This window comes from Rhinolophus sinicus, chromosome 3, assembly GCF_057876585.1.
Source record: "Rhinolophus sinicus isolate RSI-liver-muscle chromosome 3, RSI-T2T, whole genome shotgun sequence".
NCBI lineage: Eukaryota > Metazoa > Chordata > Mammalia > Chiroptera > Rhinolophidae > Rhinolophus > Rhinolophus sinicus.
In genome coordinates, this window is record NC_142503.1 from 174415396 (window position 1) to 174476792 (window position 61397).

The 61397-nt window shown below is 49.6% G+C and overlaps 2 protein-coding genes across 4 annotated transcripts; one reads left to right on the plus strand and one right to left on the minus strand.

Annotated features, from left to right (window-relative positions):
* Positions 1–2086: 2086 nt before the first annotated feature.
* On the plus strand, positions 2087–27042 carry PLEKHD1 (pleckstrin homology and coiled-coil domain containing D1). 2 transcript variants are annotated; one of them, XM_019733458.3, is made up of 13 exons: positions 2087–2657; positions 11149–11242; positions 11588–11677; positions 11873–11976; positions 12752–12843; positions 13854–13906; positions 19509–19603; positions 21053–21146; positions 22646–22824; positions 23380–23512; positions 23836–23980; positions 24366–24515; positions 24793–27042. In XM_019733458.3, exons 1-13 carry the CDS (start codon positions 2509–2511, stop codon positions 24960–24962), a joined length of 1548 nt encoding a protein of 515 aa, XP_019589017.1. In that variant the 5' UTR covers positions 2087–2508; the 3' UTR covers positions 24963–27042. The 2 variants fall into 2 exon arrangements, with proteins under 2 accessions (XP_019589017.1, XP_019589018.1); XM_019733459.3 differs by having other exon boundaries at positions 11900–11976.
* A 19159-nt stretch (positions 27043–46201) lies between these two features.
* CCDC177 (coiled-coil domain containing 177) lies at positions 46202–55431 on the minus strand. Of its 2 annotated transcripts, none has more exons than XM_019733692.3 (2): positions 55040–55431; positions 46202–54171 (listed from the first exon to the last, which is right to left on the minus strand). In XM_019733692.3, the coding sequence occupies exon 2, from the start codon at positions 54141–54143 to the stop codon at positions 52044–52046; it is 2100 nt and encodes a 699-aa protein (XP_019589251.3). In that variant the 5' UTR covers positions 54144–54171; positions 55040–55431; the 3' UTR covers positions 46202–52043. The 2 variants fall into 2 exon arrangements, with proteins under 2 accessions (XP_019589251.3, XP_019589252.3); XM_019733693.3 differs by lacking the exon at positions 55040–55431 and adding an exon at positions 54308–54689.
* Between the last annotated feature and the right edge of the window lie 5966 nt (positions 55432–61397).

Consider the following 61397-nt stretch of genomic DNA (forward strand, 5'->3'; position numbering starts at 1 on the left):
CAAAGCTGGTACAGACCTGATTGAGCAGAAAAGGAATTAATTTATTAAAAGGATATTGGTAGGGCTAGCAAACCAGGCCTGACCAGAGGTGAAGCTTACAGGAACGCTACCCAAAACCATGCCGCAGAAGCAACCTGCTGAGGAATCTGTTGCTGCCACCAAGCACTCGATGCTGTTATTTGTGTGCAGCCAGGAGCCTGCCTACTCGTGACAGCCACCACAGCCTGTGCAAATGCTGCTTGCTGCACTGCGACCGCAACCTTGCAGCCACAGCTGACCTCAAAGCAAGTCACATGCCTTTGGTACCACCTTCCCTTGAGAAAACTGATGCCTGGGTGTGTTTTTCCTCATGTTTTGTCACCTGCAATTCAAAAGTCCTGTCCTGGTGCCCCTGAGAAGTGAACTCCTGACCACAGGCTTCTAACAGTTTTCTACCTTCCGTCTGGGAAAAGCAGGACTCGCAAGCTGGGAAATTTCCGCAGCATTACATAGGTCAAAAATAGCCACACGTGTGAAATGTCCACTTTGCACCTGGGCTGTCATCCTCTTCCTGGCCCTGTCTTAACACAGGGCTGGGCCTGACATGTCCTGCAGGGCACATGCCTCATGAGGGACACAAGGGAGTTCAGATGGGCCCCTTTGGACAGTAAGCAACAAGGGGGGTGTTGCCTGGGCTTGGGAACCCAGAGCTGGTTAAGGGAAGGGAACCAGGTGTGGAGTCCTTTGGGAGGCCCCTTCTTAACCAGTCATAAAACGTTAGACCTGGGAAGGCCTGAGGAAGCATCCAGTGAGGATACAAACTTGGATGTCTACAAGGAGGAGCCAGGCAAGCAATAAAAGAGAGAAGCAGGCTAAGCAAAGAATGGAGAATGACATTTTAGGCATTAAAATTAATTTTAAAAAAGGCATGCAAATGTTAAGAATCAAAGTGGTTGCCTGGAAGGGGGCAGGGATATGGAGTTGACTAGATGAGCATGAGGGAACTTTCTGGGGTGATGGAAATGTCTGCATCTTGCTTTGGGTGGTGGTTACTCGGTGTATACATTGATCAGATAAACTTCATCAAATAAATACTTAAGATCTGTGCAATTTATCATATTAATTATACCTCATTTTTTTACTTGGGAAAGTTAATCTTGAGTCTATCTATAAACTGACTCGGCTCTCTAGCTACCCATCTGCAAATTCTGTTCCAATTGGACTTCTTTATCTAACATACGAGGAATCAGAGACTGAAGGGGAAAGTGGTTTTGCCAAGGGCGTGGTGAACCCTGAGATGGCCAGCGGCTCCTCAGCCTGGGAAGGACGACTGCAGCGTGGTCTAGCCCGCAGCCTCTTCCTGCGCAAACTCGCTTCCTTGCCTTTGGAGCGGTGCGGGCAGGCAGCGTTGCGAAAACAGCCTTCCCGCCCCCGGGGGCCCGACAAACGTCTGCCAGGGCCTGAAAGTGAGACTGTCACTTAGAGCCACCGAGAGGAGCGGAAGTGGATGGCGCGCCGGGCCCCAGGAAGCACGGGCCAGGCGCGCAGATAAATCACAGACTCCAACTGCACTGACTGTTTGGGTTTGGCACTGAATGCCAAATGCCGACGCAGACAGCCAAGTTCGGGGAAAAGAAATCTGATGCCAGCGAGGCGGCGGCGGTGCAAAATGAAACCCACCTGAGGGGGCGGGGAGGGGAGGGAGCGGCTGCGGGCCCAGATAGAACCTCTTCTCGGAAGGGCGCTTCCAACACTTACCTTAGTCTCACCTGGCCACCGCCCTGTTCGAGGAGATATAAACGTTTCGCTTTACAGGAGAGAAAACCAAAGCTCACCGCAACTTCACGGAGCTACGTAAGGACTGAGTTGGAATTCCAAGCCCGGTTGTCTGACCCCAAACCCTGCTCCTTGCTCTCTCCCACCCAGAGGCAAGTAGGGCTCTGCAGGGGTAACTCCAAGCCCATCATAAGCAGACGTGTCCCCAGTTCCGATGTAGGCGCTGCACGCGACAGAGAACCCAGGATAGAGATGGGCGCGAGAAGTGGGGGTGGGTAAGTGCTATGGCCGCATCCCGGACCGAGCGACCCGCCGGGACCTTCCGGACGCACAGAGCCCGGCCTTCCAGCCGGCGCCCGCACTGATTGGCGCTCGCGGCTCGCCTCCAGCTGGCTCACCTGCCCCACCCAGCCAATCCGGGCCACCAGAATTGGGGCCGTCGCAGGGAGGGGTGGCGGAATACTGCCGGCTGGATGCTGAGCCTCCCTCCCCGCCGAGTCCCCGCCGGGCCCACCCCAATCCCGAACCCTAGCCGCAGGCTGCGCACCCCGCGCCCCGTCGGCGCCGCGCTCCGGGCCCGCGCGTTTTAATGCAGCAGCTCCGCATTCCGCCGCTCCACGTCTCCGCTGCCTGGGACGCTCCTCGACGGCGCCCGCAGCCGCCCGCAGCGCGCCCGCCCTCGCCCGGAGCCCAGCGTCCTTGCCGGCCCGCGGAGTTGGGGGGCCAGGCCGGAGGCAGCCCTGCTGTGGCAGGATGTTCATGTCCAAGTCCAACTCGGTGTCGCCCTCGCCGTCCCTGGAGCAGGCTGACTCGGACGCGCTGGATATCAGCACCAAAGTGCAGCTCTACGGTGTGCTGTGGAAGCGGCCCTTCGGGCGGCCGTCGGCCAAGTGGTCCCGGCGGTGAGTGCGCCTCCCGCGCCGGGTGAGGACCGTCTGGGGAGGGAGCCCAGGGCCTAAGAAGACCTTCCCATCCCCTTCCTTACAGTCCTGCCTCTGCCTTCCTTTGTGATCTTGGCCTCTCCCCATTTCACTCTACGCTGACTCTCCCAGGAAGATGTGAATCCCAGCCTGGGCTGGGGTCATCTGCCCGAGGGCTGGTGGAGCTGGGATGGGACCACTGGACTGTGGGTGGTGATGAATTCTCTGTGGAATGGATCTAAGTCCGGGTGGGGAGATTGGGTGTTGGCTGAAGAGATCGTGGCCATGGTAGGAGCCCAGCTGGGTCAGGTTGGGCTAGACTCTGTCCTGAAGGGAGAGAAGCTACATCTCCAGCCAACGTTATCCTCCTGGGACCCTCACTGCCAATTCTGTCATCTTCACAACACCCCTCCCCCAGGGCTCGTGGAGCGGGCTTAGAGGTGGGGCACGGGCGTCCTTCCCCCACCCTACTGCCTATCCCCAACCGGTGCACACTGAGGGAGTATCTGAAAGACTCAGGCCAGGGGAGTGGGGAAGGACCAGGAAGGGTCTGCGCCCAGCCCAGCCGGGGTGGGGTCCATGTTGGCAACCCTTTCAACTGGCCCTTGAATTTTATTATTATTATTTTTTAATCTATGCAGAGGGAAAAGCTTCTCCAGTGCTTCAGGCAGAGAAGCTGGAACTGAAAGGAGGGACTAAACGGGTGGAGGCAAAAGCAGAGGCTGAGGTGGGTGGGCGATAGATTGCTCCTGCCTGATGAATTGATCCATTGGAAAGGGTAATGGGAAGGACCAGAGCAGCCCCGAACCCCGCGTCTTTCAGCACCAGTTTCCTGGTCCCCAACTCAGAGGCCACTCCCCAGGTATCAGCCACTTTCCACTTAAAAATAGGCAGGAAGATATTGCAGGAAGGGGGAGCTCACAGCCCTGAACCTGCAGGAAACTCCCAATGCTGGATTCAAGAGCAGTGGACAGTTTCCGCCTTCAAGCCAATCTCAGTTGGAAAATTTGCTACTGGAACAACCTATAGAATTTAGACCCTGATCTCGCCCCTGCCTGGAAGTGTGACCCTGCCAATAAACTAGGAGTGTGTCCACAAGCCCCTTCCCATCCCACACTATGAGCTGGTCCCTGAGAAGGGGGCTTCAGATGTTCCCAGGACCACAGATCACCAGCCCGTGTGGTATGGCTCGGTTCTGATGTTCTATTTTGGTGAATAATATTTCTACAGGACGACAGTACAAATGGAGCTGTGGATGGTGTTTCACATTTTACATAGCTGGTTTCACACATGTACTTTTGTTAGCCCTGCCACGTTTCTCTCTGGGATTCAGTGGGATATAGATTCCTTGAGTTCCTCCAACATTAAGCTTATCTCTGATCCCCTAAATGGAGGCCTGGGGCAGCGTGGAGAGCACCTTGTGAGGGGCTTTTAGGGTTGTGCTGTCTGAGCTACAGTTCCCGAGGGCCAGGAGCAGCCTTGTCTCTACCAGGGCACTTGAGTAGGGGTGGGAAAGCTGCTTGTAGGTTCACATACCCTTAGCACAATGCCCCCTACCCTTCTCTCTTCTGCCTCAGCTGTTCCAGGCAGCCAACACTCCTCCATTGGGCCTGGCTGCTGTCCTTGGTATTACCTCTGGGTCTTGTCATCTAAGACTTCTGCCGGGCATTTTCAACTGATTGCTAGTAAATGCTAGGAGCCTATGACTGCCACACTGCACCCCCACCCCCAGGTATGTCCCTAAGCCCCTTTAACCCACAGTTCTGGGGACCAGGCCCCTGCATCCAGAATTGATTCCAGGGCTGGCAGGTGTCAGGGACAAAGGCTCCCAGCCAAAAGCACAGTAGTGGAGCCAAGGAGGGCTTGGAGAGCTGTAGCACCCCCCGCCCCAAGAATCTCCCTCAGTAGCCTCACAGCCATTCAAAAGCCCATCCAATCTAAGAATTATGGAGCTGTCACTGTGCAAAGACTACCCCTCCTCTGGGACTTAGGAAAGAACTAACATCCCACCTACTCACTCTGGCCTCTGTCTATGTTCACGCTTGTAGAAATACCCCCCCCACACACACACACACACAATTTAGTCTTGGGTCAGCAACAGAGCCAGCCAGAGAGGGTCTAGGGGTGGGAAAGGCATGATGCTAAGCTGAGTCCCCTCTCACTTCCCAGCAGAGCCCCCTGGGCCCCAATTCCCCGTTTGTGAAATGGACTCTGGACCTCAGCTAATTAGCAGCCACAAAAAGGCTTGGGGAGGGGGCAGCTCAGCCCTGCTACCACAGAGCCATGCCATTAGGGCGATCGATGCCCTAGTTGGGCCGCAGAGGGGAGGGGGCCTGGAAAGGCTCCTGCATTGCATAAATAACAAATGGGCAGGATGGAACTGGCTGTGGCCAGCTGGATTCCATAAAACCTTTTCCGCTCAGGGTCTGTCTCAGGCCATGTGCCTCCAACCCCTCCCAGGGCTGGGAAGGTGCCCTTGAGCTAAAGGGTAAGCTTTTTTTTCCATGGCGACAAGAGAAAGAAATCAAAAACATTTCTTCACAGAGATAAGAGAATCTGGGAGAGATTCTCCCAGAATCTCTAAATCTTACCCTCTAGACAAGAGAGGGTAAGTTTGATGACTGTCCTCCCTGTAGCCTGTGGCCAGTGGAGGCACGGGTGCTATTGGCAGAGACCTCAGCAGCTCAGAGACAAGGAGGAAAGGAGTGGAGCATCTCGGCCTCAGCCAGTGTCAGTCCCCTGGTGGAGCTGGTAGTGGGCAGGTGAACTCTCCCAGGGTTTAAAGTGGGGTGCCCAGCATTCTACTCCCTCCCCCAAATCCCTTCTGGAAAGGCCAGCATTCTATTCCCCAGCATTCTACTCCCAAGGCCAGAGCCCCTGACGAGAAGGGCCCAGCCAAGTTCTTCCTGCAGCAGGGTTGTCTGCTTCCCCAGGTACAAGGTGGCCAGTGAGCCCTGCGCCCAGCCCAGCAACAGTTCCCTCTTATGGAACGTCGGTGGGTCCCTGCCTCAGGGAGCTGACACAGTGTTCACTGAGTGTCAGGGGAAGCGTGGAGCTGGTGGCTCCAACCCACACATACCCATTCTCAGTGTCCAAGGGGCTTGGGGACAAGGGAGGCAGGGTCCTAGTCTAGAAGCTTACGGCTGAGGAAGGAGGGGCAGCCAGGCTGCTTGTTTCTCCTTCCTGTGAAATGTAACCCACGGGCACTTCCCGTGTCCACTGGGTTCTCACTGCCCTCTTGAGAGTGAGATAAATTTGGCCCAATGTCTAATCCCACATCCCGAGGAAGTCTAAAAGCTGCACCAGGGTGTCTGCTAATCCCCAAGAGACTCTCAACGAGTTTCCTTGTTTATGGATCCATTCCCTGTCCACTGTGTGCATTCCTTATTGTGCCGTCAGATGAAGAACTCAGCTCGTTCCTCACTCTCCCCCCACCCTTCCCCACGTAGATGCACAGACTCTCACACAAGGTGTTTGTGAGTCTAGTAGTCTATGCTGAAGGAAGGCTTGGCAAGGAGGCGTTTACATCACACAAGTGCAAACACTTGATTGAGTGTCAGCTCCAGGTTTCTCATGCCTTCAGTCACCCGCCTTGCCACCACCAGGGAGGGGCTAATTCACCACTGTCTCTTGACACTGTAGGACCCAGACTCTGGCATCATCCCTGGATCCACTCTCCTCTGCACTCTCCTCTATCCCCCCTCCCTATTTCCCCCAGGGTTTCCCCCAACTCCAAATTCCTCTCACTATGATGCAAGGCCCTTTCTAGCCCTTACTCCCCAATGTGGCTTCTGTATCTCCAAACATTAAGGCAGAGGGGATGGGCCGTGTTAAACAGGTCCCATCCAACTTAGAAGGTACCTGTGGGTCCAAGTAGCATTTTCTCTCACTTCTAGCTGGGTCAGTTGTGAGGCCAGTGTTGACCTTCAAGCTCTGGTTGAGCCTTTGTTGCATTCAGAGCATTGAGGAGGGGAGCAAAGCTTAGGAAAATCCCTGCTGGGACCCCAGCTTGTGTTGAGTGGCACGTGTGTCAGCCCTGTCACCTGAGCTAGAGTCCTGGCCTTTGTATATCATCCCAGACTCTGCTCTCCCGACCCTTGTCTCATTATTCAATAAGCCCTGCTGATTTTTGTCAGCAATGAGCAGTAATTTTTATCACCAGTAACTCTAATGTGCCCCTTTACCTGTTGTGGAGCCCTCAAAGCCACCCTCCCCATGTTTAAAACTACAATTTGACCTCACAAGTGCCCTGTTTGAAACCCACTGGCAGCTCCCCTCAACTTCAAGAATCCCAGCCTTCTCACCCTGCCCTGCTCTGGTCCCTGCTTCTCTCTTTGACTTTAACTCATCCCTACTCCCCTTCCCCCAGCACCACCTGCCCACCCCTTTTGCACATATCTGCCAGTAATACCTGACATATTTTGATAACCTTGAACACACGGTTCTGTGTATATGCTGTTCCCTCTGTCTGGAAGGCATCTCCTCTTCCCCTTCCTCCCAGATTCCTAAGATACTCCTATTCGTTCTTCAAAACCCTGCTCAGTTGTCACCTCCTCTCAGAGAAGTCTCATGGCCAGTCACGTAAACAATTCATTCCACCCTGGTCTGCACTCCTCCTGTATCTCATGCCAACTTACAGCATCACAGGGTACCCTTGTGCTTTATAATGTTGCAGTAAACATTTATAATGATCCCAGCTCCCCACTTACCAGCTGTGTGATCTGGGGCATATTATTTAACTTCTCTGTGCTCATTAACTCACCTAACGTCCGTGAGGAGTGAATGAGTTAACACATAATGATGTTACGAGAACAGGGCCAGGCAGAAAAGAAGAGCTTGATAAACATTTGTTACTTTTTAAATTATTGATTTCTATACTCTCTTTCCCACATTTGACTATAAGCTCCTTGAGTTCAGGGAGTCATCAAGCCCCAGGCCCAGCATAGTAACTGGCTGTACCGGGTGATTAGTTAATGCTGTCTGACCTGAGCTAACCAGGAGCTTGCAGTTACGACGACTCTAGGTAATGAGGACAGCACAGCAAGTGAGAATATGGGCTTTGCCCACAGACAGAGCTAAGTTCCGAGTTTGCCACTTACTAGTTGCTTAATCCCTCTGTGCCTCAGTTTCCTCACCACTGAAATAGAAAAACAAATATCTCCATCTCTTAGAGTTATTGTAAGAGATAAGATAATGTGTTCATTAAAACACTTAGCAAAGGGTGTGTCTTGGCACCTAGTAAATGCTCCTTAATCTAGAAGTAAAAATACAATTTTTAAGACGAGAGAGAGGAGACAGCCTGGGTTGACACTGACCCCTTATCTCCCACACACTCTCCAGCCTTCACACAGCCCAGGGGGTGGACAGGGAAGGTCCTAAAGCTTTGCCCAGGACTGGAGTCGGGCCTGGATAGAAACGTGGGCTTCAGACAGGAGGGAGAGGCTGTGGGGACAGAGCCAGGAGAGCAGTTTCCAGGCTCTCGGCCTCACGTGGAAAGGGGCTGACTCAGGTCGTAAATGGCCATCAACTGTGATTGGATGCCCGTCAGCTGTAACCAGTGAGCCGTTGGCCACTAATATAACTGCTGTGGCTACGCTAGCAGAAAAATGGGGGCTGGCAAGAAGATGGTGGCTGGCAAGCGCAGATTGCCATTAGGATGGCGGAGTGCAGTTAGCAAGGGGTTGGTTGGTTGGCAGAGAAGCAGACGGCAGGTTGCGGATCGTGTGGCTTCTGCTTCCTGTGTCTTCAACCCAGCCGCCAGCGAGACTATAGTGGCACGAACTCCCTATCTGTGGCTGCGTGGGTGTTCCTTTTTCGCCTCACTATGTCCTGCGTTCTTATGTGGGGAGTGGGAGCAGAGACCCCGCGGACTGCCCCGCGTGACAGGCAGATGCAGGAAAGCGCTGTGTATTTGGGGGACAGGTAGTTGTCCAGCTGGGCTGGAGCCAAGAACTCCTGCGGGTCAGAGCCTTGTGAGCACAAATGAGAAAGAAGATCAGGTGAGGCTACAGCAGACACTGAGCCTAATAATAATAATAGTACTAATAAAAGAAAACATTTATGGAGTATTTACAATGTGTCACACAATGTTCTAAGTCTTTATATGAACACCCATTTCATTATCCACACAACCCTGAGAGATATAGGTACTATTATTATCCTCAGGTTGTACTGAGGGCGCAGAGGCCTAGAGAGATCAGATGACTGGCCCTGGCTACCCTGTACGTAAGTGGCAGAGCTCTGACCCTTAACTACCCCAGCCTCGATCCCTGCTGCCTCTGGCCCACCTATTTCCTGCCCAGGTGCTGGCATGAGTGAGGAAGTAGCTCCTTAGGCAGAGTGGTGTGGGGAGTAGGAGCAGCGACTGTTGTCCATGGGTTCCAATCCCAGTTCCACCTCTTTCCTGGCTGTGTGACCTTGTATACAGCACTTGTCAGCCTCAGTTTTCTCACCTGTAGAATGGGAACAAAAAACCTTACCTTCCAAGAGGGTTACATGGATCAAATACTCTGATACTTGTAGAGCACTTAGCAGGGGAGCCAGCACACCTCAATTAAGGGTGCCTATCTCCAACCCTTGTATAGCCAGCTCAGCTCTGCAGGGCCCAGAAGGAGGTGCCAGTTATTTGTTGAATCAATGAATGAATCTTCACAGCAGCCCCAAAAGACAGATATTTGCACCCCCATTTTATAGAGGAGCATGGAAAGGGCAGCTCAGCCAGGCTGGGAGCTTGCCTGAGGCTGTGGCTGGAAGGATGGGCATCACTGGACTCCAGAATCTCTGTTCTCTCCCTGCCCATGTATCCCGTGATCATCTGCCTGCCACCCCCACCCCCGAGTCCTTGGCACAGTGCTTTGCCCTGAGTGGGGAGGGGGCTCCAGAAGTGTCAGGAAGGCTGAGCTTAGCCTCCTGTAACAAAATACCATAGATGGTAAACACCTGTTAAACTGTTCAATGAAGCAACAGAAATTCATTTTCTCACTGTACTGGAGGCTGGACGTCTAAGGTCAGGGTTCTGGTAAGGAGCCTCTTCCTAGCTTTCGGATGTCTGCCTTCTCACTGTACCCTCATGTGGGAGGGAGAGAGAGCGCGCTTTCTCTTTTTATAAGGCCATAGTTCTATCAGACCAGAAGGTGGACGGGGGTTGGGTGCTGGAGGGCCCAGAAGGTCCCTGCCGTGCTACGGAGAGTGGTGTTCCCATGCTCTTTCTCCACTGGGGGCAGAAAGGGGTAGAATCGACATTAGCGGGATGTTACTTCTGGGGCCCACAGCTCCCTTTCGGCGTCTGGCTGGGCCAAGTGGATCGATGCAAATAGAAAACATGGGTGGGGATGAGATGTACACCAAGGGACAAAGTGAGCTTCAGTTTCCTGGAGGAGGAGAAAAGGCAGCTGTCAGCAGTCCCAGGGACTCTCCCCACAGCAGCTATGGCTTCAGGAAGGACCACACAGTTGGTGGAACCGTCAGAGATTCGCTGACTTCATCATGCCTACCAGCAACTTTTCAAGCCTCTCACAAGAGGCGTGCTGGTAAATGGTTAACAACTGGCTCCCTTGGGGTGACGTCAGGTGGGACAGTGTGTAACTACTCCCACTATGACTGATATCAAGCTACCAACACAATGTCACTGAACTCAGAGCTGAGGAGAGAGTTGCACAGTTGGCTACTGTGAGCCCATCGGAGCCAGCTCCAGCAAACCCCTGCTCCCAGCGACCCCGTCCCATCACAACAGCGGCATGAGCAGGGGCCCTGCGAGGAAGGAGCCAGCCACGCTGGGGGTCCTGGAGCTTTCGGGCTGTGAGGCCCAATGGCATCGTCTTATCCCAGTCAGCTCCAGTCATTAGTCCTGTAAGGGTCACAACGTGGGCCCAAGTGCTCCGCATGTGGGCATCAAGGTCTCCAAGAGTCATGAAGCAGCAGGATCCAAAGTGAGACCTGAGTCCAGAAGGAGGCGGTCGAGCAGTCTGAGACCTCAAGGCGTGCAAGTGTCACATGCAGACCACAGGCCCGGCCTCACCAGCCCGGTATCCACGTTCTGTTCAATCGCCAGCCTTCACGATCTCTCGTCACAAGACCCATCTTGGAATCTTGTGTCGTTCTCCCCTCCTTCCACCCCTCCTGGGGTAGACTCTAAGGGACTGGAGATAATGGCTCAAGGGACTGAAGGTCCCTGAGGGGAAGGACCACAGACGCCCTCCTGTGCCGAGAGCATCAGCTAAGAGGAGATGGAGGAGCCAGGCCTGGAGGCCGCTTGTGCGCCCAATGGAGCCAGGCTCGGCTGCCTGTGGCAGTGGGCGGCTGGCCAGCTGAGGCCTTTGCCCAGATGTGAAGCATGAGTTGGTGAGGACGAGTCTGAGCTGGTGTCCCCTTGTGCTCCCCATGTTAGTGCAGGGCCCCCAAAGATGTTCTTGTTGTCTCGAGAAACCTCACCCTTCTCTCCTGGTTGTCCCTCTTTTCCCACCACCCTCTACAGGTTTTTCATCATCAAAGAGAGCTTTCTTCTTTACTACTCTGAGAGCGAAAAAAAGAGCTTTGAAACCAATAAATACTTCAATATACATCCTAAGGTGAGGGGCACTCTCCCCAGGGCCACAGTGGGGGGGGGGACCTCTAGGGACAACAGGAGAGGGTATCCTGTGAGGATAAGGGACTGTCCCTTTTCTTGCTCTGGCCTACAAAGAGTTCTGGAGAGCAAGTCCTGGGGCACAAGACTCACTGCCCCTCCTGGGCAGAGCCCCCACCCTCCTATGACCCAGAGCCTGACTGGCCCTTCCTGTCCCCTCAGGGAGAGTTCTGGTCTGGCTCCCAGCCTGGGGCCCTCAGCAGGGCCTGGCTATGGCTGAGAGCTCCCAGAGGCCTAGAGTGACCTGAGATGGGTGGGGTGGGGGCTGCTTGTTTCCGTTCTTTCTCAGGGCGTCATCCCTCTGGGGGGCTGCCTGGTGGAGGCCAAGGAAGAGCCCAGCATGCCCTACGCCATGAAAATCTCCCACCAGGACTTCCATGTGAGTGAAGCTGTCCCCTCAGCCTGGGCTCAGCAAGCGTAGAGCAGCTTCCCTGGGAGCCCCCAGGTCCCTGGGGCAACCCCTTCAGCGGCCTGGCCATAAGGGTGCCAGTGCCACTGGGATGGGGGGGGGAGCAGAGCTGGGCCTGGAGAGGCCTGGGGCCGGCTCTGGGTCCTCAGAACGGCCTTCTCTCAGGTACACCGTGGCCCCTCTTCCTGGCAGGGGAACATCTTGCTGGCAGCGGAGTCTGAGTTTGAGCAGGCGCAGTGGCTCGAGATGCTGCAGGAGTCGGGGAAGGTGTAAGTACTCCCAGCAGGAGGGGGCAGCCTGATATCCAGAAAGGGAAGCGGTGTGGGCTGGACTGACCCTGATCTTCCTCTCTCTCTGCTGGGATCCCGTGAGCACTGAGGAGCCCAGGAGAGGGCAGCGGAGGGAGGACAGTGTCTAAACCTTTTTGAGGACAGGGTGTGGGAGCTGGACAGGGTGGGCGAGAGGAGATAGGCCATGTTTATAGCGTCCATGAGGGGTCTTCAGTGAGCTTTGAGCAAAATGAGCTTTGCTGGTCTAGAATCACAGGTGGCAGATGTGGACACCATTTGTCTGCAACTGTCGGGGGTGAATCCAGTGTCACTAGTAGGATTTGGCTGCCTCCCGACCCCCATCTCACCTCCCCAGGCCCATCATTAATCTTAGCACAGACCATCGCTTTATAAATCAGAGTCCCGATCACAGAAACCTCCAGCCCAACAAATAACACTGAATGTGTGCCCTGTGCCAGGCCTCATGCCGGGTGGTGGGCATTCAGTGGTGTAGAAAGCAGCCAGGAAGCAATCTCTTCTTTGCTCCAAAAGTGCTGTTGTCCCACTTTGCAGCCTGGGCCGGTCTCTAGGGATTGTAACTGATCAATGCTGGTGGCATGCCCAGAGCCAGGGGTGCCAGAGTGAATGCGAGCTGGGATCCTGGAGAGAAGGACTAGGCAAGTACAAAACATGCACTTTCTCCTCTACCCTTCTCTTTTCACGATTTTGTGCTTCTTCCTCTTCTCTCCTCTGTCCATCTGCCCTCCCTCTGTAGGACTTGGAGGAACGCCCAGCTGGGAGAAGCCATGATCAAAAGCCTGGAGGCCCAGGGGCTGCAGTTGGCCAAAGAGAAGCAGGAGTATTTAGGTTGGCTGGAGGGATGGGCTGGAAGCTGAGATCCCCTGATGGTAGCACTTCAGGGCCAGGGGCTTGTTGGAGGACTGAGGTGGGGCAGGGTGGGGGTGTCTTGGGTGGAGCTTAGCAGTCCATGAAGAGCCAGATACCAGCTTGGAGTCTGGAGGGCCTTATGGTGTAATAAATATTCTTTTGGCCAGCATGACAGGAGGCAGGAGAGCCCGGCAGTTAGGAGCTTTGACACTTACCTATTAGCTGTATGTTTTTTAAGGCAGCATAGCCTCTCTAAGCCTCAGTTTCCTCATCCTTAAAATGGAGACAAAAATAGTCCCTCAGTTTCCTCATCCTTAAAATGGAGACAAAAAAAGCTTTTGGAGGTGGTATGGGGTTGGGGGAAGTGAGAATGCCTGTGAGCACTTGTATCAGGCATGCCGTAAGGACGCCGTAAATGGAGTTGATGTTATCCTGCCCTGGGCCCCCAGATCCTGGGCTTGCCCCCAACTACCACCCCCCCAGTCCCCTTAAATCTGACCACAAGTTTGCAGGACACTGGCTCTGATTGTCTGGTTAACATGCTGTTTGGGGAAGAAAAATGTGCATCTGGAGTTTGGTCCTTTGCCTGGGACCCTCTGTCCTGCCCCCTCCTTAGACACTTGGGGCTCCAACATTGGTTCCCCTCTACCTGCACCAGACACCCCTATTCCCTCAGGACCTGCCCTCCCCCGCTGAGGTTAACAGCACCCTTGGGGGGTACAGAGACACACTTGAGCTTCCAAGGATGAAGCCTTTCTTGCCTTGTGAATGCACAAAGCAGGGACAGTGACAGGAAAGGAGGGTAGCAGCTCAGGCTGCAGGGTGGCTTCCATGCCAGGTGCTGCCCCCACCCTCTGGCCTGGGCACAGCAGGGCTGACCTCATCCTGGGAGACTTTAGGGGTGACAGAGGTGGATGGCACCAACCCCCTCGGGACCAGATCTGGAGTGAGCTTTTTGTGAGAGTGTGTGTGTGTGTTCACTTTGGCAGACAAACTGATGGAAGAAACGGAAGAGCTCTGCCTGCAGAGGGAGCAGAGAGAGGTAGGCTCACACTGAGGCCACGCGGAATTGCTGCCCTTCCCCACCACCGCCCTCCTGGTGGGCCCCTGAACAGCCGAGGTGTACTGGTTTGTTTCTGGCCTTAAGGAGTGATGTGGGGGAGCTGAGCACCCAGAGAACTGGCTGGAAAATCTCATGGGCAGAGCAGGGAAGCCAATGAGAGGATAGTGCTTGGGACTTGCTGTAGCTTCTTGGCAAGAACTATATTTCCCCTTGCCAATCCCGGGGAGGAAACTAAAAAGGGCAGGCAAGCATCTTCTAGAGAAAGAACTATCCAATCATTTTATAAGCTGTGTTGGTAGGTGATGAACTGCCTGCCGCTGGTGATACTCACATGAGGCTGGATGGCCTCTCTTATTTATGGAGGGGTTTCTGGCACCAAAAGGGTGATCAAGTTGGGTGATCTCAGCAGTTTCTTCATTTTCTAAATGTCTGTAGGTAATACAAATACCAAGGGAGCCAGCATTGGCCTGAGGCAGCATGCAGAGTAAAGGAAACTCTTGCCTCATTTGAGGGTAGGGAGTTGCTGAAGTCTACTTCATTTGGAATCTCCATGTAGCATCGGGCCTTGCTTATTCATTACCTCCCTTAAAGGGCAGGATAGGGTAGTGGTTAGTGGTGTGGCGTCTGGAGCCAGGCTGCCTCTGTTTGTATTGGGCCTTCGCCATTTCTAGCTGTGTGACCTTGGGCAAGTTACCTAACCTCTCTGAGCATCAATATTCTCACATGAAGAGTGGGGATAATAATGTAACCCATCTTACTAAGGATATTGTGAGGATTAAATGAAATGTTACCTATAGTAGTGCTTGGCACATAGTACATGTTAAGGAATCTGTTTGTTAGTATTACAATCATGTTGTTATTACGGGCCCATCCTGCACATGCACTGCTAGGCCCGAAGCTGCAGCGAGGAGCCCACTGAGGGGCCCTTCTCTTAGCCCAGCTGCTTTTCCTTGTCTTCTCCCCAGCAAATCACCGAGCAGGGGCCATCAGCCTTGGCTCAGTGCCTGCCTCTCGACCTGACTCTTGCTAATTCCTTTCCTCCCAAGATGCCCTTCCCTGGGCTCTGCAACAGGCCCTGCAGTTATGTCCCCGTAGTACCCCAGACATTCCCAGGGTCTGGCACAGCAGCTGGTCCAGCTTGAACACTTCAAATATTTGTGGAATAACGCAATGAAGGAACACTTTTGATCCTTATAATTTTACATCTGGATTTTAATCCAGTATGACAAATCCACCCTCATTTTTCTTCTTCCAAAATTTTATCAGACATTCCTGCCCATTTATTCTTCTAGCTGAATTTCAGCATCATCTTGTAAACTAAGAACAACAATAAAAAAAAATAAAACTGAAAAACCAAAACATGTTGAGGATTTGTGTTAGGATTGTGTGGATTTGAGGTTTGGCATAGTGACAGCACAGAGCCCTCTGCCACCCAGCAGCATTCCAGCTTCTGTGTCTCCAGGCTCTCATTCGAGGTCCTACATTAGAGTTTTGGCATTTTTTTTCATACAGTTCTGTACATTTTGAGAAGTGAGACTTCTGGTGGGTTGTCAGCAACTTAAAGACAGGTAATTCAGGAAGTCAGGGGATGGGATGGAGTGACAGACACAGCCAGTGGCAGAGCGAGAGACAGGCTTATCCATCAGAGAGGCTGAATCTGGGGCAGCAGTCAGCCAAAGGAAAATTTAGACGCTCTATCTAGGTCTTTAGCCAGGAAATGAGGACAGCGGAGACCCACTGCACACAGGCCTTGCTTAAAGCCATAGCATGTTGAAGGAGAGAAGCCTGTCAGCTGTGAACTCCCTGGGTTTATGGTACAAAATGTGAGAGATTCACCTGGGCACAGCGGGTTCCCACGGTGAAGGCTGCTCTGGGCAGACAGGAGGGAGAGGACTGGCCCAGGCTCGTGTTCCTGTGTCAGCTGCTTGTTCCAGATCAGGAATAGAACTGAGTCATTCTGTTAAGGTTTTTCTTTCCTTAACTTGCTCATCTATATAATGGGTCTGGCTGTCCCCTGCATCTTTGCCATCTCCACTCCAGGTCATGGAGATTATCTGAATGTGCCTTGGGCCACTTCGAAAGGCATTTGGGGAAATGGCCCAGTGATGAGGTAAAGCTTCTCTGCTCTCTAAAAGGCAGCCTGGTGTAAAGGAAGACTCGGAGTCTGGCACCAGGAGACCCAGGTCAGAGTGTTTATCACTGACTGTGTGGCCTTGGACAAGTTAACCTCTCCTGAGCTTGTTTCTCTATCTGTGATGCTCTGATAAGAGTCAGGGTTGTGCTCGCCTAGCTCCTGGGTGGCTGTGGAGCTCAATAAAAAAGAATGCAGGGGAGCGCTTTGTGGACTTGGCAAGACTCATGCAGATGGTCGCTCTGTGGTAGTGCAGCCCTGACATGCTCTGGGTGGCAGAAAGGGCCTGGGACTCTGGGGCACGAGCAGAGAGTGCAGGGACAGCTCATCTGCTTGGGGCCAGAAGACCATACCCTCCTTGGGCACAGGCCCCTCGAGTATCCCCGGCTCCCTCGTCTTATTCATACCCCGGAGGAGGGCAGCCTGCCTACCTTTCCTTTTGGCTGAGCTGTAAGAGCTCAGCCTTGCATGGGGGTGGGTACAGGGGAAATCAGAAATGCCCAGGGCCAGTCAGGCAGGGTTCTTGCCACCTAGGATGCTCCCAGTCAGAACACAGACTCTTGGAGTAGGAAAGAAGATCTTACTACAAGGTGACACTCTTTGCTGACCTTCCTGATGGATGTTGATTCTGATTTTGTGATGAGCAACTCATTACCTCTGGAGGGAACCTTTGCATTATTGCTCCACTATTTGAAAGCTCTTCCTTTGATTGAGCTGGAATTGGCCTTCTGGTGACTTCTTTCCAACCCTACACTGCAACTTAAATCAGGTTCAAGAGTCAGAAGGACTATGGTGAAGAAAGGCTTTAGCTGAAGCAGGTCTTGACTGACCCCAGCCTGTGGCAGGGTCGCTACAAACATTCCTACCATCCTGGGCTGCAGGAACTGGAGGTTGTGGCTGCTCCAAGTTTGTAGGTTGTAGGTTCCACTCTAATCAGCATTCTCAGGCTACACCGGGACATCATCTTTATTTAAGAATCAAGCAGGTGAAATGAAAGGTGGACAAGAAGTGAGAAACCAGGAAGGACATTGTCTTTCTTTTTCCTCTTTTATACACAACCTTTTACTAATGGTAGAAATCGTGCTCCTTGTACAAAACTTGGAAAACACGCTTTATCCTTAATCCTACAATTGACAGAAAGCTACTGTTAACTTTTTGGTATTTTTCTTTTGGTCTTTTAAAAATATACATTATTCTTATATATATTTTAAACATAACAGGATCATATCAGATACTCAGTTTTATAGCTTGCATTTTCATCACACCTTTTGTTGTACCTTCATTAACATTGTACCTTCAGCAATGTTTCGTGTCATTCAACATTCTTTGAAAACATCAGTTTTAGTGGCCATGTACTGTTTTGTCATATGTGATGTTTCATTTAACTAATCTTCTATTCTAGGACACGTAGGATGTTTTCACTATCATAAGTTATGCCACAGTGAGCATCCTTGTACATAAATCCTGGTCTACTTTCTAATTATTTCTTTAGGATAGATTCCTAGAGGTAGAATCACTGAGTCAAAATGCAAGAACTTTTAAGACTCCTGATGCATATTGCCAAATTGCTTTCCAGAAAATTTACACTCCCACCAGCAGCATACGGCCATTTCCATGGCATTTTAATCATTTACTTTCTCCATTTTCAATTGCAAAAAGATGTCCCAGTGTAATAGTAAGTACAGGGAAATATTTGCAAGTTGGAGTGTTGGAGAAAGAAGCTCTCCAGTCAAGGTTGTGGGATGGCGTCCTCCAGCTAGATCATAGGTGATCTGTTCTGAAGCAGCAGAAGCCAGCTGCTCTTCCAATTTTTCAGGTCTAAGCTCAGGGATGCTTGTAGCCTATAACTGCCCCAGTCCCCTGAACAGCCCTGCCACAGCTGGCAGAGGTCATCAGAGAGAGGAAATAAGGTGGGTTTTTTTCATCTGAGGGCACAGAGAGGTTTATCATCATTAGCAATACCATCAGCTACTGAGAATGTATTAAAATAGAGGTTTTCAAACTTTTTAAAACTCTGAACTTTTCTTCTGTTAAAAAGGGGAGGGTCTATAAGAATAAAATTTTAATTATATTTATACTATATCTATATATGTTTATGTCTACTGCAATAGCACGCAACCCCAAAATATTAGTGGCTTTGAATGGCAAACATCTATTTCTCACTCAGCTACATGGGTCAGCTGGAGCTCTGCTCCACGTCTCCTCTCAGGGATCCAGGCTAATGGAACCTGCATCATTTGCAGCAATACTGGCTGTCATAGCAGGGAAAAGGGAACATAGCATGCCATGCTGTCTCTTAAAGGCATCTGCCTGGAAGTGACACACTTCTGCTCACATTCTGTTTGCCTTAGCCGGTCCCATGGCTCCCCCCTTCCCCCAGCTTTTGCAGGTATACTGTGGCCATGCAGTGTGCTGGTGGGGCATCATTTTGCCCCTTGTGATGAGCATTAGTGAGTCACATCAAAAGTGCCAAAATGATCAGAAGGGAAAAAAAGAGCAAATTTGGGTTAAGCTTAGAGAGGGAGGGCATGGGGTTTGGAATCAGACTCTTCCCTTTCCTTCAGGTTTTTTCCCCTTCTCTGTAGTTCCTCAAAGCCAATGGCAACTTCTCCCTTCAGGCAGCTACTCTCCATGGCAGGGTTTTCATGATCCTTGAGAGAAAAGCCCCTGGGTGAAAATGAGAATGTAATTTGGAGCTAGAAGATAAGAAGGTGGATCTAGAAATAATATCCTCCCACAGTGTAAAATGTGAAGGAACAAAGCAGTCATCACAAAAATGCTTCTAGCCAAGCTTCACTTGAAGTGTACCCCCAACACCACTTGCTATTGAACCCCAGGAAAACAGGACCCCTGGGGGGCACATACTGGCTGGGAAAAGCCTCGTGCTTGTTGGCATTCCTCAAGGGACTGGTTGGTCCCCTGAGCCAGCCTGTCCTGGGCTCTCTGGCTCTCCTGTTCTCTTGGGACTGAGTATAGGGGAAGCTGCAGCCACCTTCATGCTCATTGTTTCCCAGATATCTTGAGAAAAAGAGTCCTTATTCTTTGACTTTGAGCTGGGAATGGCTTTTCTTTGTCACTTCTAACAGATATCACTCCAGGGATCTTTAATGGAAATATACACTCACCACCTTATCCACCAGGGCTTGAGGGCCAGCCAACATGCCTTAGGGTGTGAGTGACATCTAGAATTACCACATCCAGTTGCAGGAAATAATGCGGGGATCGCTTCTAAACCCTGCCTTCAGCTCGCTAAGTGTGTTTGAAGTGAGCCTAGCACTTCACAGACTTCAGTTGTGTTGCGACTGTGTGTCATTGAGGGGGCCAGAGCTCTTTGGGACTTAATTTCAGATCTGGTCCAGTGTATGCCCCAGATTGTGGGGATGACTCCCAGAGGTTAGAGTAAGGGTTCCCTTTGCTGCCCATGACTCTTTTCTGTCTGATTCTCTGCAGGAGCTCGAGCGCCTTAATCAGGTGTTGGAGGCTGAGAAGCAGCAGTTTGAGGAGGTGGTGCAGGAGCTGAGAATGGAGCAGGAGCAGATCAAGAGGTAGTGGTGGTGCCCGGGAAGGGAGAGGGAGGAAGGTGCACCTGGGTTAGGGAACAGAGAAGCCATGTTCCCGGTCAGGCCTGAAGAGGCTTCCGCCCAGGGGATCCTCACTTGATGACGTGGTTAGTCTGTCTTCCCAATGCTCCAGGCCTTGGGGGTGTGTCCAGAAGAGTTGTAGACCCCACACAAATGAGCCACTTCTCTCCACTGGGGCATGAGGCATAGGCAGGTACAGACAGACATCCCCCCAAGCAACAAGCCCTCTTGCCTCCATGTCAAACCTTCCTTACCCAGGGCAGACAGGACCGAGCAGGTCTGGAGGTGCCATTAGCCAAGACCCCCAACATTTCCTGTCTTTCCTGTACAGTCCCTTCACATTCTGGCTAATGGTGTCCCTTGGGATCCTTAGTCCTGTGTACGGTTTAGAAACCAGTTCAACATTATAACCATTTAACAGAATTAGAATCTCCTGAAGGTAGGGTCCAGAAATCTGTATTTTTAAAAAGCTCCCCAGGTCGTTCTGATGCAGCCGATCCAGGAATTTGGCGACTCCTGCTCTGGGGACTGTTATTGGTGGTGTGGTTACCGTCGTCATCCTCGTTAGCAGCAGCAGCGTCACTATTGATGATCAGGGATAGCCCAGGAAGACTTTCCTTGCAACAACCCTATAAAGGACGTCATTAGACATGTATTTTAGGGAGAGAATCTCAGAAGATCTTATCAAGTAAATACCAAGCGCCTGCTCACTTCCAGAATTGTGCCAGACATTGGAATAGAAAATAAGTCCTCTGCCTTGAGGATCTGGGTGGGAAAACCAGACTCACACCTAGGAAACATCAACACAATAATACATGACCAGGTGCGAGGAGGCAGAGGCTGACTCCCTGTGTTACAGGAATTAAGATTTACGCTTGAGCCTCGTGGGCTTGAACAGAGGTTGGATTGAGCTGGGCCTTGAAGGATAGGTAGGATTTAGAAAATTTGGGCAGGAGAAGGGGCAGACACTGGCCAAGCAGGTGTAAAGAAAGGCCTGAAGTGGCCCAAGCTTGTTAAGAAAGCAGCAAGGAGTTTGTCACCCCACAGAAGGTCCTCAGTCATGTCCCATGTCAGGGTGAGTGTGGGTTCTAGCAGGGGTTGTCCAGGGAAGGCAGGGTGAGGCCAGGACCTCCTTGTTCCCCCAATGTTTCTCTCTGCCTGTGGGGCAGCCCTGTGTTTATCTGTACTGACAGATGCATGAGTACCTGGAGCAAGTGACTTCAATCCCACTTGGCTGGGATCTCCTTTCAGCCCTGGCCCCTACAGCTGCTGTCAGGGTGTAGCCATGCACAGGGACCTGGTCTTCCAAGGACTGCTCTGTGCCTTACTGGGAGGTGAAGCAGAAACTATTCTGTGTAGGAAGGGAACTGGGAGGGTTGGGCACTGCCGTACCCGTGCCTTCTGTCTCTGCAGGGAGCTGGAACTGACTGCTAGATGCCTCAAGGGTGTGGAACAAGAGAAAAAGGAGCTGCGACACCTCACGGAGTCCTTGCAGCAGACACTGGAGGTGAGGGGCCACTGGTGGGATGGTTGACTGGGAGGCAGGCGGATTAGTTGTGTCACGATACTGTTTTTTCCAATGGTGTTTCCCAGAGGGTTATCTGCAAGGGAAATGGGTACTAAGAAGCACTGATCTAAGGGCGTCTTCTCTAGACTACTGAGAACTCCAGCTGACATATGAGGCCCAAAGCAAGACCCAGAAGGGCAGATTCAAGTCTGCCTTTGCTATGACCGTGACCTCAGGAAATCCACCTTCTTCAGTGCTTATATTTTTATACCAGATGGAGGATTGATTAAGGTGGGTGGCTGGGCCACCCACCACTTCCTTCCTGTGGCTCATTCACTTAGCTGCTCCCAGGTGAAAACTGAGCACAAAGGGAAATCAACTGCCAGGTCACCTCCATTTAATACCACAGAAACTGTGACGGGGAGGAGGAGGTGGCATGTGTCAAGGACAAAGTGCCAGCTCCTCAGCATGGCATGCCAATGCGTGCTCTGGCCCCAGCCTCTCCTCCCCTGCTGCCCACTCTCCCTCTGCTTCTCCCCTGCACCCCACACAGACACCCCAACCCCTACTCCAAACCACTGAGGTCATGTGCCCCGACGAAGCCAGACTCTTTCATCCTCCACACCTTTGCCTACACTGTTCACTCTACACAGAACGTCCTTTTACTTCTTCTCTGCCGGAGAACTCTTTCATCCTTTTCTAAGACTCAGCTCAGGCATCACCTTAGTCAAGCTTTCCTGACTCTTTGAGGCAGGAATTTGCTCTGAGCTGTGAGCTCCCACAGCACTTTGTACGTCTGTTATGGCACTTAACATACTAGGTTGTGTTTTCCAGGCCATGACCTTCACGAGACTGTGTCTTAAAGTCTCTCCAAGCCCAGCACCGAGAGTGAGCCTGGCATGTCGTGGGGATCGTAATGTTTACTGAATTCATGAACTGCCTGGCAGACTGCAAGGGTTTCTACCTGAACTGGGGCTTTGTTTGTGGTGCCTTTATTTATTTATCTTTCTCCATTTCACATCATGGGAGGTGGTTCCCATGGATAGTTTCAACTCCAGAATTTCTGGGTAGTGCAAGATCCCAGTTTGATAAGAGGGGAGAATGTAAATCTGCTCTGGGGCTGGTCCTGTTGGGCATTTTTTGCATGAGCCCAACACAGTCCCTCACTTGCCTCTGGAGTAATAAGGACCTCAGAAGGTCACGGTGCCCTTGGGTGTTGTGCCCTGGCTGTAGGTTTCACCTCCAGTGGAAACCATATTGGGCTCTTCCTTGACTCCCTCGATAGAGGGGTAAACTTGCCTTGTTGTGAGGAAGGAAATCTTGGTTGGCTCTTTACTTCAAGGGAAGAATGAAGACATTTCAGGTGTCCCTCATAGAGGACTGAGAGAGGAGGGCATCAGTGCCTGGAATTGGAAGGCACGTGAGGGCAGCCATGGTGAGGATCCTAAACGAGGCTCTTTCTCTTCCTTCTCTCGCTTCTTTCCCTCCCTCCATGCCAGGAACTCTCCATAGAGAAGAAGAAAACCCTGGAAATGCTGGAGGAGAATGAGAACCAACTGCAGACACTGGCCAATCAGAGTGAACAGCCCTCTCCCAGTGGGGGTCTCCATAGCAACCTAAGGCAGATTGAGGAGAAGATGCAGCAGCTCTTGGAGGAGAAGCTCCTGGCCGAGAAGCGGTGAGGAGTCTGGGAGTCCATGATTGGCATTGAGGATTGGTAACTTTCCTTCAACTGGACACCTGGACTCTTGGGTTCTAGTTGGCATTGACCAGATAGGTCACTCACTGCCTTTTGCCTAGGACTCAGTTTCCTCACCAGGCAAATGGAAAGAGAACATTCACTACCCAGAGCTGACTGGATCATTATCTCTTGCAATGGTGTGAACTGTACAGACAGTCATTTTGTCCATATCACAATGGTTTGTGGCCGGCTGGATAGGTCTTCGTAGCCCCTTTTCACAGAGGAAACTGAGCCTTAGAGAAGTTATAGAGGTCACAGAACCAGCAAGAGCTGGACCCAGGACTTGGGTCTTCTGACTCTAAGGCTAGGGTTCCCCTTACTGACTATAGCACCCCTCTTAGCACCTGGGTGGCAGAGCCCAGAAGGTTCTGGGGCTCCTGAAGCCTGAGTCTCGGGGTTTCTCCAGCCAGGTCTGTATGAGGGGCTGCCCTCCCACCGGAAACCCTGTTTGGTGAGTGAGCTCTGACTGAGTGCCTCTTCCACCCTGGGCAGAATGAAGGAGAATGAGGAGCGCTCGCGGGCCCTGGAAGAGGAGCGTGAGTTCTACTCCAGCCAGTCCCAGGCACTGCAGAACTCGCTTCAGGAGCTGACGGCACAGAAGCAGCAGGCTGAGCAGGAGCTCAAGGTGCGTCTCCTCACCTGGAGACTTCCCTCACTTCCTTGCACTTTATTGGGCAGCTACCTGAATTACCTCTGCCAATCTGACCAGCCAGCTGCAGGCAATGGAGCCACCCTGAGGGGAAGCTGTGGGCCTGCCACTTCTGTGGGACATCGTGGCTGGGTGTGGGGCCGAGTTCAGACCATCTGGTTGAGGCAGGAGATGGTAACTTCCATCCACATCCAGAGGCGAGAAAGCCTACTTGAGCCACAGGTGATCAGGGAAGGCTTCCAGCGGAGATGGCAGCGGCTCCCCAGGGCCCACTTCTCTCTCCCTCCCTCTCCCCTCAGGCTGAGGTGAAGGTCCGCATGGACCTGGAGAGGCGTCTGCGGGAGGCAGAGGGGGCCTTGCGGAGCCTGGAACAAGGGCTCAACTCCAAGGTGCGGAACAAGGAGAAGGAGGAGAGGATGCGAGCTGACGTGAGCCACTTGAAAAGTAAGCCTTGCCCTCCAGTGCCGGGTCCCTCAGCCCTGGAGCTCAGCCCCAGCTGGAGTCCAGGCTTCGTGGGGCCTGGAACAGGACCTAGAACCCCACACCAGGCCTTATGTGCATTAGATGTTCATAGATATCGGTGGAGTTTCTTCTCCAGACTCCCGCCTGCAGACATCTCCTTGGTGCCGCTTCCTTTTGGCTGTTGGATCTTGGGATGGGGGTAGGGGAGAAAGCCTGCAGTTCTGACCCCTCCAGCAGGCGGCTCTGGTCTCCCAAGGGATGGGATCAACGTGTTTCTCACGCAAGCCCACTAGGATTCTTGCGAGGGGCGGAGCGAGGCAGGGCAGGGCAGGGCCGAGAGAGGGACGCGGTTGATCTGTGGCCGCAGGGTTCTTCGAGGAGTGCATCCGGAATGCCGAGCTGGAGGCCAAGATGCCGGTCATCATGAAGAACTCCGTGTACATCCACAAGGCGGCCACTCGCCGCATCAAGAGCTGCCGCTTCCACCGGCGTCGGTCCAGCACCTCCTGGAATGACAGTGAGTGTCGCTGTCTGAGTACCCAGTGGGCTGTCGGTGACAAGGCAGGAAGAGGGCAGAGTGGGAAGTGGGAAGTGGGAAGGGCAGGCCCAGCTCTGAGGTCAGACAGTGTGGCCTTGAACCAGCTCCACCAGTGTTAGGGCTTCTCCCGGGAAGGAGCCGGGAGAAGCTCAACAGCAGGTGGGATGGTGAGTGAGGAAGGTGGGAATTGGGGACAGGGCCAAGCCTTGATAGAGGGAGAGCTGTTCATGGGCCCGCGGGGCCACCATCTCCCCAGTGAAGCCGTCCCAGTCCTTCATGACCTCCCAGCTGGAAGCCAACAACATGGAGGAGCTGAAGGAGGTGGCCAAGCGGCTGAGCCGAGACCAGCGCTTCCGGGAATCCATCTACCACATCATGGTGACTCAGCCTGGACCACCCTCGGCGCTTCCCCGCGGTGGAAAATGATGGGCTTTCCTTCCTGCCTCCCAAATCTTTTGTGGGTCAGGCTGGGAAGGGACAGCAGGGGGAGGCTGACTCTACCTGGCTTCTCTTAGGTCTCCTCTGGGCCAGAGCTCCACCTGGGGCCAGTCTCACCCTCAAAGGACAGGGACGCTACCTCCTTCACTCCCACCCCAAGCCCTCCCCTTGGGTGTCTACACCAGGCCCATGCAAGCCCAAGCTGGCGGCCTCCTGGTTGTCATGATGAGGCCCAGAGGGGGCCTGGTTTCATGTAGACACTATTTTACGGTTGGGGAGTGGGGCGGGCAGGGGCCACACACCTCTCTTGTGCCTGCTCTACCTCTCTGTGACTGCCACCCTGCCTGTCCTCGTGTGTGAAGGCCTCCCCTCCCCACCTTGACACTTGCTTCCTCCAGGGGCTTCCTAACCCCGTTTGCTTCAGAGACTCATAGACATCACTCAGTCAAGGGCCCTCACTTTGCCCACATTATGGGGTAGGGAAGAAAGGGACCTAGCACAGCAGCTCTGGGTACACAGCACACCATACAGCCACTTCCACCCTTCCTGAGGTTGGGCCTTGGCTATGACACCACCTGCTTACTCCCCTCCTCTGGTGAGCTCACCCACCTGCAATCTCAGCACCCTGTGAGGGTGATGTGACCCCACCGCCACCACCCATATCCCTCCTGCATATGTACCTGGGGCCCTGGGCCCTGGCTGGGAGCTGGGACAGCAGCGATGCTGAGAGCTCTCCCAGAGGACGCATAACAAGTCAGGGAGTGGAACAAGATGGCCCTGGCTCCTGCGTTTTCTTCTGGTTGGGCAGGGAGGCGGCTACCATGACTTTGCCGGTCTGTGGGATCACAGATGTCATCCAGCTGCCTGTGCTCCAGTCGCCTTGCTGCCTCCTCTCCCTGCAGAGGCTTTACCCAGTGAAGCAATGTGACCACGAACCCTGGAAGATGAGGGCTGGGGCCTGTAAAGTGGCCAGTAGTCATTTGTTGACTCCGTGTCATCAAGGGTGAAGCTGAAACATGTACCTGCAGCTTTTGTGGAAGCCCACCACACTCCATGGGGCTGAGGGTGGTGGGGTGTGTCCCTCACTCATAGACAGACAGTCTGTCCAGCTCTTCTCCATCTAGGTCCACCCTCCAAAGCTGCCTGGGTCTGTTGGTTTCTTAAGAAAGGGTGTCTACTTGGGACCAGGGTGCTCAGGGACGCTGGTGGTATTAAAGGTGCTGATTTCTCTCTGCTGCTTGGAAAACAGTGAAGAGCCCAGTCTGAGAGATGGACAGATGGCTGCAGGGTAAGTCCCAGCAAAGGCGTAGGTCCCTGGGGATTTGCATGGGACTATTTTGTGGGTAGAGGAGTGTTGACTCAAAACTCATGTGTGTCCACTGCTAGACTAGCCACCAGGCTGGACTTCACTGCTCTGTGCCCAGACCTGCCTGGTAAAGCTAATCTCCACAGTCCCTCCTCAGTGATGGGTAGGTTTTGATGGCTTCAGCGAGTCTCTTCAGGGTCTAGGTGAGGACGGGTGGGGGTGCTTCAGAATCAATGCATCTGACAGGGATGAGTCTAAATGTAAAACCTTTAAACATGTATTATAGAAACCTGCATAAACCTGGAAATCATTTATCTCACATGTATGTAGGATGGACTATGAAATGAGAGGGAAGATTTATAAAACCAAGATTACTGTTTTATTTTTTTGTTTCTTTGTTTTTAAAGAATTAGAGTAATAATGGTTTACTCTTGGAGAAAGATCTTTTGGAAATTTTCAAATGCATTTTTTTCTGGGCCAGCTGTTCACCAGAAAGGAAAGTGTTTTCCATGCACATTCACTAATCTCTAGTTCTTTTTCTCCTGTTTTGCCCTGTACCTACCATGCCTCAGGCAATTCATAAGTATTTATTTATTAAAAACATTATGTACCTAGCACTGTAAATAGAAAAAGAGCAAAATCCCTATGTGAAAATATGTAAAGGTGGGAATTGTTTGAACTGGAAATATATTGATCTGATTTTTTTTTTTAAGAAAAAAATCAAAACCCTTATTCCTTGGCCAATTAAATGTGTTTCCTGCAGTATGCGTGTGGTGTGGTCATTGCTAGACAGATGTTGCCCCTTGCAGGCCAAATGTGGAATTAAAGGATTTCCTGCTTGTGCTCTAACAAGCACGCAGGTTTCTCTACATATGAGGAAGTCCTCGCCACTGCTGAACCTCCTGGGAGTGGCTTCTTAATAATTAATTGAAAACTCTGTGTTCCTGCCCTGAGGCCCTGGCCATCCCTTGTCACAAGGACGACCAGCGGGATTTTCTTCTGATTTGGGCATGGACCAAAGGGGAGAGCAGACCGCACCGAGAGTAACCTCAGGGAGACAAAGTTTTAAACCGAGTTCAATGACCTTCTAGTTTCCTTATCCCCACCGGAAATTGACAGTTTTACTTGCTCTGATGAGAGGTTTATGCTTTGGTTGCATAATCACATAGGAAGAGCAAGAACTGGTAATGACCGGATTCTCCTAGTTGGTTTGTTTCCTCTTGGGATGGATGATCTGTCATCAAGCTGGGACTGTCCTGGTTTGTGCTGTTTCCCAGCAGAATTATGAATGGCTTCCCCTTTTGCTATCATAAGCGACCCAGTTTGGATGATAGTTCCGGGGACATACTGGTTGTAATGCTTTTCCCCAATGATATGCTAATGGTGAAGCAGGAAGTCTGTAACATCCTCAGGTTCTGACCACCCCCCCCTTCTCCCCACCAGCTCCCAGCCCCTGGGAAGGATCCACTGCCTGTTCTTGCCTCTGAAGGATGTAATTCTTAGTCCTTACCCATCCTGTTCTGCCAGCTCCACATGACCTGGCCAAACTGTATTTGCTCAGGTGCAATCCAAGTAAAATTTGGAGCCCATGATAAATCATGAAACAGAAACTTGCTCAAGTCTGAGGGTGTGTCCAATTTTGTCTAATCAGAAGCTAGTTATTAAACCCACCAGACACGGGAGCTGCTCTGGAGCCCTCAGATAAAGGCCAGTAGCCCCTTGTGCGTCTGCAATGAGCCAGGGTGAAGCTGCTCAGACCCGTAGGCCGCTGCAAGGTCTCTGTAAGGGATCCCCAAAGTCAGAAACCCTGTGGCTTTCGGGGGAGAGGGGAGGAGAGGGTCGCTGATTCTCTTATCTTGCCCCATCCTTGGTGATCAAGGGTAAAGGGAAGGGATGTCCTTTGCAAGACTTTGGGAGAGGATACAGTGGTTGTTCTTAACTCTTGGAAACAGAAATCCGCTCCCAGACATCCAAAGCATCTGGCAGAAACTGGTTATTCAAACTTCCAAGTGGGTGTGAACGGGTGAGGTGTAACCAAATGTTTCAGATTCAGTTCCTGACTCTGCACATCCCTTTTCCCCTTCCAACCCCTGGACTTGGACTTCCACTCATGGCTACCAACTTCTGTGACCCAGAAAGGAGCTCCTCTCTCTACACGGTTGAGTTAGAGGTATTCAGGGGAAGTTTAGGAAGCACTGCAAGCCGAAGAATCCTGAAGGTTGGGGTCAATCAACTAAATTCCCTTGTGGTAAATTCTATCTGCAGCTGTCACCAAATGCTTCTGTATGGTTGGCATTTTGTCCCTCTGGAGAAGACTGGGTGAGGCAAGGAAGTTGGAGGGAGTCAAGGTTGCTCAAAGGCTTAGACCCAGGTACTTGCAGAACCAGCTCTCGGAGCCTTTGGGGGCGCATGCACTCCTTGCACACTGCCTTGCTGTCCCTAGAGGACCTGACACCTGCCTTGGAGGTGAGAGTCCTGCTGTGAACACTCAACCTGCCCTTTTTTATCCTGTGGCTGATGGGCCTTGAGGGTCACTGACCACAAGGAGAACCTTTCCTCTTGCAGAGCAGTGACCTTGTAGAAGTCCAGGGGAAGACCTTGCCCCCCACTGTGCCTGCTGCTGCAGGCGGAAAGGAGGCTGGGGGGATGGGAGGGGTGGGGGTCTAAGATTGTGAAAGGTCAGGCCTTGGCTTTGCCACTTCCTGGCTCTGTGGCTTTTGTAAAGTCACTATTTAAAATATTTTATGTATTTATATATTTTTGGTTAGGTAGGAGATAAATCTCTTAAATTTCATGAGGCTGCTCAGAGCCCTTGCAGTTCTGAAGTTCTGTGATCTGGGAACTTGCAGCCATGCAATCGACAGAAACGTGGCTGCCGCTGCCAGTGCTCATCAAGAAGATCCAATTCTCTGGGAGAATGTTCTAGCTCAGGCCGAACTTGGCGCCGTGCCATTGTCAGATGGGAGGAAAAGAGAAAATTTTAGTTTTGAGATGAGAACAGGAACGGTAATCAGTTTATCACCACAAGGTAATTGTGACTAATTAAGGTCTCTTGGAAAGCTGTCCTAGCAAAGGAAAGATGTCCATTTTCATGTTCACCCTGGTGGCTGAGGCCACTTGTGACTTCTTTCCATCTTCATTCAACAAATACTTATCGTAATTCCATTGCATGAAGTCAAGCACCTACTATGTGCTTATCCCTATCACTTAAGGATTTTTTTTTATTGTGGTAGAATATACATAACAAAAGTTACCATTCTAACCATTTTTTAAGTGTACAGATTAATAACGCAAGGCATATTCGCATTGTTGTACAACCAATCTCCAGAACTTTTCATCTTGCTAAACGGAAACTCTACACCCATTAAACAATTCCCTATTTCCCCCTGCCCCAGCCCCTGGCAACCAGCATTCTACTTTCTGTTTCTATGAATTTGACTACTTCAGATACCTCATACAAATAGAATTGTACAGTATTTGTCTTTTTTGCGACTGGCTTATTTCACTTAGCATAATGTCCTCAAGGTTCATCCATGTTGTAGCATGTGTTGGGATTTCCTTCCTTTTTAAAACTAAATAATATCCTATCATTTACTTTTAAAAAGAAAAACTGATTGAAATCTTATTTTTCTGACAAACTGTTGGCCAATGGTGAGGGTCTTGCCTGTCTTAAAGGATAAGTGAGTAATAGCTGAAGGGGAGTTGGGTCCTACGCTTTGCTTTTTCCAGGTTGTTCCTCATAACGGCCTTGTGTTAAGGAACGCTTTGGTGTTACTTCTTCCTTCTTCCCAGCAGATGGCAGCATGCTCTGAGCTGGGCCAGCAAATTCCAGTGGGAAAGGGAGCTGAAGCTCCCAGAAAAAGGGCTTGTGACACTTCCGAGTTTCTGCATTGTTGGTGCTGAATCTACCAGTTGAGCTCCCTTTTAAGATATGAAGCAAAAATCTCTGCTTCAACCATCATTTATTAAGAATCTATTATATACCGGGCGCTTTTACGTTGATTTCTTTTTTGTCCTCACAACATTCTTTTCCTTGATTTATAGATAAATGAAACCCACAGAGGTTAAGGGACTTGCCCAAGGTCACACAGCTTCTAAATGGAGGTCCAGGTATTTGAGTTCAAGGCCAGTGTTGTTTCTAGCATATGTAAATATGCAAATACTTACACATTAATATGTAAATTATTTTATGAATCATGTAAAATACATTAGTTTCCTCCCTCTCTCCCTTCCTTCCTTCCTCCCTCCCTCCCTCCCTCCCTCCCTTCCTTCCTTCCTTCCTTCCTTCCTCTCTTCTTTCCTTCCTTCCTTCCTTTCTTCTTTCCTTCTACAAATATATTGAGCTCCTCCATGTTACAGACCCCAAGAATCTCTACTCAGATCTTTTCTATTATGGATTGTTAAAGGATTGACTCAGTTACTTGGTAATGGACAGTTTCCCGAGAAGTCTTCCTTTCTGAAAGTCTGCTTAATCCAACATAGCAGGGCTTGAGGATTGGATCCACAAAATTGTAAAGCTGGTTTAAGGAGCCCAGCACATATGACACTCAGTTGTTTTATGGATTCTTTTGAGAAATGCTGTATCATCAGCACTCTTGATGTTTCAGGGGATGGCAGCATGTGGGGAAAAAAGGTCATTGTCACTCTCAGTCAAAGAGGGAGGAGGCAGATTTGGAATGAGAAGTTCAAGAACTACCTTAGCCCAGTTATATCACTTCTATTTCCCATTTTATTATGCAGAAGAGTGATTTATGATGAAAACCTGTGACTAACCAAGTCTAAAAGTGGTCCTTCGATAAGTTTAAAATAAAAATTTTTAGTGGAAGCATAGCAGCATGGTTTAATTGGCAGCATTTTAAACTTCTCTGTAACTGAGAAAAACGCACTTGGAAAGAGGGAGGGCCCATCAGGATACTTGTTGTGATGACAGAACACATTGGTTTATGAAGCTGGAAAGAATTCTGAGTTGAAATAATAGCTGTAGGAACCAGGACCCTAGGGCCTAGAACTAGGGACTCTGCCACCGAGATGTTGGTATGTAAAATAATGGTGTGCCTTATATTCAGTGATGTCCTAAGTTGGATGATATATACTATGTGCCAAGCTTTGCTCTGGTGCTGGGAAACCCTAGTTTGTGCAGGTTGACTGTGGAGAAAGTCCTTTACATGCCATTCAGGAACCTATATGACAACCACTTTTCCATTATCAACTGAGGCTTCCAAGGTTGCCCTGGAGTTGCAGTCTTCAGCCACCCATAATGATTTTCATTGTGCCTGGAAGTGGCCCAGAGCACTTCTGTTCTCATTTAATTGGCTGAAACTCAGTCACGTGGCCAGATTCCCCTGCAGGGGAGTCTGGGAAATGTAGTCTGACGGAGTGCCCAGGAAAAAACCCGGTAACTATCCATGCTGATCAGCTGCCAGCTGTTTGCACCACACACTGTAAGCAACACTGTGGAGGTAGGGGGGAGTCCCAGCAGCCCAGAGTCTCCCCTGCAAAAGAAAACCACCAACCTGCGCGTCCTGCCACTGTCTCTCTGGGGATGTTGTCCTGAATATCAAAACATATCATCAAGTAGGAAGATGTTCGTGTTAGCCAACATCCCCGTGGCAGGGTCCCCAGTTCTAGGCCCTAGAGTCCTGGTTCAGAGCATTAGCCCCATGGGAAACGAGGTTTTACTAGTTAATGGAACCTGTGGTGCGTATCCTAAACCTTGAGTCTCTGCTTGAGATATTTTTGGGAAGAAGAGATTTTTTAGAATTGCTTATAAAATCCCATCACTGAGCACTGCTGATTCCGCCATTCCACCTGCTCAGGCGGCTAGAGGGGACTGGTTTGTTTGCTCAGTACAGTATGTGCTAGACTGGGAATGCAGGACTCCAGCCTCCAGGACACAGACCAGAGCAAGGTGCATAGGCAATTGGACGGCTCGTGGAAGAGTTCAGGTGTTACCAATTATAAGCTACTATGTGACTTGGGCAAACCACTTAACATTTCCAGCTATTGGATTCCTCATTGTAAGTGTGCATTCCTCAAAGGTAAATGTAGCCGTAATACCTGCCCTTACTAACTCACAGGTTGTTGAGAGGATCCAGACAGCTGAAGTTAGGGGAGAACCTTGTGAATGGTAAAGCTTTTTACGAACACTATATTGTGTTGACAATGAGAGCACAGCGATCGCATGAACCCTCCTTGAGTGAATCATGATGGTCTTGCTCAGACTCACAACATCTGGTTTGATATTTCTAAGCCACTTGTTTAAAAGCTTTTCCCTCTCCTTTCCAGGCACACACGCACACATACACACACTCACACTCACATATTGGAGCTTGTTCTGTTTGGTATTCAGAGTAAAGCCTGTAAGTCAGGGCTGAGGCCTATTAATGGGAGATTGTGGGGACAGAGTCCCAGAGAGCAGTTTCCAGGCTCTCGGCCTCACATGGAAAGGTGCTGGCTTGGGTAGTAGATGGCCATCAGTTGTGGTTAGTTGGCCGTCAGCTGTAACCAGTTAGCCAATTAGCCACTGATATAACTGCCGTGGCTGTGTTGGTTGGTCAGTCGGTCGGTTGGCAGGCAGAGAAGTGGACAGCAAGTTGCAGGTGGTGTGGATCCTGTCTCCCATGAGACTAGGGTAGTGGTATGACTCCCCCATCTATGGCTCCGTGGGTGTTCCTTTTTGGCCTAGCCATGTCCTGCGTTCTTATGTGAGGAGCAGGAGCTGAGACCCCGCAGGCTGCCTTGCATGACAAATGGTGCAGTGAGCAGGGTCCCCCACATGACAAAGATCTTCAGGAAAAGGAGAAAGCTGGGGCAGGAGGGTGGGAGTGATATGGCTGCCCTCTCACCCTGTGTAGCAACTGAATGCATTGTGTTGTTAGCAGCAGTCTGGCAGTGGCTGGCGGTGCCAGGAGGAGCCCCACCCACCCCCCCGTGCTGGGTGCTGTGGCACACAGCTCTGTCTTCCCTCCTCAGGCCAGCTTTGTGGGCTGGGTCCTTTCTGACTCTCTACCTCTCTTCACATGAACCACTTCTGTCATTCACTGAATCCTGGGACACATTCCCGAGTTCCAGGCCTTTTAGGCCGTCCCGTCTCCTCTTGTTCCTCTAACAGCTCCTAGAGTGAAGAGAGGTTGGGAACAAGATGCATTCTCCCCATTTTAGAACTATGCAAATTATGGCAGAGAGTGAAAAAGATTTCTTCAGCCAAAGAGGTGGCTGGGCAGTACCAGAAGAACGCACTTGGAAAGAGGGAGGGCTCCTCAAGACACTTCTGGTTGTGATGAGAGAACACACTGGCTTATGAGACTGGGAAGGACTCGGAAAGTATTAGCCACGGGAACCAGGACCCTAGGGCCTAGAACTGGGGACCCTGCCATGGGGATGTTGGCTCTCTCTCTGCTTATCTTTGCTTCTATTTGTGTGTTGACCTTGCTCTCTCCCACTGCAAATCTCTGGAGAGGAAATGGCTGCTGGCAGCCCCTGCTTAGAACCCCAGAGGAAACAGAGAGCTCCTTTCTTGAGGTTCCCTGTATTCATCCCAAGGAATGAATTGGTCCTGCAGCCCAGGTCAGATGCCCACCACTTGGTTGAATCACTGTCGTGGGTGGGGACAATGTCAGATCTATAATTGCCCAGGCAATCCACCAGTACGAAGCGGGTGGGAAGAACATGTGCAGAGGATGGATGCGGAGGACTGTGTGTGTGTGTGTGTGTGTGTGTGTGTGTGTGTGCTTGTGCGCTTGTGCAATCTGCTGGGACTGTTTGCATCACCGGCTGAGCAAGGTTGAGGAGCAGCGGCAGGACCACATCCACCCTGGGCCCCAGCAGCTTCCTGAAGGCTGGGTCAGCAACAGTTGTCATGGCAACAGCCTGATGGGAGGTGCTTAAGGAAAAGAGTGAGGCTGGAATGTTTTGACTGATATTTGCCTGTAGATGAGTCCTCTCTCGATAAGAGCCAAAGAAAGACAAAGCCCAGTTATTTGGGTCTGTCTCACTCTGAGTAGAAGGGTGTGGGGTTGAGTTCAGGTTTCCATCCCTGAGGGTGCAGGGCAGGGCTGGCACTAGCTCTGCCATCACAGGGGAGTTGAGCAGAGACAAAGCCTTGGGGGCTTCACAGGATAACTAATACTGAGAAAACTTGCAGAAACTCCACCAGTGCTCCCGATGCCACAGGAAAGATACACTATCCTTTTCTCTCATCTGCCTTGTGAGGAAAAATGCAGCGAAGGGTCCTCCAGAGTAATCTGGGCTCTTAGTGCAGACTGTGGAGGTGGAACTCAGGAGAGGCCACCAGGTCCCTGCTTCCCTTATATCTCTCTTCTACGCACCCTGTGGTCCAGGGCACCCGACACCCTTCCTCAGAAATCCCTCAGCTCCGTGCAGGGGTCCTTATCTTTCCTTCTATAGCTGAACAGATCTTCCTATATTCAGTGAGGTGACACCCCTCACCCCAGATCCACCCTCAGAATTCGAAAACAGAATAAGAAAAAACAAAACACCCTTTCACTATTGAATGTTGTGCTAATTATTTCTTTTGAAACTGTCTCTCCCCACCCTCCTCCACCCCAAAAAAGGTTGGCAATATTAGCACAGATCCTGGCACTCCTAATGCCTGTGGAACTGATTCACTGTAGCACAAGTGAGAAGGTCCATTTGAAGAGGTGACCTTCAAAGAGGGATTCACAGCAAAGTGACAGTGGAAAGGAACATCCTTCTGGGGTGTGGGGGGGAAGGGTGTCAGCATGTGGAATGGGTAGAATTTGAAAATGCATCCACTCTTCTAAGATAAATTAAAATCATCATCATTATCATCATCATCCAGCATTTTGGTCATTCAAACTACAGATAGTAGTAAAGCTTGCTTGAATCTTTGTGGGTGGACTATGGGTTTAAAAATGTTAAGAATCAGGGCCTAAGATTGTTTGCTGTAAATTCCTTGGTTTGGAGGGGATGGAGTCTCCCCTGAAGGTAGAGTTAGTCCTTGGGACAGTGACCACAGCTCAGCCAATCACAGAAGGGACTGCTGCTCCCCGGGGCTGGAAGCCTGGGGCAGGGTGGTGTGGTTCTTGCAAATTTAGCTCATGGTTAAGTCTTATGAAAAAAGCCGATGTCCAATGTGTGAACACCACCAGGTAAAGTGCGATATAACTTGCTGTACATTTTCTTGGCAGAATGGTTCATGGAGGACAGAAAAAGGAGAAGCTCAGGACTGACAGGAGAGTGACTGTTCCTATACAAATGAGGATTCAGGATTCCCAAGACACCCAGAGAGAAAGAGACTGGATGAGAGAGGTATGGGAGGCCATCACCATGCCATTGTGATGGAGTAACAGGTGATGTCCTGTGAGGTTGCCCAGTACCGTCTGGTTTCATTCCTTTTACAAGCAAACCTTCTGGTCTCTCACTGTGTCCCTTGTGTGGATTTATGCCGCACTACAAGGATGTGTGCTCTGTGCACGTGAAGGGGTGTGTTTCCATTGTGAAGAATGCACTGGCATCTGGACTGGGGGCCTGACTGACATGAACCTCTTTCCAGGGTGTATCCGTTTCTGACAGGGTTTTGGGGACCGCAGAATCAAGGACCGGGCTGGCAGTCATGGTAACTCCACCCAGGTATGGAGGGTGTGAGACGCCTGATTGGTGGAGGCTGTGAGTTCTCCTAAAACAAGCCTACTAACCACATACAACCATCTACCTGCAGTGGTGCACCTGTTTGAGGTTGTCTACCATTGCGTGTTGTTCCTCAGGGTGCTGTAGGAGTGTGTGTTGTTCCCAACAAGCATTCAGGCAGCTTGAGGCAGGGACTGTATTTCATACACTGTGTGCCCCTCCAGGGAGCCTGCTGCAGCCAGGATATGCTCACTGTCCATCTCCAGTCCAGCGAGGGCTTACTGAATCAGGCACTGGTGGCCCCAACAATGATAACCAGTATTATGAGGCCCCTTGCTATTGATAACATACTTTCACCTTCATTGCCTCAGCTTACCCCCAGGGCTGGTGCTTTTACAGTTTCCATTTTAAAGATGAAGAAACGGAGGTCAGAGAGTGCTGACTTCTAGAGAAGCTTGCAGTCCTAGCTCGCCTAGCCCTGCCCACCCTTCTCTCCCATCCCTAGGTAATAGGATGATGCCAGGAGTGATGAGTGCCTAGAGAAGGTGATGCTCTAGGCCTGTGTGGTGGAGAGGTGGGCCTCCTCGGGCTCTTCTCCATGCCTGAGACATCTCTCCCGGAGTGAGCGTGAGGTGAGGTATGTGGATTGGACCCGCTCTGCCTAGATCTTGGACAGATATTCTTGCTCACTCTTTCTTGGCATGTTTTTTCTGGGACTCACCTTTCCTTACTATGGGAGTGTTAAGTACTTTCAGATTCAGGAGAAAAGAAAAATAGACTCCTTAAGTGAGTCCTCAGCCTACATCAAGGGGTCCCTTACATGGGGCAGCCTGGTCCACCAGTGCAAACAGGCCTCAGTAATGGAGTTTGCATTTGTCTGCCCTCTGCTAGGATAGGGTTGGGAGGGTACAGAGTCTCTGGACAGGTACCATTATCCTGTCCTTACCCTGCTCAGGCCAGGCACTAGTGACCTGCTCCAAGATCCCATTGCCACAAAAGGTAGAACTGGGGCCGGAACTCAGCCCTTGGACTCGAGTCCCCAGCTCTTTCCTTCCACCTCTTCTAGTCTTGACACGATGCCAAGGCAAGATGGTGGGGGGTGTTTCTGCAGCCTTGGACATTCCGAGAGGAGCTTTGCACACTGATTCTGGGTTTTTATTTGGGTTCACATTTCCATGGATGAGCTCCACACTGAATTGTTACTCTCCTGCAGCTGCCCTGGGAGGCAGGGTGGCCTGTCACCCAAGGCAGCTCCTGTAATCTGACCACAGCTCTTCCCCCAGAACCTATTACCCAGCCTACGATGAAGTCTTTAGGTGCTTCTAAGACTGCTCGAAGGAGAAAATTGTTCTATATCTAACTTTCCTTCCCCCTTCTCTCCCTCATTCCCTATCCTGATTCCCTTTTATCCTTCCCTCCTTCTTTGCTCCCATCCATTCACTCAAGTCTGAGCAGATGCATCCCGATGGCATGCTATCTACATTTCCTGTAGGATAAGGAGCATCAGAAACCAAATACTTCCCCTGAGCCATGAGCCACACTGAATTATTCATAAACCAAATCCATTGCAAATTTCAGAGTGATTTTTCTTCAAGGTTGTGGTTGTGAGGCTATGGGTGAAAGGATTAATGAACACACCTAAAATTCATGAAGGTTGGAAATGCCATCAGAAATCAGACAGCCCAGGGGTCTCCATTTCATGAAGCCCTAGGTCAAGCGCAATGAAGAAAAATTCTCTGCGCAGAGATTCACATAGAGCCTTGTCCTTGGGTGGATGGACCGCTGGTTTCTCTGAACTCTTCAATCTGTGGATTGATGGATTAAGCACACCAGCAGATAGGTGGGCTTCACCCAACCTCTACACCTGTGTGGAATCTGTCTCCCCCTCAGCTGGACCATTCAGAAGGGGACCAGGGTACCATAGTTTTCTGACAGAGACACTGGCTGTAGATAGATGGTGAGCAACCCATCCCTGAAAATGTTCGAGTTGGTAACGAGGAGCAACCATCAGGTGTGCTGTGGAAGGGGCTGCTGTGGGTACGGCTGGACTAGGTGTCTCTGATCATCATTCAGAGCCATCCTGTGGATGAGTTTGGGGGGCACGATTATCCTTACATCTGAGCATCTTGAGATTCTAGAATTCAACTAGTAGAGTTCATTTGGTCTGAAAGCAAAATCTGAACTTTGATTCTCCTAGGTTCAAAAACAATTGGCTTTATCAGATGTTGCTTCTTCCATGCACCTGCCAACTGTTGCCAATCCCGTTCCTGCCTCCTAGTCTTCATTTCCTTCCTGCAGTGCCCCACTGTGGGCACCATTCTGCCGGTGACTCCTGGAGTCTCCCATCACCTTCTCCCATCACCTTCTCCCATAGTCTCCTCTTACCCACTAGGTGTCGTTACAGAGAGGAAGTGTAGCCTCATGGAGAGACCAGTGGGACTGGAGCTGGGCGGACTTAGATTAATGTCTTGGCTTCACCCTTACAGCTGTGTGACCTTGGAAAAATCACCTAATCTCTCTGAACTTCACTTTCCTCTTATGTAAAATGAAAATGATAACACTCCTTATTTACAGGGTTATGAGATTTAAATGAAATAATATAGGTAAAGTACTTAGTATAGTGCATAGTACATCCCTCCCCAAATCTATTGTACTCTCTTTTGCCTCTTGCCCTTGACTGTGGTACAAGCTATTCCATAGATCATCCTCTCCCTGCTGTGATAGAGACTTCTAATTGTCCACCAGTGTCCATCCTCCCCTCTTATTATTAGCTTGATATATGGCTACTTAGCCAAAGACTATCTTCCCTCACCTCCCTGGCAGCCAGGAGTGGCCATCTGACTAAGTTCTGGCTGGCGGGATGAAAGCAGAAGTAATATATACAACTGCTACAAGAGGAAATTGTTGGCCTGCCATCTCGTCTTTTTTCCTGGAATGTGGAAGTGGTGCTGGTGGGTTAGCTTTGATTACGCGAATGAGGAAAACATCCTAGAAACAGGTAAGAAGGCTGCTGGGCCATGGGCAACCTCATGCTCTGGGACAATCTACCCAGCCTGGACCACCCGTCTGCCTATGGACTATTAGGCAAGAGAGAAAGAAGCCTCTTGTCAGCCTTCTGCTTATCCATCAGCACTCGTCTTACACATTACTGTCCCTAGGAAGCTGTCTCTGACCCTCCCGGGACAAGCACTGCCTGTGGGCTTTCACCTATGTCCTCACCTATCAGAGGGTCCTGTCTGCAACCCTCACCAGACTGGCAATTCCTTAGGCAGGGACCACAATCTCACCTGCCTTCTTTTCTCAGGATCTGGAATACTGTAGACACTTAGTGAATGTTGAATAAATAAATGGTAGTAACACTCACTTGTAAACTGCCTTGGTTCTTGCCTAAAGAAATCTTAAGTATGTCCATCTGCTTAATCCCAAGCAAAAACTGAAGAACAATTCCCGTTCTTCTCTCTCTTCTTCCAGACACACCCAAGGCTTTCTTCTACATCGAGTCTGCCAGGCCAGGCCCCAAAAGAAGGGCTCCCCAAGGGGGCTTGTTGTCTATGGCCAAAGCACAGCCCAATGCCAGACCCCAGTCCACAGGAGTGTATCCGGTAAGACCCCTGTTGTCAGGGGAACTCCACCCTAACGTGAGACCTGGTAGTGTTTTGATTAGGTCTGTGAGGTATAGCAGGACATATCCTCACTAGGTTATTTTTGCCTTGAAAACCTGGTCAAACAGAGTTTCTTGGTTAAGGGGGTTGGGTGGGATGGAGAATCCATACATCAAATTTGATTCGAAAACGTATGCAAATTCCATTATAATTTGTTTTCAATTTATATACAGCCATGGAGGTCTGTTTATAAATCTGAGATGGGGCAGCCTGGTGGATTTCCCTGGTCACTGTATGGAGGGAACGCTGCACCATCGAATGGACCAAAGCCTTGGCAGCCGGCTCTGAAAGCTGGGGCTCTGGCCCCGGGCCAGCCTTTCCTTGAAGACACTTCCCAAGAGCATTGGCCTTGGCAGCAATCTAATTGATGCTGCTGCTTTTTATTAGTGCTTCCTTCTCTTTGCTAGAGCCCTCTTTGGGGTTCTTTGTGTAGACGGTGGCTCTCACTGAAGCCTGAAGGTTGAGAAGAACACAGTTTGCCAGGCTCCTGGACCATCAGCCTCAGCTTCAGGGACCTAATGCACAGCGTCCGCCACACTCCCAAACCGACCTCTGAACGTGCACAGTCGTGATGCCACAGCCCAGGAGGCTCAGAAACCCCAGCAGCTCTGCTAAGGGCTGGGATGCCCAGGGACGCTTAACCCAGCGTGTAAGCAGGTCTGTAGGGTTGCGTTTGCCTCAGAGCAGGAGGCTTCATCCTTTAGTCTAAAAAGAATAAGACTGAACCTTTGAGAAAAAGAACGCCATCGCCTCAGAACAGGGCATTCAGCCTCCTCATTTGTCTCAGGCACGTCCTCTACTGTGACAAGGAGATTACGGTGGTTTAACTGTCCCTGGTGCACAAACCATTTGTGGAGGGAGGTAAAGGGCTGAACTTCCTTGGACACAGACTCTGATGGGCCAGGCTCAGAGTTCCTCCCTAGAAGAGCATGGGGAGAAGTGGGGTCGGAGGGGAGGCCACCCTCAAATATGCCATCAAACAGGCCGTCTTCTGGGCCCACTAATCCCCTCTGCTTACTCCTCATGGGGTCACATTAGTTAATGTTGATGAAAAATCAGTGCTCCAAAGTTCATGTTCACCTTACATGTGTTCCGATGACAAAGCATGTGGAAATCATGACTCTTTGTGGTCTTAACCTTTAAAATACTCAGTACATGTCGGTTTTAAGTGGTTGCCATTTTATAGTACATTTTAATATAGATATGCAGAAGCATGCACCAAGGTCTTAAGACAAACAGCACTGGGGGAAGTCTAAAATTAGGACACTTTCATGCTTTGACTTAATTTTGTCTGAGAATTGGCACGAGAACTGCCTTTATTCAGTTTTGGGGGAGGGGATCACCTCAGGAGCTTAGTTGAGAATCAGTGTTGAGGACTGTGTAGAGTCTATGATTTGGGTTGAACATGGAGACCTCCAGCCAGGCTCTCCGCGTTCCTTCCAGCATTTTCTTTCTGAGAGTGAAATTAAGAGAAATAGTTCAGCTCATGGTTACCTCTGGTTCAACAGAGCTCAACTTTTAGAACCACCTCCTTTAGAAAGACTAACAATGAGATTAATAATAAAAGCTATTTATTGAGCACATATGAGGTGCCGGGCACCTCTGTGTGCTTTATTTCATTTCGTCCTCTCAACAACCTGTGAGATGGTACCATTACTGTCCCCACTTTACAGATGACGAAACTGAAACTCAGAGAATTTATATAATTCGTCCAAGGTGACCCAAAAGCCAGGTGAGTCTGACTCTACAGTTTTAGCCACTACAATTTTTGCAAGAGAGTTGAATTTCAATGAAATGGGCAGAAACCAGGTTCTCCCACTGTGGGAAAGGCTGTGTCCTACCAACCATGTCTGATGGTCCTAGAAAAGTGTTCCCCAACCCTTGTACTTATGTGTAGGGAAGATCTGAAGGGGAATTAGATCAAGAAAAACAAAATAGGGTGTCTGAATTTCTTTCTAGTGTTTAATATGAGTCTGGCTTTGCAACTGTAAAAGTCTTAATTACTCTCAAAGTTAAAAACTCCATAAATTTTATCTTCCTGATATTTGGCAGTAGCCTCTTCTACCAGGAACAAAGATTTGACAGGGCTGGCTTCATGGGGATGCAACTTATGTGGACACCACGGGCCCTGTACTTAGAAGGGTCCCAGGCTTCGTTTAATGCTCTGCTGTAGTTGTCTTGAAATTGTTAGTAATTTTTGAATGACAGGCCATCAATTTTCATTTTACACTGGGACTGCAAGTTATGTAGCTGGTCCTGTAATTTAGAAGATAAAAATAACGCGCTATGACATAAAGTAGCTGCAGCCATGAACTACCCCAGAGCCAATGCTGACATGCCTGTGGCACTCCCTTGTCTACTCACTTCTTTGTGTGGAGAGTAAGTGACCCGGGGAAACACCCCAAAGGAGACCTCCACTCCCCAACCTTGCAGCAAGAGCTGGTGTTGACGTCAGAGCGGGAGCTCAGCACTGAACCCATCAGAAGAGTAGAGGGGAACAGAGAGGGAGGGAGCCCTGGTCCTATTTGAACATCCCAGGAGAATGGGGATAGGTGGCTCCAGGATCCCTGAGTTTGGGTTTGCTTGATGCAGTGACTGGTGGCAAATGGTCTGATGTCCTTCTGACCCCAGGTTGCAGTTTATCGCCTTCAGCATCCCGTTTTTGAAACCAAACCATTGAACCACCAAACCATTGAAGAGAGCTCTGCTTAAATAGGTGGGGTGAAGGCTGGGGAAGGGTATGGTATGAGCAAGGCAGGGAAGGCACCTGGCTCCCCACTAAAGGCTGCCTGCAGGTCTGGAAGTCCTGCTTCTGGTTTAGCCACAGAAGCTAAACCAAAGGGCAGACTCAGGAAGGAGAATCGGTGATCTGGTTTGGCTCCTGTCTTCAGCTCTGTTTCCAGCTCACAGATATGTCCCTACCTTGCTCCTTTGGCTTCTTCACTTGTTTATCATTTTTCTTGATGACCCCACACACACTCCCGACAATAAGCTGTCTCCTAGGAAACGTCTTTGTGGATGCTGGGTCTCAAGCAGCCATCTCGGCTGTGGCCACCGTTCTGCCCCAAGGGTAATGTTGTCATTAAATAGTAGGGAGGGAAAGTAGATGTCTTGGTTCACAGGCTCTGGCCATGGTGAGATCAGCTGGAGCTGGGAGGGATGTGGGCGGTGGGGGGGAGGGGTGCAACATCTGTGCGATACACCATCTGGAAGACACTTGGAATTTATAAAGAAATTGTCCATCACAAAGCACCAGCAGCCCATTGAAAAACCCAGTCCTTTGCTGTATTTTCATTTCTCTCCTCTTGTTTAGGTACAAAAGCTCTTTCAAGAAGAAAGGAAGTCCCAGCTTCCCTAGACAATTTGGCTTTTGTGCTAAAGTCAAGGTTTAGGAATTATCATTGTTGGGCATCTGTAGACAGGTGCTCACTGCTTCCATATGCTTCCCCAGAATTTGGGCTGTGTTAACCCCAGGATTGCCTTGCAGCTAAGACAGAATGTTTGCATCCCCAGCTGCCCCGCTGTCTCTATGCTGTCTGCCCCCAGGGCCATTCTCTGGCTGGCTGTGAGCTGGCAGCTTGCTCATGGCCCTGCGTTGTCATGGAGAAGGTTTTAGAAACATATTGTTGGATCGTGGGCATATTTCTACCACCTGGAAACTAGTGGGTTTGTAGAAAAGCCACAATGGAGGGAGAGAAAGGGCTCTTGGAGGGTGGAGCTGGTGCCAGGGTAGCGGGCTGCTACAGGGAGACGGGAGCCTGCAGTGCTGTTTGCTGTTTGGTATTCTGGACAGGCAGGCAGCAGCGTGCTGATCAGCTTGCTTCCTGCAGGCCCCCTGGGAGCGCGCCTCAGACACAGGGCCACAGCCTCTGCAGGAAAGTTTGCAGATTCTAGGGAAATGAAGAGCCGTGCTGCCCAGTCTGTGAGGGGAGACCAAGGGAGCTCCCATTTAGATGCACTGACGTAAATGTGTGCTTCCTGCACGCAGAATAGCTACCCTTTGTCTGTGCACACTGTCAGCCTGCCCTTGACCTGTTTGTGCCAGCTCCTTAAGGGACATCTCTTTCCATATGAGACCTAAATGCCCCAGCCATCTGGGCATCTCTCCTTACCTCACCCCCAGGTCCTTCAAGGGCTTCAGACAGCCCATTGTCTGCTGCTTTGTAGGTCAAAAAACAGTTGAATATCAACAAATTTCATATCATTCAGCCTAACTGAATGGGCAATCTGGCATCTCACCTCAGGATTCGATGGTAAGAACATTAAAGAAAATCAGTAACAGATTTTCTGTTGCCCGACAATATAATCTAAATCATTCTAAATCACTCTGTGTTCATTTCAAATCTTCACCTTCTGTGATGTACCTGCTACCAATAGCCCTTTAAGTTACAAAACAGACTGTCTTTCCTTGAGCTTTGTGTACTTTTTCTGCTACTTGATGTAGGAACTAAATCCACTCTAGTGCCCACAGAGAGAAGAGATATCTCAAAAGTACCTTCTAATGGATTCCAAGGATTTTTTAAGTGGTTTTAATCACAAGCACAAGAAGTTGTATGTTTTTGTTACTTGTATATTCTTTTTGCTAGAAGTTTTGGTGACTTTTGGAAGGCCCCTTAGAGTTGGCTTGCCGACCTGTATCTATGTGGATCTGATACCTATAGACTGAACACATTTTGAGTTGGGACCTAAATAGTAACTATCAGTTTCTAGGCACCTGCTCTCTCCTTTCTCCTCCCTGGATCTTGCTTCAGCTGCCTTAGATGCTGCAGTCAGGGCCTTTCTTACCTCTGAGGCATTGACTTACTTAGCCTGCTCACACGTACTCACAAGATCTATACCCTGCCTGAATTTTCCTGTCTATGGCTTCGTTCTAGTATTCCCCAGCCTCTTTCCTTTTATTGTCTTCCTTTATTTCTGTGTGCTCACTGCATTTTCTCCTTTCTTAAACAGGATGCTTTTACTTATTTTAATAACCCTTCATAAATCAACCCTTTCCCTTCCCAGGGAAGTTCACTTCCCTCCCTCCCTGTCATTTGCTTTCACTTCTTTTAGTGGCTGCAGAAGTGGGAGCCCGGGCCGAATTCTCAACCTACCTATGGCAATGCAGGCAGACTATGAAACATAAGGCCAGAACTTTTGGCTGGGCCAAACATACTAGTTATAAGCATTTGCTATACAGCCGACTAACTTGACTCTAAGCCCAGTTCTGCCCAACACTAGCTGTGTGACCTTGGGCAAGTCATTTAAACTTAATGCCTCAAATTTCTCATCTGCTCCAATGTTCATTGCAGCTTTGTTTACGTTGGCCAAGACATGGAAACAACCAAAATGTCCTTCAATAGGTGAATGGATAAAGAAGTTGTGGTATATATACACAATGGAATACTATTCAGCGGTAAGAAAAGATGATATAGGAACATTTGTGACAACATGGATGGATCTTGAGAGTGTAATGCTGAGCGAAATAAGTCAGACAGAGACAGCAGAGAACCATGTGATTTCACTGATATGTGGTATATAAACCAAAAACAACAAAAGAACAAGACAAACAAATGAGAAACAGAAACTCATAGACACAGACAATAGTTTAGTGGTTACCAGAGGGTAATGGGGGTGGGGGGTGGGAGATAAGGGTGAGGGGGATCAAATAAATGGTGATGGAAGGAGAACTGACTCTGGGTGGTGAACACACAATGGGATTTATAGATGATGTAATACAGAATTATACACCTGAAATCTATGTAATTTTACTAACAATTGTCACCCCAATAAATTAAAAACATAAATTAAAAAAAAAAGATCATAAAAAAAAACTTCTCATCTGTAAAATGGGAATAGTGGGACTAGAGATCTTGTGATGAGTCAGTGCTTAAGACAGTCAGCTGCATAGTGTAAGTGCTTAGTATGCATCAGTTATCATTACCCTTGCAATCCCAGCATTAGCAAATTGTTCCCTTTGACTACGTGTTTTGCTCACCCTGCGACTTCTCTTCAAATAAGCAGATGTTCCTGGAAGGCAGAGTCTGCCTACTCTGCTCTTTTGCTGAGGGCTCAGGAGGCCTCTAAGGTCCACTGGAGCCTCCCCGTAGGGGATCCAAGGGCACTAGAAAGGTGACAAAGCAGGAGAGCTTCTGGCAGCTTGCCCCACTTTTTGTCTTCACTTCCCAATGCAAAGTGAGAACTAGCATGGGCCAGTCTGCCTGCACAGCACCTCTGTACATTGATATATGTCCAGAGTGGGGAATGGACTTCTCTAAAGCCATTCCTGCAGCTAACCTCCATGCCGCTGTCTGCATGGCTGGGGGTGGGGGTGGCAGGAAAGGAGGCCGGGGCTTTTTCTGAGCCTTCTCAGAAAAAGCACTCCTCCAGGTTGGGCTTGTGCGAGACCCTCTTTCTCATTCCCATGTGGCCACAGCAGAGAGGGCTGCACGTCCCAGACTTCCTGCCCCGTGCCACATCCTGTGGTATCAGACCCCCTAGAACAGTGTTTCTCCTACAACCTTTCCTACTTGTTTCTGTTAAAGATGCTTTCAAAGAATTTGGGTCTCGCTGGACAGAAACCCACCCTTTTCCCCAAGAAAGACACACATTTTAAAACATCCTGTCAGTATAAACATCCTTTAGGAAGTCTTAAAATAAAATTTCAAAAATTATCATCAGATATCAATTTTATTGCCAAACATTTGGTAACTAAGGTACTCCCTTCCTCTTCCCCCAGCCACAGACTACTGCACATTCCTGGAGGCCCATTATTCCAGAGCCCCTTCTTTTGGAATGACTGGGGAATTGTCGCACAGCAAGGGATAGACATGCGCAAAGGGCTGCCATCCAAGCCTGGCATCCACCAGGACCACCTGGCTGAAGTTCAACCTACCCCATTCCTTCCTTTACCGCCCTCCCAAGTTCAGAATAACGGTATCCACAAATTGAGTTCTATCTGCCAGGGATGGTGCTGCTTACCAAACATTACTCATTTAAAAACTCCCTACCAACTAGGATTTATTGTCCCCATTTGACAGATGACAAGAGGAGCATGTGGAACAGTAGGTAATAGTTTGAATAAGTCAAGACACTTGTTCTTTTGCCCAACGCTTTGCCTTGAAGGCATGGTAACCACATGGACTGGATTTTCAAAACTTTGTAGATATCAGTCATTCTGTCACACTGAGATATTCTGAATGTCAACTTTTGGCATCCAAATTCTAGTGCCCAGTCAGTCTCTCACACTGAGGAGAAGGAAGAAGTGTAGTGGCCGCATGAAAAGCCTTTGTCACCCACGTGGCTCAATGATGCATTTGGGAAATATGGACACCATGCTTACGGGTTAGAGCCTGAAGCAGTCTTGGAGCTGGGGGTAGGTGGAATCAATGGACGCCCACAAAAGGGGCAGCTCCATTTTCCCAGAGCTTACCATTCCCTGGAGGAAAAAGATGGCTACAAGTTCTCTGCCTCTGCAAGAACGCTGATGCTGGGACTGTGTGTGTGCATGTGTGTGTACATGCACGTACATGTGTGTACATGCGTGTACATGTGTGTACATGTGCGTGCACACTCAAAAACACAGGAGTAGATATAGATCATCTTTCTGACAGTCCTGTGAATTGTGCAAGTGTCTGACACAAAAACATGCCATCAATACTAAACTAGTGGAGAGGAAGAAAGGCAGGAATAGTTCAAAATGGAAGCTAATTTAAAAATCGCGTTGGACTAGGTTTTTGTGCTTATGTGAGACATGACGATATTTGATGAATCAGGAAGCAGCAACATTGCAAACAATGATTACCAGTGTTCCTCAGAATGAAATCACCCTGCCCTTCTATATCTTAATGTCTGCTACTAACTCCACCCTCTGTCCCAATGCTGACCTCTGGGAAGCCAGAGCAGCACCAGGGACAGGATGAAGGCCTGGGACACGTGGGGGATGCATGGGCTGGGAGGAGGCGCATGTGGAGAGTGCATCAGAGCTTCATGGGACAGAGCACACGTGTGAGCAGACAAGATGCTCTTCTGTAAAGTCATGTAACCAAAGCGTGTGATCATGTGTAATACTGCAGGTGCTGCATGAGACTCCCAAAACACTCCTTATGTGTCACATATAAGGCCTAAACTAAACATTTCTACAACTGAGAGTTGTCTGCTGGGCTCCTGGAAGCCCCTATCCAGGCACACTGTGTCAAGAAATGCCAGGTTTCCTTATGTTCCACTGTCAAATGTTTCTGTGGGACATGCAGGGTGGAGATGCAGTTACATGGTGGAGAAAAGGCCAGTCTACACAGCAACCTATGGGTTACCTCAATTACCAGGAAGTTTTAAGCAGTGGGATGTTCTGGATCACTAAACGTTCTCATTGATTTAGTATTGATCAGAAATCTCTTTTTTTGTGAGGACTTTAAAACAAATGCTTCTGAAATGTTGAGTTTCTTGTCTCAGCAAGAACAGTTGAATGATGGACCCGGTCCCATTTTGGTGATCTGGGACTCTGCATGGCCTGCGGCTCAGTTCTCTAGGACCATGATCATTATTTATGCTGCCTCTGCTAAAGGCAACACAGATCAATGCCCTTGAAGGTAATTAATTTCTCTCTTTTTACTGTAATTTAAAAGTGATTAACTACACGACCTTATGAATTTGACCTGATTAATCAAGGCTCCTCTGAGGGAAGGAGAACAACAGTGACTAGATGATGGTTGGCTGGTGGATGGCGTGTCCCCAGGAAACTGAGAAGGCTTGAAATTAGTGCTTGAAGGGCCATCAGGTCTTCCTGTGGATGGATAGCAGGGTGGGGAGGTAGTTAAACTCAATGGGGAAATACAGGTGCCTGCTCATGACATAAATGGAGCATAAATGGTCCCTAGGGTCAGTAATCAGAGAAACTGTCTCTCCAGCACCAAGAGCAGCACCTGGCACATAGCAGGTGCTCATTACAAATTTATTGAATGAATGGAGGCCTGCCCAATCTATTTTACACAGATTTCCCCTGGTCACCACTCATTTGTCCATCAGCCATCCATTGACTAACCCTCTCCCCACCCAGTGTTTATGTGCTTACCCTTTGTGAGGTGTTAAACCATGGGCTACAGGGGAATGGATGTTAAACAAGATACAGGGCCTTATGTAGAGTCAGTCACCCTCGGTTTCAATGGCCTTTTTAAAGGAGGGGGAATGATAAGTGATGGGCATTACAGAACAGCCTGAACACAAGCTACATTCTCATATGCCTTTCAACCCACAGACTCTTCACCTTTGGCAAATCCTGCTTACTACTCCCATTGAAGACTCACAGTCCATGTGCTTCCAAAAGGAAACTTCCATCTTCCTGTCCAGATGTGGTGTAAGCATTGGTCATTGCCTGAGCAGGACACTGGGCTAGCTTCACCAGTGAAATGGCTTTGACCTGCTTGTCTCCTTGGTAATGAACCAAACTAAAGCTTCTTCCAACCTTTTTCATTCCTCCTCATCACACTTCATGTTCTCTCTTTCCTGAGCAAGGAATGTTCCAGGAGGGTAAATGTGAAGGTCTGGGGCCACTTCAAGGCTGCAGTTTCGTCGGATAGTAAGAACTTTCAGCATGGTGCTCTGAGGAAAATTCTGGGCACTTATTAGAATGTTCGCATCATAAGCAATTCTTCACAATCATCCCTGCCTCCAACGTTCTCTTGCCACATTTCAGAATAAGAAACGCTTATCCTCTCTGGCATCATTTCAAAGAGAATACGTACTATAAATAAAGGGCCCAACAAAGGATCTTGGAAATTGCTCCTCCTTAAAAAGCAACATGACCACTTATCCTAGGATATAGAGATGGGTCTGTTTTATAGGGGATGGTCTGAAATTTGGAAGAACCATTCTTTCTATTACTAGGTTTGGCTTCTGTGTTTGCTTTAATTCTACTTAGCTATATAGTTGTTGTTTTTTATCCAAAAGTTTTTTCCTTTACACAGTGCTTTTCTCTGAGTGCATTATTTGGTGACATTCAAGCCTGGGCATTTGCATCACATGTGATGTAAATATGCAGATCACTGTGATCTGCAACATGCTTTTGGAGACCATTCCTTTCTGCAGTAGGCCATGACAGTACATTACGCTCTCTGGGTACAGTACAGACACATGATCCGCCCTGTTTACAGCAACTGCACCGGCATTTCCAAAGTCATAGTACTGAGAGCACCACTTAGATTCTGACTCATTCCTCACAGTGCTTGTGTGAGAGGGAGGGCAAAGGTCACCATCCCTTTGACCATGAAACCAAGGCACAAAGAGCTAATCTACCTGAAGTCACTCAGTAAGTCAGAAAACAAACTGAATAAAGGGCCAGGTAAGATCCCCTATGTATCTTTCAGTGCCTTATCCAAAAACCCCAGATTGTGTCCTTCTCATGTGAATGTACCTACTTTGGAAGTAAGTAGTTTTAGGTCACATTTTCTATTAAGGTTTCAAAAGCCCTCTAGCAAATCAAGAACCACAAGGTAAGAACCAAGTATGACATTAACATTTTAGTTAAATGCCCCTGACTCACAATGCCAATTATTACAGCTCATAGACAACTTGGTTACTGACAAGAAAATTTGAGGAAACAATTCACCCACTCAAGAAATAAACCCTGGCACAGTTCCTAGTTTCACAACACCCAAGCACTGCTTCCTTCTACACAATACTCCTATACCTGTTGGCACGTGATAAGGGGGGTACTGACAGACTGTGTGCATGTGTGTAACATCAGACACTTTAGAAATAATTCTGTCCAGCAGAATATACATGAACTATGTATAATATGTAGTAGTTCTCGACGCTGATTTTTTTGGTAACTTTCATTTCCTGATCTTGATTTAATGTAAGAAGTAATGTTTTACTTCCCACCTTCCCTGGTGAAGGCAGAGTCAGTGGGTGGACACAGCTGGGGGCTGACTTTGGCTTCATGGAAGAGAAATACTCTAGGGGTTAAACTTTCCAGATGACAACAGAACAGGACTTTTTGGACCAGGGAGTGGCCTGGTCTTGCAAATATTAGTATTTCCCCCCAGAGGCAAAATGACCATCTGGCTGTGAGCACTGTTCCTTCCAATGCTAGGAATCCATATTCCCAGAAACAAACTAGGCCAATAGCAGCCCTCCTGCCTCCCAACTCCAGGTCAAGAAAGGCACAAAGAAGACCAACACATAATACTGAGGTGGTGCTTTGGATCCGGGAGACCTTGAGGTACCAGGAGAAGAGTACCAACAGCCCCATCTGGCCAATGGGAAAGGTGAGGCACAGAGAGACTGATTAAATACTTTCAGTCCTAGGTGAGAGGGCATTGAAGGGAGAGATTATCTTTTTCCTCACATTGGGGAGAGGCGGAAGAACAGATACACTGCCAACAATAGTGAGCACAACTCTCAACAGCAAAGAGGCAATTCCAGCTCTTCAGCCACCACAGTCAACTGTCCTCAGAGCCACTGTGACGATTCCTTCACAGAGGAAATCCAAACTCCCTAGGGCCCACCCTTGGGACTGCATCCAGGGCTGAAGATTTAGGCAGGATTGGCCTGGGCAGGCACATAAGGTAGCTCTGCTTCTTAAGGCATGGCTGCTGTCCGTGAAGAGTGGGCTCCACAGTGGGAGGTGGGCATCATACACTGCCTCCTCCTGAAACTACCCTGCAAGAATGCTTAATCCGGTGGAAAGCTGCTGCCTAAGGAACCCACCTCCCTCAGAGGCTGGGGGATTCCACTGAAGCTAAACAGCATCACCAAACCAACTAATTTCTTGTGTCACTTGGAAGAATAGGAGAGAGAGAAAAAAAAAAAAAGACACAAATTAATCATTATTTGCAGATGATTGTCTAACTAGAAAACCTAAGGGAATCAATGAAAAAACTATCAGGACTAAGACCAGAATTTGCTCAAGTGGCAGATTAAAGTCAAGCATACAAAAATCAAAAGCTTTTTGGGTCACTTGGGTGTGGCCTAACACCTTGGAAGACCTGTGCTTTGTTGTGAAGCCTAGCGCTTTGTGCAACTTGCCGTATTTTAAAAGATGGAGGTGAGCTAGGAAAATGCCTCCTCAGCTGCAGTAATCGCAGTCCTCTCACATACCAATATATGAAAGGTGCCTAGGGTGATTGCTGCAGAAGGGGACACAATTACCCCTGCATTCTCTCCCGTGGGGGCTCTCTCCCCAGGCCCGACCCAGCCCCTTTCTCACGGCTTTCTATTCCAACCCAAAAGACACACAGGGCAGCTTGGGAAGGGCCGGTGCGGGAGCGACCAAGGGTGGATGTGGTCAAAGATTGTGCTGTCATTTCTATAGGAAGTCAGTTTTTTAGAACAAAGGCAGCGGACTGACAGGTCTTGCATGTCGGTCCTCCCATTGCCTCATTGTTCATGGTGTAGAGGTCGGATTGGAGAGGTCACTGTGCTGTGCCCCCACCGGGGACTCCCACAGTCTGGTCAAACTGGCCACGGGAGGCCCCACGGGGCTGAGCATGGCAGTCTAGCCAGCCCAGGGCGCCGTCATTTGCGGTCCAGGCTGGCATGCAGCTGGGCCTCCCGTACCATGCGGTCGAAGGAGCGCGTGTTGGTTTCCTCGCGCACTTTCTCGCGCACGTGGAAGGAGGCCCGGGCTGTGGAGCGAGCGCTTTCCAGTGCCGTTCGCCGCTCACGCGATAGCTGCTCGCTGCGCTCCAGCTTGCGCCCGATAGCTTGGAGTAGCTCCCGCCGGCGACAGTCTTCGTCCCTCTCCACCTTCTCCTTGTTGGCGCGCTGGGCCCGCTCCTTTTCCGACCGGCTCTGACCCACGCGCCGCGCCTTCTGTTGCACAGCCTCCTCGGCCGCCTGCGTCGCGTGCTGCAGCCGCCGCTGCCCTGCCCGGGCCAGTGCCTCCAGGTGCGCCTGATGCTCGCGATCTTTGCGCTCGGCCGTCTCCTTGGCCCTCCGGCCCTGCAGCTCCTCCCTCCGGGCCCGCTCCCGCAGCTCTCGGGTGCGCTGCTCCACCAACTGTTCGTAGTTCTCCTGCGCGCGGCCCAAGCTGGCCTCCAGGGAGCTCCGCAGGCCCTCGCGCTCCTCGTGCTCCTGCCGGGCCCGGCCTTGCAGGAACACCTGGTGACGCGCCTGCTCCGCCCGGCTCAGCTCCCGCTTTTCCCGCTGCAGCTGGCCCTCCTGCCGTTGCTTGGTGCGGGCTGCGCGCTGGGCGCGCTCCTTGCGGACCTGCTCGGCCCGCTCGCGCCCTTCCTTCAGGCCCTCCTCCCGTTGCTTCAGGTTCTGCTCCTGCTGCAGCTTGCGCAGCCGGTCCTCCCGAGCGGAGCGTTCCGCTCGCTCCCGCCGGAGTAGGCCCTGGCGATCGGCCAGCTCCCGCCTCCGTTCCTCGCTGAGCTCGCACTGCCGCTGCCGCCGCCGCGCCGCCTCCCGCTCCTCGCGGCCCCGGCGGCCGCGCCGCTCCTCCACCTGCGCAGCCCAGGCCCGGCGGCCTTGCTCCAGGGCTCGCCGCTTCTCGCGTTCGTCGCGCTCGCGTCGCTGCTCAGCGCAAAGGCGCTGCTGCTCCCACTGGCCGTGGGCCGCTGCGCGCTGCTCCAGCAACAGGCGCTCTTCCTGGTGCCGCGCCAGCATCAGCGCCGCGATCTTCCGGTCGCGCTCGGGTACTCCTCTCAGGCCCCGCTCAGCGCGCACTTGGCGCACGATGCGCTCCACGTGCTGGGCCGTCTGCGGCGAGTGGCTCAAGTCGCCGAGGCTGAAGCTGCGGGCGGTGAGCGGCACCAGGGCCAGGGCGGACGGGCGGCCCAGAGGGTTGGGGGCGGAGGACAAAGACCCCGCGGGGCAGCTGTTCCTGGCCGAGACCCTCTGCGGCCAACGCAGCTCCCGCAGGCTCTCCCCACTGTAGGACGACGACGACGCGCCCGACTCGGAGCTGAGGGCGCCCTCACGTCGGCGGGACAAGGAATCTAGTGAGTGGCTCTTCCTGCCCGCCCGAGAACCCGCGGGCAGAGGTTGGGTCCGGGCCGGGGACGGACTGGAGGAGGCCTTGCGGGCCGCACGCGGCGCGGGCGAGGCCGGGAGGCTGGCGCTGCTGCAGCTGCTGCTGCTGCCGGCGCTGGGGGCCGAGGCCGCGGCAGGCGCGGGGCCCAACGGCGTGAAGAGGCGCCGCTTCTCCTCGCGCACGATGCGCTCGCGCTCGGCCCGGCACTGCTGGAGCTTAGCACGCCGCTCCGCCTCGTACGCCTCATACAGGCCGGTGGCCACTCGCATGGAGCGGCCTGGGGCCTCACGCACCAGGTCCGCCAGGGCCCGTGGCAGCAGCTCTACTGGTTTGACCGCGCAGCGGGCGCAGGCCTCGAGCGAGCGGGGGCTGGTCAGCACGTATCGGCTGCCCTCGGCCTCCGGACAGTCGAAGTTGAAGAGGTCGAGGTGCAGGAGCGGGGACTGCTCCCGCCGCCCGCCTTCTGCGGCGCACGGGACTTCAGCCTTGCAGGGCACCGACGCGGAGGCCGAGGCCGAAGAGGCTGCGGGCTGCTGGGCGCCCTGGGCGTCAGGGGGCACGGATGCGGCTGCTCCATTTCCTCCTCCTGAGCCTCCGGGCTCGGCTCCTGCCTTCTCCTCTTCAGGAATGGGGTCCACCATGACTGAGCCCTGTCCTTTTGTGGAGTCTCTGCGGAAGACAAGAGAGGGACATCATGGGATACATTTGAGAACAGTTCCCCCCACCCCCTTCATATCCACCCCATCCATCTTAATCCGCTTTGGGATTAGGCTCAGAGGCCCAGGTGGAACGTAAATCATAATACCGATGCCCAGGAAACCCAGGCGGGTGCCGGTCCTGGTGCACGGAGAGCAGTCTCCATCTCCCTGAGCCCCGGAGTACGGGGCAGAGGCCTTGGTCAAGCTCCCCAGGGCGTCTGGCCCTCTGGATGCATCTCCGTACTGCTGCAAGTTAAGATGAAAAGATCGAGGTGCAGGGCAGTAGCCGGCCAGAGAGGCGCTGGAGGATTCCCGGGAGGATTAGGGTATTTGTTTGTAGCTTAGGCGGGCAACAGGGGATGCGGCTTTGCAGGAACAAAAAGGGAAGAGGCCTATTCATCAAAAGGGCATTGCTACGAGGTCCCCATTTGCCTAGGGAAGAAGTTATGGCTGATTGCTCTCTGCCAGAGACCCAAGCACGGGGTGATGGAAGGACTGAGAGAAATGCCTCAATCCCAAAAGGCCTCTCCGGGAGGGGTGATGGATCTTGCTCCTGCCTTTTGTGTATGGCTTGCTAGGCGCTGTGCCCACCTCATCCCACCCCCACACCTGCCCCGTTTTTGCCCGGGATGGAGAAATTGCCTGGGTCCTCCTTCCAGATGCACCAGCTCCCCTCCAAATCTGATGCGCTAAAGGCACCATCCACCCCAGTTTAGGCTCGGACACCTGCCCCCAGATGCCCTCCGAGTCCCTCAGCCGTATCCCAGCGAGGTGGACTCCTGGGATAGCCTGGCCTCGCGAGTGCTGGCCGCTCCGGGTCCCCGGGCGGCTTCACTTACCGCACGTCCGGGGCTCGGGCCCCGCGCCGAGGGCTTTTGTTCGCAGCTCGCGGCTTTACTCTGCGCCTCTTCAGTCCCCGCGCCGGCGGGGTCGGGTTACTGCCGACTGCATCCGCGATTGGAGCCCCAGCTGCCACCTCAGCCACCGCCAGCGTCTCTCCATGGGGTCCGCACACACCCCAGACGCTACCTACACACGGGAGGGGGAGGGCGACAACGTTTCCCTAAAATAACGCAGCTCTGCTCCCTTCCCTCTCACTGATTCTTAAAAAAGGAAGCCGGGTTCCATCAGTGCTGCATCCATCGCTGCCTCTCCAACCGTGAAGGTACCGCTAGTCTTTCTACACCCCCGGCGCCTCCTGGTGGACACTCAAGGGTGTTGGTTGGTTTGCTTAGAGGATGAAAGAGAAATTCATAATTTATAAATGTATAATTATATATGTACATATATACATACATATATATGTTATATATATAACAATTTCTTAACTGGGTAGAATGAAGGAATAGCTTGGTTTGTTTGCTTCTCAAGGGGACCGTGAGAAGTAAACAAATTTGATAGTGAATAATTACGTTGAAATAATGGCTTCTGATCCAAACTATGATGTTTTTTTTTTTTCTAAGGAAAACTAAGAACATTCAAATAGGTTTGAGACAGGCAGATGTGTGACTAGTGCTTTATGCAACATTTTAGGGCTTCTTAAAACCAATTAGTGCCACTTAATGAGTATTATTTTGAGACCCCTCCCCCCCACCTTTTCCCCATTGGGAGTGACAGTGGCCATCGGCGAGAGCTGGGAGGGGTACTTGGAGGAAGCCGGAGGGTGGGTGGGATATGACACTAGCATGGTGAACTGTGTTGTTAATAACCTTGACGTTATCAGGCAGTGAGGAACAAGTCAAAGGCTTAAAGCAGGGAAATTACATGATTTGGTTTATATTTTAAGAACATTAGCTGGCAACAATGGGCTGAGGGCTTTAGGAGGGCCAAAAGGAGGCAGGCAGCCCAGTTAGCTGGACACTGCAGTCACCTCAGGCAGGAAGGGTTGGGACCTGAGGGAGAGTAACAGTAGGAGTGGGCCTGTGGGAGGTGGGAGTACAGATTCCTGAAATAGAGAATAAAAGAAGGAAATCTCAAAGATGGCTCGGCTCTGGGTTTGGGGAACAGTGAGGGGTCAAGGATGACTTCCAGGAGCAAAGAGGTGGTGGGGTGTACCACAAACTGAGAGTGGATCCAAGAGGGAGGATTAGGTGGGGGGGAGGGCCGCGGAAGGATGCCTTCCTTTCTAGACCTTGAGTTTGAGGTGTTGCTGCTCAGCAGGTGGCTGGGTAAGTTGTGCCGGCGGCTGGCCTGGAACTAGAGGTGAGGGCATCGTCACCATATGTGAGGTTCCTAAAACCACCAGTGTGATGAGATCGTCCAGGGAAGGCAGGTGGGATGCGAGGGATGCGGGCAGGGCATTGATGGGGCTGCTACGGGACAAGGAGTCCAGGAAGGGGACCGAGAAGGGCAGGCAGGAACTTGGGGTCTTGTGGAAGCCAACAGTAGAGCACTTCAGAAGCAGAGTGGGCCCCAAGTGTTAAGGCTGCAGAGGTCCAGAAAGGTTTTTGCTTGGAATCACATACCCACTGAAACTGGTAGTAAAAGGGTCTTTGGCGATGTCAGCAAAAACAGCTGCAGTATTGTACTGGGGGCTGATGCTAAACCACAGGAGGTTGAGGTGCAGTGGGAGGTGAGAAAGTGATAGTTACTGACGCTTGACATTTGAATAAGAGTGTTAAAGACTGTGAAGGGTTTGAGATTTTATCTTACTTCCATGCTAACAAGTTAGCCTTCCAAGACAGCCTTCTGAGACTCTTGGGTCAGAAACAAAGGACTTTGTTGCTTGGGGTACAGCAGGCAGCATGAGATTAATGTTTTCGTGGACTCCCCAAGTCCCTTGGAACAAAGGAGAGGTGGGCTTAGATAGATACAGCACATACAATGGGCGTGTGTCACAGCTGAATGACCCTAAGCTTGGTAAACCTTAATCCTTTAAAGGGGCTACTAGCAAACCTGTTCAACCTTTTCCCCAGAAGGAGGCATTATTTTTATTATCCTGGATAGGAAACATCTTCCCTGACTTGTGGGAGACTAGTTCTCTCTTCCAAGGATGTTTGCTGTACAAATATCCTTGAAAAATAATATAGAATAAAAGCCTTTGCAAAACATGCAGGAATGCAGTGAACAACTGCTCTTGATAGCGAAAAGGAGTCATTGGTCAGGTGACTAGTAAGAGGTGAGGCTGGAATTTGGGCCTGGCTCTGTCTGACACTGAAGTGCATCCATGCATTGTGTTTCCATAGCAAACCAAGCATCTGGAGAGAAGCAGATTCAGATGCAGATAAGTAGGCTGGGCAACTTAACCTCTCCAAACCTCGGTGGTTTTCCCTCTTGACATAGAATCCCATTAAATTGACTACCTTAAAGATTAATAATGTCTGCTATGTAAATATCATCTTTGTCGTTAAATAGGGACAATAATAGCTACCTTTCAGGGTTGTTGCCAGAACTGGAAAGACCATATGCCAAGTACCTAGACCAATGTATTGTCAATTAAGCAGTGATAAAATAGTTCCCATTCATTTTGATAAACCTCACGTTTTAGGTGTGGTCAGAATTAATAAGGAAACATCTGTAGTGTCTGCAAGTTTTAAGAAGTCCAGCAGATGTTCCACCATTGATTAAGGAGTGGTTCTTTATCTGGGAAAGTCATGGAAGGAGAGAACATGGGAAGGGGGTCCTGAAATACGACACTGGCCTAGCCAGCCAGTTCAGCAGAACTAACTTGGCAATCAATGGGACACCATTAAACGGTCAGATATCTCTTACCTCTCATCTTTAAGTGCCTTGATCATTTCAGGAGATGGGTTTCACAAGGGTTAAGTGCTGATTTCCTTCAGGTTGGGAGTCCTAGCCTTGAATCTTTTAACACCAAAGATCAAGGGTGTTAAGTCCAACTTTACAATGATACACAGTAAGGAAAGCAGTCCAGTTTGGGAACACCCACCTGCCCCTTTTGAGTAGGATAGTGGACAAGGTGACGAGGAATGTGGGCTTAAGAGTCAGACAGACTAATTATTCAGATGCCAGGCTGTAGGATTTGAGGCAAATTTCTTAGCCCTTCTGAGCCTCAATTTCCTCAAAAGAGGACTGCATAATAGCCCCCTAGAGATAATAATCTATTAAGTATCTTGTTGCATTCTTTAATGTAATAGCTCACTGTCAGTTTGGGCTGCTGTAACAAATTACCATGCACTGGGTGGCCTAAACAACAATTTATTTCTCACAGCTCTGGAGGCTGGGAAGTCCAAGGTCAAGGTGCTGGCAGAGCTGGTGTGTGGTGAGGACTCGCTTTCTGGTTTGCAGACGGCCATCCTCTTGTATCCTCACATGGAGGAGAGCAGAGAGGGAAAGAGAGCAAGCTCTTGTCTGTCTTGGCTTTTTCCCTTTTTGATGTTTTGTTTATATGTTTCTTGTTATTAGTTTCAGGTTTACAAAACCACATCATGATTAGACATTTACACACCTCACAAAGTGATAACCCCAACAAGTCTACAACCATCTGACACCATACATAGCTATGACAATGCTGTTGACTATAGTTGACTATATTCCCTATGCTGTACTTTACATCCGTGACTATATATATACAGAAGGTGCCAAAAAATGTATATGCATTTTAAGAAAGGAAAAAACTGTATTAAAATTGTAATAACATATGTATATCGATAGCAAAAGATGAATACAAGTCATGTGTATACATTTTTTAGGCACCCCAGGTATATATTTGATTATAGTTGACATTCCATATTATTTTATATTAGTTTCAGGTGTACAACACAGTGGTTAGGCATTTATATAATTTAAGAAATGATCCCCTCAATAAGTCTAGTATCCATCAGACACCATACATAGTCTTTACAACATTATTCACAATATTCCCCATACTATATTTCACATCCCCGTGACTATTTTGTGACTACCAATTTTTGTATTTCTTAATCCCTTCACCTTTCTCACCTATCCCTCTAACCCCCTTCCCATCTAGCAACCATCAATTTATTCTATCTATGAGTCTATTTCTGTTTTGTTTGTTCATTTATACTGTTCTTTAACTCTTTCGCTGCATTAATTGATTTCAATTTATTTTTTCAAAATGTGTCAAAAATCCACAAAAAATAAAAGATAAAATATTGTTACTATTTTATGCATTTAATAACATTTTGAGCTGCTTTGTACATAAATGACATTATTTTTGTTTTAAACTTTTGTTATATGGTAATAAATTTACCATTATATTGAATTTTAGCAAAAAATACTCAAAACATACTAAGTGGCATCAATTAGATTTAAGTATAGATAAATTAGAATCTAATGGCATTGATGACAGAAAAAATTATTACAAAATGTTGAACATTATGGCATGCATAACATCTTTGTTGTTGATAGTGCAAGCCACAGGAAAACATATCCGAATGTTGCAGCAAAAGAGTTAGATTCCACGTATAAGTGAGATCTTATGGTATTTGTCTTTCTCAGTCTGACTTATTTCACTTAGCATAATATCCTCTAGATCCATTCATGTTGTTGCAGATGGTACGATCTCATTCTTTTTTATGGCAGAGGAATACTCCATTGTATAAATGTACCACAATTTCTTTATCCAGTCATCTTTTGATGGGCATTTTGGTTGTTTCCATATCTTGGCTGTTGTGAATAGTGAGCACTGCCGTAAACATAGGGGTACATATATTCTTTTAAATTAGTGTTTTGGATTTCTTTGGATAAATACCCCAGAGTGGAATTGCTGGGTCATAAGGTAGTTCTATTTTTAATTTTTTGAGGAACCTCCATACTGTTTTCCATAGTGGCTGCACCAATTTGCAATCCCACCAACAGTAGACAAGGGTTCCCTTTTCTCCACATTCTTGCCAACGCTTATTTGTTGATTTATTGATGATTGCCATTCTGGCAGGAGTGAGGTGGTATCTCATTGTGGTTTTTATTTGCATTTCTCTGATGATTTGTGATGTTGAGCATCGTTTCATATGTCTGTTGGCCATCTATATGTGCTCTTTGGAGAAATGTCTATTCAGGCTCTCTGCCCATTTTTTAATTGGATTGTTTATTTTTTTGGTGTTGAGTCGTATGAGTTTTTATAAATGTTGGGTATTAACCCCTTATCAAATGTATCATTGGCAAATATTCTCTCCTTCAATAGGATTTTTCATTTTGTTGATGGTTTCCTTTGCTGTGAAAATACTTTTTAGTTTGATGTAGTCCCATTTGTTTATTTTTTTTCTTTTGTTTTCCTTGACCAAGGCGATATATAAGTAAAAATATTACTAAGTAATGTCTGAGGGTTTACTTCCCATATTTTCTTCTAGTTTTATGGTTTCGGGTCCTACACTTAAGTCTTTAATCCATTTTGAGTTTATTCTTATATATGGCATAAGAAGATGGTCCAGTTTCTTTTTTTTTTTTTTTTTTTTGCACATACCTGTTCAGTTTTCCCAGCACCATTTATTGAACAGACTGTCTTTACCCCAATGTAAATTCTTGCTTCTTTTGTTATAGAGTAAGTGACCATATAGGCATGGATGTATTTCTGGGCTTTCTATTCTATTCCATTGATCTATGTGTCTTTTTTTATGCCAATACCATGCTATTTTGATTACTATGGCCTTGCAGTATGATTTAATATCAAGTAGCATGCTGCCTCCAGCTTGTTCCTCTTTCTCACGATTGCCTTGGTTATTCGTGGTCTTTTATGATTCCATATAAATTTTATGATTAGTTGTTCTAGTTCTGTGAAAAATGACATTGGTATTTTGGTAGGGACTGCCTTGAATCTATACATTGCTTTGGGTAGTATGGTCATTTTAACTATATTAATTTTTCCTATCCATGAGCATGGTGTATGTTTCCATTTATTTGTATCTTCTTTAATTTCTCTCTTCAATGTCTTATAATTTTCTGAGTATAGGTCTTTTACTTCCTTGGTTAAATTTATTCCTAAGTCCTTTATTTCTTTTTTTTAATTGAAGTTTATTGAGGTGACAAATGTTAGTAAAATTACATAGATTTCAGGTGTACAATTCTGTAATAAATCATCTCTATATGACATATTTCTTTTTTGGTGCAGTTGTAAGTGGCATTGTTTTCTTAGTTTCTGATAGTTTGTTATTTGTGTATAAAAATGCAGCCAATTTCTGAATATTAATTTTGTATTCTGCTCCTTTACTAATTTTATTTATCAATTCTAATAGCTTTTTGGTGCTCTCTATATATAGTATCATGTCATCTGAAAATAAT

Bases quoted from the DNA above. Each gene is read 5' to 3' on its own strand.
- PLEKHD1 (XM_019733458.3), top strand. From the start codon at position 2,509: ATGTTCATGTCCAAGTCCAACTCGGTGTCGCCCTCGCCGTCCCTGGAG. The intron at 12,844-13,853 runs GTTGGCTGGAGG...TCACTTTGGCAG, and splicing joins AGAGAAGCAGGAGTATTTAG to ACAAACTGATGGAAGAAACG. The intron at 21,147-22,645 runs GTGAGGGGCCAC...CCTCCATGCCAG, and splicing joins CCTTGCAGCAGACACTGGAG to GAACTCTCCATAGAGAAGAA.
- CCDC177 (XM_019733692.3), bottom strand. From the start codon at position 54,143: ATGGTGGACCCCATTCCTGAAGAGGAGAAGGCAGGAGCCGAGCCCGGA.